Source organism: Eutrema salsugineum, unplaced genomic scaffold (assembly GCF_000478725.1).
Source record: "Eutrema salsugineum unplaced genomic scaffold, Eutsalg1_0 scaffold_5, whole genome shotgun sequence".
Lineage (NCBI taxonomy): Eukaryota > Viridiplantae > Streptophyta > Magnoliopsida > Brassicales > Brassicaceae > Eutrema > Eutrema salsugineum.
In genome coordinates this window covers 1351013-1422646 of record NW_006256612.1, presented here as the reverse complement: position 1 = coordinate 1422646, position 71634 = coordinate 1351013, and the positions used below count along the sequence as shown (strand labels likewise).

At 38.1% G+C, this 71634-nt stretch overlaps 5 protein-coding genes, 1 non-coding gene and 2 pseudogenes across 6 annotated transcripts; 5 read left to right on the top strand and 3 right to left on the bottom strand.

The window, feature by feature from the left end:
- The window catches only part of LOC18991690, a 10486-nt pseudogene extending 6399 nt beyond the window's left edge, over positions 1-4087 (top strand).
- A 1278-nt stretch (positions 4088-5365) lies between these two features.
- Positions 5366-7664, top strand: LOC18991688 (annotated as a pseudogene).
- A 2337-nt stretch (positions 7665-10001) lies between these two features.
- On the top strand, positions 10002-11404 carry LOC18991687 (leucine-rich repeat protein FLOR 1). Its single transcript, XM_006415005.2, has one exon. The coding sequence runs from the start codon at positions 10002-10004 to the stop codon at positions 11364-11366; it is 1365 nt and encodes a 454-aa protein (XP_006415068.1). The 3' UTR covers positions 11367-11404.
- A 19115-nt stretch (positions 11405-30519) lies between these two features.
- Positions 30520-38945, top strand: LOC112083886 (meiosis-specific protein ASY2-like). Its single transcript, XM_024151998.1, has 5 exons — positions 30520-30714; positions 36478-37180; positions 37339-37470; positions 37548-38182; positions 38259-38945. The coding sequence occupies exons 1-5, from the start codon at positions 30520-30522 to the stop codon at positions 38943-38945; spliced, it is 2352 nt and encodes a 783-aa protein (XP_024007766.1).
- A 1845-nt stretch (positions 38946-40790) lies between these two features.
- Positions 40791-44821, bottom strand: LOC112083885. The gene is made up of 4 exons (XM_024151997.1): positions 44256-44821; positions 43874-44182; positions 43283-43720; positions 40791-43188 (listed from the first exon to the last, which is right to left on the bottom strand). The coding sequence occupies exons 1-4, from the start codon at positions 44819-44821 to the stop codon at positions 40791-40793; spliced, it is 3711 nt and encodes a 1236-aa protein (XP_024007765.1).
- Positions 44822-46226: 1405 nt separating this feature from the next.
- On the top strand, positions 46227-50884 carry LOC18991686 (far upstream element-binding protein 1). Its single transcript, XM_006415004.2, has 7 exons — positions 46227-46518; positions 46821-47386; positions 47470-47655; positions 47766-47843; positions 47916-47987; positions 48069-48179; positions 49605-50884. Exons 1-7 carry the CDS (start codon positions 46314-46316, stop codon positions 50640-50642), a joined length of 2256 nt encoding a protein of 751 aa, XP_006415067.1. The 5' UTR covers positions 46227-46313; the 3' UTR covers positions 50643-50884.
- A 340-nt stretch (positions 50885-51224) lies between these two features.
- LOC18991685 (non-lysosomal glucosylceramidase) lies at positions 51225-56993 on the bottom strand. The gene is made up of 20 exons (XM_006415003.2): positions 56826-56993; positions 56211-56263; positions 55899-56003; positions 55591-55647; positions 55428-55498; positions 55202-55301; positions 55018-55088; positions 54781-54908; positions 54580-54683; positions 54440-54493; positions 54254-54309; positions 54126-54164; positions 53887-54034; positions 53599-53774; positions 53454-53521; positions 53283-53355; positions 53149-53210; positions 52142-53051; positions 51778-52068; positions 51225-51686 (listed from the first exon to the last, which is right to left on the bottom strand). The coding sequence occupies exons 2-20, from the start codon at positions 56250-56252 to the stop codon at positions 51395-51397; spliced, it is 2847 nt and encodes a 948-aa protein (XP_006415066.1). The 5' UTR covers positions 56253-56263; positions 56826-56993; the 3' UTR covers positions 51225-51394.
- A 13540-nt stretch (positions 56994-70533) lies between these two features.
- On the bottom strand, positions 70534-70640 carry LOC112084219. Its single transcript, XR_002898177.1, has one exon. It is a non-coding gene; the product is annotated as a small nucleolar RNA R71 (small nucleolar RNA).
- Positions 70641-71634: the final 994 nt, after the last annotated feature.

Here is a 71634-nt window from a genome sequence, read left to right as displayed (position 1 = left end):
CTTGTAGAGTCCTGTTTTTCCTCTCCACTACACCATTCTGTTGAGGAGTGCGAGGTGCTGAGTATTGGTGTTTGATTCCTTGGCTTTGACAGAATTTTTCAAATGCATCATTCTGAAACTCACCACCATGATCACTTCGAATCTGTATAATGCCACCTTTGTCTGTTTTCAGCTGCAGCGCAAGTATCTTGAAGCTTTCAGTTGCATCAGATTTTTCTCTCAGAAACCTGACCCATGTGTATCTTGAATAGTCATCAACAAGTACGTAGATGTACTTTTTACCATTAATGCTCTCAGTCTGGATTGGTCCCATAAGGTCCATGTGCACTAGCTCAAGAATTCGTGATGAACGAATCTCACTCAGAGGCTTGTGTTGGACCTTTATCTGTTTTCCCTTTTGGCATGCTGCACACACGGTATCTGTGGAGTTCTCAAGGTTTGGAATTCCTCTTACGGCTTCTGCCTTCACCAGTTTACTTAATCCTTTGACATTCATGTGACCTAACCGTTTGTGCCACAAGTCCAACTGGGATTCGCGAGCTGAAAGACACTTGTTCGATGTACTCCACATGTAACAATTGTTACCAGACCGTATACCATAAAGAACCACGTTGCTATTCTCATCCAGAGCTTGGCACTCTTTACGTGTAAATACTACCTTCAAGCCCTCATCGCAAAGTTGACTGACACTGATTAGGTTTGCCTTCAAGCCATGAACATAATACACATTGACCAGCTGTGGTTGTTCCTCACCACAAAGATTGCCAACACCAAGAATCTTTGCATGTCCTCCATCACCAAAGGTAACCTGTCCTCCTTTGACTTTCTGTAATTGATCAAAGCTTTCCAGGACTCCGGTCATGTGTCGCGAACACCCACTATCAAAATACCATGCACCCTCTGCTTCACCATCAGTTGAGGTGTAGGCAACATTGCTCACAACTTTTGGAACAGTGGTTGAGATCCTGGACAAGTTACAAAGGACAGTTTTCTCAGTTAAGTCCTTTTGAGTCTCACAAATTGTCGCCTGATCTCCGTACATAATTCGTCTGTCAATCCACACCTTTCCAAAGTGCTTTGGTTCTGGGTAACACTGGCGCTGGCTCCAAGCCTTTTTTATAATTTTCTTCAGTTTGAAACATCTCCTCTTAATGTGGCCCGGTTTGTGACAAAAGAAACAGACTCGTTTCTTTTTCCCACCACTGATTGGCTTGACCTTTGTCTCTTGTTTCAGACACATGGTCTCTTCTTTTGATTCCTGAGTGACAGATTTTTCTATAACCTGGGGCTTTTCAGCACCCTCCTTTGAAGGTTCACTCACAGATGACTTTCCAGCACACTCCTTTGACAGTTCACTCACAGATGTTCCTCCATAAACAAAAACTGGAATTGTACCAGCTTGTGTCGTGGGACGATCTATCAGAACTCCTCCTGAATATCCCAAACCCTAATTCTTCTTCAGAGGTTGTCCAGCACACAGAATCTTGTCCAGAGACTCAGCTCCAGTGTTGAGCATCCTGATCTTTTTATGATTCTCAACCAGCTGACTTTGAAGCTCTCTTGCCTTCTCCTTTTCAAGACACACAACCTCCCTCAGATTGTCGAGTTTATCTTCAAGAACCTTCCTTCTTTCTTGCTCTTTAGCTAACTCATCCTTCAGGTCCAAGTCCACTTCACCCTTCAAGTCGGTTGACTTGTCAGATTCATCAGCTGATAGAGGCGTTCGTTCCATTTCAAAGATGTTGAGCTGTGCCTTCAACAGTGCCTTGTCTTTTACTAACTGAAGATTTTCTGTGCTCAACTTCACCCAGTTGTCGTACAGTTTGCGGTATTCTGTCTTGGGATCTATGTCATCCTCTTCTGATTCAGACTCCGAATCTGTAAGTGCCGATTGAGATTTCTTCTCATCTTGAACCGTTAATGCCATAAAGTTAAGCATAAGGTTCTCGGTTTCTGGTTCCTCCTCCTCATCAGTGTCAGAGTCTTCAAACACGATCATGGACTTGTCCTTACTTTTCAGATTGTTAGGACATTCGGCTCTGGTGTGTCCGAAACCTTTGCACTCTCCACACTTCAGTTCTTTCCTCTTAGTCAAAGGACACTCACTCTTGAAGTGGCCGAAACCTTCACACTCATGGCACTGCAGGTCTCGTTTCTTTCCAGAACGGTCACTTTCGGTCCTCTTGTAATTTCCTCGATCCGAATCTGATCTTTGAACCTTGGTGAATCGATTTTGCCCCTTTTCAACTCTTTTGAGCATCTTGTTGAAGTTCTTAGCAAGAAGACTAAGGTTTTCTTCCACCTGCATCATCCTTTTATAGTCATCAGTAACTGCGAAGGCAATACCCTTCTGACAACTCTTCTGATCATCTGTTGCCTCCATTTCCTCTGCCTTAAGTAGACCAACAAGTTTGTCAAACTTCAGGTTGTCTGTATCCATAGAGTATTTCACAACAGTTTTGTGAGCTGCAAATTTCGGAGGTAGACATCTAAGCAACTTCTTGACCAACTTCTTGTCCTTGTATGTTTTCCCAAGGACAGCAGCCTCATTCGCAATAGTGCTCAGCTTGGTGGTGAAACTCGCAATTGACTCATCCGCACTCATTTTGAGGTTCTCGAATTCAGAAGCCAAATGATCAATTCGAGTCCTCTTAACACTTGTGTCGCCTTCAAAATGATTCACCAGAGTATCCCAGGCTTCTTTTGCTGAATCACACCCTTGGATGATCCCAAATTCGTCCAGATCAACAGCAGCAAAGATAGCAGAAATAGCCTTAGAGTTAAACTTCGAAAGGTTTTTTTAAGTTTCAGTCCAGGTGTTCTTGGGTTTTTGAATCAGGATTTTCTTCCCATTCTCATCCTCAGACACAACAGTTGGGTACTCCCATCCTTGTTCCACAGCGGTCCAAGCGTCCTCGTCAATGGCCCTGATATGATGTCGCATACGAGCTTTCCAATGACCAAAGTTCCCTGCACGAAGTATCAGTGGCTTATGCACAGCAATCAATTCCTTGGAGGTCTCCATGATATCCATAGTCACCACAGAATCTAAACCTGATATAGTTCCACTGATCTAGATAGGCAACCCGCTCTGATACCAAATGTAAAGGATATAACACAGAGACTATATGTTGAACACACTGATTTTGCAAAACACATTTTTGCCTCTTATTAGAAATCACTTAGACAGTCATAAATGATCTGTCTAATCAGTTTTACACGACCTTGCACAGCAATTCGACACTAACCAATTCCTAATCTACCCAACCTAACACAACAACAATTGTGCAACTAGATTACAATCACTCACCAAGAACCTCACCTTTCACTCAGCTTCTTGTGAATGTTGCTCTCTCAATTCTTGCTCGGGACGGCCAAACCTACCGAGCCCCTTTCCCTTGGGATTTATACCCTTTTGTCTCGAGTATATCTCCTTTCCATTTTCTGTTAAGATTCTGATCTTCCTTTCTTGTTATGAGGATCTTCTTCCTTTCCTTGGATCAGTAGTGCCACGTCAGCATTCATCCTGCATCCTACGTGTCACTTGCAAACTTGTGTTATTCCCGCTCTTCCATGTGTAACCCATCTTGCCTTGTGGAGTCACGACTTTTACATGTTGATGGCATCGGCTCTCTGGATCTATCGTACAACCAGTTTTAGATGAAAACGATTCCTAAATGGATTTCGTCGCCTGAAATCTACAGTTTGATTCTGGTTAAATGTGGGATCAATATGAGCCTAGACAATTGGAAGCAAAAGAGAATCAAATCTCTTTCTTACATCGATCTTTCAGAAAACGAGATCTCAGGAAGTCCAGCATGGTTCTTAAACCAGGCAGAGGATCTGCTAGAACAAACTAAGGTTTGACTTGGGGAAGCTGAAATCGTTCTCGAAGACGCTGAAAACGTTGGATCTGTCAAGGAACTTGGTATTCGGGAGGGTGTCAGAGACAGTTGCTGGAGTGAAAAAAATAAACTTGCGTCAAAACCATCTTTGTGGAAAGCTTCGGGTGACAAAGTTCCAGGCCAGTGTGTTCACCAGCAACGACTGTCTGTGCAGCTCTCCACTTCCTCCTTGTAAAACTTAGCGGCAAGGAAATTATGAATTTGGTTGGATTTGTAGGTCCATATTAAATTTGTATTAATAAAAAAACATTAATTAATAGAGTTTACAAAACTGATATCGCAAGATCGTGATGTACTATTGTATGTTGGACAGTGTGCTTTAACATTCAAACATGAAGAATATAAGAAAGAGAGAAATAAAGCATCTTTATCCTAACAGAACCAAACTAGCCTTCAACCCCCAAAACTTCTCCAGCTGAGTTGAGAACGCCGACCAATCCGTCTTGAAAAATATGTTAGGATCGATTTTGTGTATATATACAATTTACAATATGATTTAGTTTGTTTAGATCTATATTCATATATGTTTTAATTTTATATTTCATTACTTTGTTAAGATCTAGATACGAATTCAAAGAAACACATGTGATCCTTGGAAATAATAATGTAACGTAATAATTCGCTCTAGAGAAAGAGTGTTTTCAAGCTTATATGGTGGAGATAGTGATTATTGCCAACCGTCCAAATCCATCAACTTTTCTTTTGAAACGTGACTATGTAAAATTAAAAAATATTCTTGAATACAATTTTTTATATCAAAAAATTTTGCGGAGAGAAAATGAAATGATCGAGCTTAAACTATTCCGCAGTTCAAGATTATAATTAACTCTATTAATCCATCAAGATTATATATAATTAACCTGTTAATCCGTCGTAAAACAATATATTGGGATTTTGTATATACAATTTACAATATGATTTTTTTTTTTACAATATGATTTACTTTGTTTAGATCTATCTATATTCATGCAAGTTTTGATTTTATATTTCTTTACTTTGTTAAGATCTAATTCAGATTAAAAAAAACACGTGATCCTTGAAAATAATAATATATATAACGTAATAATTGGCTCTTGAGAAAGAGTGTTTTCAAGCATGCATGGTGGAGACAGAGATGATAATTAACCACTAGTTACGGACACTACTATTATTGCCACATGCAAATGGTTCGGTCAAACGTCAACTCTTTCTTTCGAAACGTGACTGTGTAAAATATAAAAAAATGCTCTTGAATACAACTTTTTTTATTCGAAAAAAATTGCGGTAGAGAAAATGAAATGATAGAGCTTAAAATCGGCAGTTCTCGAGTCGTTGATGTTGCTCTGTTAATAATTGAATAGCTACGTACAAGTTGCTTTCGGAAGATAAGATTTATAACAAGATGATCGATCTCAATACATATCTATTAATAGGTAGCTACGTACGAGTTATTTCTGAGAGTCTCACCACACAAAACCACCATGAAATCTTTCTCTTTCACTATCTTCATCTTTGTGGCCGTTATCTTTCCCATTGTTTAAGTTCGACCAGAGCAACCACGTGTCATCCTGATGATGAGGCGGGTCTTTTGGCTTTCAAATCGGGTATAACCCGAGATCCTTCAGGCATTCTCAGTGATTGGAAGAAAGGAACTGACTGCTGCTCATGGACGGGTGTGGGTTGCGAAACCAGCACCCGCGTCACCAAACTGACAATATAAGGAGGAGGAGGCTATCTCCAGGGAACTATCTCACCGTTGCTGGCCAAACTTCAGCACCTCGAGAAGGTTATCTTTTTCTCTAGTAAAATCACAGGATCTTTTCCCCAATTTCTTTTCAAATTACCAAAGCTAAAAGCATTTCACATCACGGGGACACGTCTCTCTGGTCCCCTTCCGCTTAACATAGGCGCACTAAGCAAGGTTGTAGATGTCCAACTTGTAAATAATCGGTTCACCGGTCCAATCCCGAGTTCAATATCCAATTTGACTCGGTTAACTTGGCTAGTTCTAGCTGGCAACCAGTTCTCTGGCACCATCCCTGATATTTTTAAACACATGACGAAGCTCACACTGCTCGATCTCTCTCGGAATAGACTCTCCGGGGAACTTCCTCCGTCCATTGCATCTCTGGCACCGACTCTCACATACCTTTATCTGAACCAGAACTATCTTTCAGGGACGATCCCTAACTATTTATCAAGATTCCAGAGGCTATCCACATTGGATCTCTCTAGGAATAAGTTCTCAGGGGTCGTGCCCATGAGTTTTGCCAATCTGACTGGTCTTTTTGTGTTGGAACCCAATATTAATAAGCATTTGGATTTGTAATATTGAGTTTGTGTGTGAATAAGAAATGAAGTTTAATAAGCAAATGAGCCTTATAAATTCATTTGAGATTTGGGTTTGAGCCTATGGAAATGAAATGTTCCGGCTATAACTAAAAGTGGAAGTTTAGTAGAAGTGTATTTGTCCCACATTGCTCACAAAGGAGAAAAATATCTTGTATAAATATGACATTCTCACAATAAGGGTCAACAGCATTGTGGAAGTAAAAGGGCATTATGCAAAAACACCTACGCGCGCCGCCGCCGTCGCCGTCGCCGGTGCCGGTGCCGGTGCCGGTGCCGGTGCCGGTGCCGGGCTCGGGCTTGGGCTCGGGCTCGGGCTCGTTGCTCGTTGCATTTTTTAATTTGCATATTGAAAAGATAAATCTTAAGAAATAAAAGATTGCGTCCAGATAATAACGGAAGATTTCCGAATCCTTTTACTCGCGGAAATAGGAGAATATCTCGTAATATTCCTTTTCGCAAAAACTTATTCCTTGCGGATCAAGCTGAACCTTCCAGTATAAATAGACGCCCTCTTCTCTCATTCTATATCATCGAATTAGGAATCGAATTTTCGAATACTCCAAACACACAGCAAATCCCTCTCGTCTTAATATCGTTAGTGTCTCGAGAGTTATAGCGTAGTATTTTAGTTCGCAGATTCTATTACGGGTGTTGCGTAATAGTCTCATCACGGTTGTATCGTGGGATTCAAAAATCGCAACAAACCGTCACACATTACGGGCGATTTATTGAGTTAAGGAAAGAGATCATATCTCGACTCCGTGTTTTCGTCTGTTTTCAATCGGTTTTCAAACTCTCGTTTTAATCTCTTACCTTAACATATCGTTTATAATATTGCTATTTTCTATTCGTGATTTCAATCGGATTTTCGCGGTCTTACATTTTGAACTCAGACTCTCGCACAACCGTCTAACCGGCCCACTTCCAGCCTTGAAGTTTGTTAACGGCATTCGCGATCTAGATCTGTCATACAACCGATTTCATCTGAAAACTATTCCGAAATGGGTGACTTCCTCACCTGTCATCTCAAATTTTAAGTTGGCTAAATGCGGGATCAAGATGATAATAGAAGATTGGAAGCCAATGAAAATCAGTTCTCTTTTTCGAATTGATCTATCAGAAAACGAGATTTCAGGGAATCCAACAAGGTTCTTGAGCCAAGGGGAGGTTCTCGACGAGTTCTTTGCGTCCGGGAACAAACTACAATTCGACTTGGGGAAGCTGACGTTAGTAAGGACGCTTCAAACGCTGGATCTGTCAAGGAACTTGGTATTTGGGAAGGTGCCGGCATCGGTGGCTGGACTGAGAGAGCTAAACATGAGTCAAAACCATCTTTGTGGAAAACTTCCAATGACAAAGTTCCCGGCAAGTGTGTTCGCCGGCAACGACTGTCTATGCGGCTCTCCACTTCCTCCTTGTAAAGCGTAGCGGCAAGGAAACAAAGTTATAAAAACAAATAAAATTTTCTATGACACGTAAGTGTCTTAAATAGGATTAGTACTAATAAAAAAATAAAGTAATTTTAAGATGCCAAAAAGCTACATTACAACTTAAATTTCCAAGAAGCTTGATATTATTTGAGTTTAGCTGTGGAACATAACGGTATGAGCATGAAATAAAATTGAGGCAAGATTTTACAGGGTATAATCTTGTTAACCGTCGCATGCATGGCTCCAAGCCTCAAGGAAATCAGATAAAATTAATCTAATCCAACCAAACCAAAGAAGTAAAACCTAAAAAAGTAACTTCTATTTATTCAAATCAAAGAAATTAAACCTTCACAAAGAACCCAAATAAACCTTAGCTCTCTAAATCTTCAAGGGATTTGCACTAAACCAGACGTCAAATGGAATGGAGAAAGAGGTTAGTTTTATGGTTGCTCCTAACTCATGTTTTTGTTTCAAAATTAACTGCCACTATATATAAATAATTTCTTTGTGATTTTAGGGTTTAATTTTGAATTCGTAAATTGATTTGAACTATTAGATAATGTAGAATCATACACGTTTCAGTGGTAAGTAATATTAGGTAATGGCGGTAATGCTAAGGGATCAATTTGAACAGTTTTTAAGATCATAAGTAATATATTTGTACATTTTCATAATTCACGAAACATAAAAGGATTCTAGAAATACTCTTTAAGTATCATTTGAACGGTTTTAAAAAGTGGAGGTTTTTTTCCCTTATTAGCCCCTTTCAGTCTAATGCTAAGTTTGATTCCCTGGTAAGAGAATATAATTATAGAGGCACATCTGGAGACTCATTCCATAGACTGATTTAGATCTAAACTGGGTATCCCGACAAAGAACATTCACACATTGTTTTGACCAAAAACAAGAGTCTCTGCCCCTATAGTGGCAGAAGCATTGGCAACTCGATCAGCAGCTTGTAACCTCTCGGATTGCCAATCCCTCCTTAATCTTATGATATTAGGCTGTTAGCCTTGTTGTACCTACGATTTCCTATCATTTTATTCTATGAGAGGCCAATTGTTCAGCTGACTCGATTGCTAAAATAGTTATTTTGGTTCGTGAAAATTTTCTTTCTTAGATTTATTAATGGATGTGGTAGAACAAAAAAAAAGAAAAAAATTAGTTGAAGCTCTCACGAATTCATTTCTTCGAGTTCCATTTTTTTGACTTATCAGTCAAAAATGGAATCACTTCTATGAGTCCGTCTTGAAAAATGTGTTAGGATTTTGTGTATAATTTTTTTTTTTGTGTGTATAATTTGTGTATAGGATTTTGTGTATAATTTGTATACAATTTATAATATGATTTCCTTTGTATATTAACACAAAGATCTAGGACTTTGTTAAGAATAAGATCTAGATTCACAAAGATCTCATATCTTGGGTATATAAACACATGCATGTGTTCAGATTCAAACGTCAAGAAATATTATAATGGCCACATCTCAAAAATACCACTAAACTGAGTTTTTATTCCATATATCATCACTTATTTTTTCATTGCAAAATTACCGCACACATTGATTTTTACCATAAGTACCACAAAATTAAAACTAAACTTTTAATTCTCAATACTAGACCTTAAACTCTAAAAAATAAACCTTAAAACCCAAAATCTAAACCATATTCTTAAAATAGTGAACCCAAACCCAAACCCATATATTTAAATTATAAACCCTTAAAACTCATTTTTTAGTATTTGTAGCATTTATGGAAAAATTAATGTTTTTACAGTTTTGAAAAAAAAAAGTTTAGCAATAATATGTTTGGAACAAAAAAAACCATTTAATAGCAATTAAAAGAAGTTCTCGTAATATAATGTTTAGAGAAAAAGTGTTTTCATCAAAGGTGGATAGCTCAACCGAAAATATACCATGGATAATCTAAAAGATCACGAGATCGATAAAAATATTAAAATCTGATTCAAACCGACGAGTGTACCCAAAACCTTTCTGGCAAAAAAAAATGTATTTTTAGGATGCCATTATTACTACTAGTGGCCCAGGTCAACATCTGACAACTTATTTTGAAACGTGATTTTGTAAAATAAGGAGAAAATAAAATGATCCATCTTAGAGTTTGACTGAGCAGTTCTCCAAAAGATAAAACTTAAATTTCTATTAATAGCTACACACAAGTTGCTGCCGACAAAATAAATGCAAGAAAAATGATTATTTAATTGAATCACGCACGAGTTGAAGATAGTGAAGGTCCTGAGAGAGGAAGAGTTTCATGGTGGCTGCTCTATAAATAGGCAACGCACGAGTTGCTTCTCTGAGTCTTAACACAACACCATGAACTCTTCCTTCTTCACTATCTCCATCTTTGCCGCCATTATCTCTCTCCATCATTTAAGTTCGAACGGAGAAGCCAGGTGTCATCCCGATGATGAATCAGGTCTTTTAGCTTTCAAATCTGGTATAACCCGAGATCCTGTGGGCCTTCTCAACTCTTGGAAGAAAGGAACTAATTGCTGCTCCTGGTTCGGTGTCAGATGCATCACCGACGACCGCGTCACTGGACTGTCGGTATCCGGAGGAGATACCTCTCTTGGCCGAGGTTATCTTTGGGGAACCATATCACCGTCCCTGGCCAAACTTCAGCACCTGGAGGACGTTTCTTTCACATATCTTAAGATCACTGGTTCTTTTCCCCAATTCCTTTTCCACTTGCCAAAGCTAACCGTATTACGCATTTCTGGCACTCGTCTCTCGGGTCCCCTTCCGGCCAACATTGGTACACTAAGCCTTACTGATGTCACTATTGATGATAATCAGTTCACCGGTCCGATCCCGAGTTCGGTATCCAATTTGACTCGGTTAACTTGGCTTAGTCTTGCTGGCAACCGCCTCTCTGGCACCATCCCGGATATTTTCAAATCCATGACGAAGCTCACAGCTCTCGATCTCTCCCGAAACAGACTCTCCGGGAAGCTTCCTTTGTCTATTGCATCGCTTGCAGCGACTCTCACGTACCATGATCTGAGCAAGAACAATCTCTCAGGGACGATCCCTAGCTATTTATCGAGATTCAAGTCGCTTTCCACTCTGGATCTCTCCAAGAATCGGTTCACTGGAGTCGTGCCAATGAGTTTCTCCAACATGACCAGTTTTTTCCATCTTAGACTCTCCCACAATCTTCTAACCGATCCATTCCCTGCCTTGAAGTTCGTTGACGGCATTGCCGAGCTAGATCTGTCGTACAACCAATTTCATTTGAAAACGGTTCCAAAGTGGGTGACTTCGTCGCCTGTCATCTACAGTTTGAAGCTTGTTAAATGCGGGATCAAGATGAGCTTAGATGATTGGAAGCCAATGAAAATCAAATCCTTTAATTACATCGATCTATCAGAAAACGAGATATCAGGGAACGCAGCAAAGTTTTTGAACCAGGCAGAGGGTCTATATGAGTTCCAAGCATCGGGTAACAAACTACAATTTGACTTGGGGAATCTTACGTTTGCGAAGACGCTGCAAACACTGGATTTATCAAGAAACTTGGTATTTGGGAAGGTTCCGGCAACAGTGGCAGGACTTAAAAAACTTAACTTGAGTCAAAACCATCTTTGTGGTAAGCTTCCGGTGACAAAATTCCCGGCCAGTGTGTTTGCGGGCAACAGCTGTCTATGCGGTTCACCACTTTCTCCTTGTAAAGCTTAGTGGCAAGGACAAAGTTTTGAGAAAAAAGGGAGGTTTACTATGGCATGTAGATGGAAATAAGATTTGTATTAATAAAAAATGTTTTTGTTTATAACTAGGTCTCGAGAGAAATCGCAAAAGAAATTTTAGCGATAGAACACAATCGTTGATATACTTTTGACAATGAGAAGTTTTTAAAAATATTATCATGATATGAATTATTAAAATTTCCAAACAAAGAGAATAAAATTTTAGTACAAAATCTTGTATGAAAAAAAAAATCAAATATATCATGATCTATAAAAAAATTAGAAATATTTGGATTTTAAACCATTAGAAATAGTTTTGAAACATTTTCAGTCAACATTATCTTTCGAAAACCAAAAATTATCTTGAATTTTTAACATCATATAGCATTGGACATATTATATTGGCTTAACAAATTTTTAATTGTGTGATATTATGCGATTTTTTAACTTGTTAGCTGTATCAAAAAAATACATTTGAGAGAACTTTGGTGGCTCACCATCACATGGTAGTACAGATCCAATAAGATCATAATTTTCACTATAAACCTTGAAACAATACATCCCATATGTATTTTGAACAGAATAATAAATTTTTGCACCCATAGAAGTAAAAATTATGATAAAATTATATGTTCTTATATCGGAGAAACAAAGGTTCACTACTTAACTAATAACAGTGGAGGTTGAAACACCTCATCCCGGACTCTAAGCCTGTAGAGTTTGTTCCCGGTCGGACCACTATGTGGCTCCGAACCCATCAGTTCATTTTTAGGGTCAAGTCCTTTATTTAATCCGTATTCTATATGTGTATTTTGGGATTCACTAACTTAGAGTCAATATGTAATTAAAACAAGTAAAAGAACATATATTTTATTGATAAAGTAAAGGATTCAATGCAACTTAAGAGTCTGCGTATAAGTTATTATAAGTTCGCATGATCCTGTCTATCCGTTCTAACACACCACCCATCGTCCTTAGCTAAACGGTCCGCGCATCTAAGCCAGGTTCTTCTCACGGTCATTGTTACCTGAAACCCAACAATATAAGTATATGCCATTTCAACTAAGTATTATTCATGCACATGTATGCGTTCATGCACATGATTCCCCAAACCCGTTATATTCCCTCAGCATTCTAAGTCCAATTCGGATCATGGGTCGGCCTCGGACAGGCCGAGTCTTGGTAAGATCGGTCACGTCTCCCAAGCCGTTCGCCAGCCGCGCCAACCGGATCCGGTCTATATCTACACAATCTATTGCACACCATCGCCGGCCCAATCTCAATTCCATAGCCGGCGATCTTCTAGGATTTCAGCCGAGACACATGATCGGATCGGCCTAGCCCATACTTCGATCGATCGTCTGGTGTGCTCGGTGAACCCTTACCGCTTCGGCCACGACTTACCGCCCGATCGGCCTAGCCCATACTTGAGTTGATCGTTCGGTTCGTCTGGCGGTACGATAACTTAGCCGTACGCATCTAGCCCATACTTGGACCATGGCTCAAGTCTTTACTTAGACTCTAATCCCTTCTCACGGCCATGGTCCCTCCCCGGCGATCCTATCGCGGATCGGAGACATTACAGAGGCTCACGATCAGTATGGAGTAAAACACAAGCTTGTTTCCAACAAATTGAGAACAATGACCGTTTACTAACTTCATATGTTTCAGTGCTTTCTAATGACCAAACCCAAGCATTACAAATCGGGACATTACATTCAATTATTATTTAGTTATTTTTTTCGTGGTCTTCCTCCTTTTCTTTTAGATTTTTAACATTAAGTTCTAATTTATGAAAAAAAAACAGTTATGATATTATGACTAGCAATATAAATACGCACAATTCCAATTTTTTTGGGATAATGCTATCATTTGATATTGGTTGAAAATCACCATCTATTCAAAATATTTTTTTTATTAATATATGTAAATTAATATCCCAAAAGTCTTTAAAAAAAATATAATTGAAGTGACATACTGTTAATCGAAGATTGTTGTTGGAAGAATCTTTCTAATTCTATTGACTTTCATGTATTCATTGATTTTTCATACTTTCCTGCAAGCAAAATATTTTAAAAATATATTTTATCAATTTCATAATAAAAATCCAATACATAATAAATAAATTTGATCATATTATTGAATAAATAATACCTTCTTTGTTTAACAATAGTAAACTCGTAGATCTTATGCCAATAGTATTAGAAAAACTTGTAACTGGAACAGATAATTCTACTTTATAGCGTTTAACAGGTGTATTGTATGTTTGATAAATAGAATGTTTATCCATCTCTAAATAAATTAAAAAATTGTGTCTTATTGGTGTATATATATATATATATATAATTTAGTAGAAATTCGTATCTTCTTAATAAAAAGTTGTGTCTTTTCAATAAGTAATTGTGTCTTTATTTTGAAAAGATACAATGCTTCAATATTGAAAAATAAATTTTGTTTAAATTTTGAAAAGTTGCAATGGTTTAAAACCATTAATTCTAGAGGTGCAATGGTTGGTAAATTAGCCTTAACTTCAAGAGTTGCAATATTTAGTAAATAATTATACACTCAAAAGTTGCAATGGTTGATTAAATAAACATAATTTCTAAAATTGCAATGTTTAGTAAAATAACCATAAACTCAATAGTTGTAATGATTCACCAAAATAACCATAACCCTTAAATCTCCAATATTCATTTCCTATTAAAATGTAATCATAAATTTACTAAATAAACAACACATATACAAATAAAAACCAAAAGACATAACCATACAACAGCTAGCAGTTATATACAAAAAAATACAGTTAAAAACATATTCAATGGAAAGACACAACGGTTCATTCTTAGTTTTTCACAGAAATGTATAATTTAAAAAAAATAAACAAAAAAACAAAACTTTATAATAATGATAACTTTTCATATTAGAAAAATTATACACAAAAATGTATAATTAATTTAAAAATAATAAAAAATACAAAGAGAAAATGGTTCATTCATAGTTTTCACAGATTTAGTTTTTTTTTTGTTCTTCCTAGCCTTTTCTTTTGTCTTGAAATTTTTTTTTTGTGATTTTTCATTTTCTTATTTTCAAGACTAAAATCTTCATCACTTTCACATAAATTGGCTTCTTCTTTGTCTTCTTTTTTCACTTCACATCCAAATCTATTAGTTGCATTACCTACTTTAGAAAGTTCATCTTTAGTCCCATTATAGTTTGGTATATCATATTTTCTATGTCAAATAAATAAACTAACTATTATAGTATAACCAAAAGTAGTGCTACACTTACATATTAATTGATAAATACAATTTAAAAATCAGATTTAAATATATCTAATAAACTCATAGGACAAAAGACTATGTTGCCTTCTAAAATTAGTGATAAATTTGCCAAGAGAATTACCATTTTTCTGTTTATTTTCTGGATATTGAGTGGATATAAGACCCTCTAATTCAAGTTCTTCTATATTCATAGCTGAATAGAATTTAAAAAAAAAATTAAAATAGAACTAAAAACTCATGGAAAAAATATTATGTTGCCTTGTAAGATTAGTGATATAATTGACATGAGAATTACAATTTTTTTTCCAAACTCAATAGTTGCAATGTTTAGTAAATAACCATAAACTCAAGAGTTGCAATGGTTGACAAAATAACCATAACGGTGGAATGAAGAAACAAATACTCACTTAAAAGCTTAACTAATAACGGTGGAGGCTCACGAGCAGTAGGGCGTAGAACACGACCTTGTTTGCAACAAATTGAGAACAATGGTTATTTACTAACTAAATCTGTTTCAGTACTTTCTAATGACCAAACCTAAGCATTACAATCGGGACATTGCATTAAGTTATTATTTGGTTCCTTTTTTGTGGTCTTCCTTATTTTCTTTTAATTTTTTAACACGATTAGTTCTAATATATTAAAAAAACAGTTATGTTGTTATGAGTAGCAATAGAAATACTCACTATCCAACTTTTTTTTTTTTGGAATAATGCTATTGTTTGATGTTGGTTGAAAATCACCATCTATTCAAAAAAGAATTATTAATTTATATATTTAATTAACATCCCAAAAATATTTTTTGAAAAAAATATATAATTTAACTGACGTACTGTTAAATGAAGATTGTTGTTGGGAGAAACTTTCTGATTCTATTGAAAGTTTTTATTGATTTTTTATACTTTTCTGTAAGCAAAATATTTTTTTAAATATATTATATCAATTTCGTATTAAAATTTTACACCTTTAAATGGAGGATGAAACAATAACAATTTAAACCTTATCAACCAAGTTTTATAAACATCCTACATGAGTAGATTTAAAAAAAATGAAAACGCCAATACATAATAACTAATTTTGATCATATTATTTGAATGAATAATACCTTCTTCATTTAATAATAGTGAACTCGTAGATATTATGCCAATGGTGTTAGAAAAACTTGTAACTGTAGCTGATACTTCAACTTTATGACGTTTAACACGTGAATTGTATGCTTGATAAATAGAATGTTTATCCATCTCTAAATAAAAATTAAAACAAAAACTGTCTTATTGTTATATATATATTTGGTAGAAAGTTGTATCTTCTTAATGAAAAGTTGTGCCTCTTCAATAAGTAATTATGCCTTCATTCTGAAAAGATGTAATGCTTCAATATTAAAAAATAAATTGTTTAAATTTTGAACAGTTGCAATGGTTTAATAATTATCAACTCGAGATGTGCAATGGTTGGTAAATTAACTTTAATTTCAAGAGTTACAATGTTTAGCAAATAACTATAAACTCAAGAGTTGCAATGATTGATAAAGTAACCATAAAATGTAATCATAGATTCACTAATAAACACATATATCAATTAATAAATACAATCTTGAAAAGACATAGTATTAAAAGAAACAACCGTTGATAATCAGCGGTTATGTACAAAATGATATAATTAATAAAATAAAATGAAAAGACACAACCGAACTTTTGAATAAATTAGTAGTTATACATGAAAAGATACAATTAATTTAAAAATTAATAATAAATAGAAAGACACAATAGTTCAGAGGTTTATTCATATTGTTATTATTTTCTACATGAGTAATTTTTTTAAAAATGAAAAAGCAAGTACATAATATCTAAATTTGATCATACTATTGAATAAATAATTTTTTTTGTTTAAAAATAGTGGATTCATAGATCTTATGCCAATGGTGTTAGAAAAACTTGTAATTGTAGTAGATACTTCAATTTTATGGCGTTTAACGGGTGAATTATATGCTTGATAAATAGAATGTTTACCATAACTTTAATAGTTCTAATCACTCACCAAAATAACCATAACACTTAAATCTCCAACATTTGTTTCCTATTAAAATTTAATCATATATTCACTAAATAATCAACACATATTTCAATAAAAAAAATGACCAGAAGACATAACCATTAAAAGCAAAAGACATAGTCATACAATAGCAAGGAGGTATATACATAAAAATACAATTAAAAAATATTTAATAGAAGGACAACGGTTTATTCGTAGTTTTTCAAAAAAATGTATAATTACAAAAAATGAAAAAGACACAATAACCTTTTTTATTAATAACTGTTATACACAAAAAAATAATTAATTAAAATAATAAAAAAAATAAAGATAAAATGGTTCATTCATAGTTTTTCATATCTTTATTTTCTTCATAGATGTAGGTTTTTTTTGTTTCTACCTTCTCTTTTCTTTTGTCTTGAAATTTATTTTGTGATTTTTTTATTTTCTTATTTTCAAGACTAAATCTTCATCACTTTCACATAAATTAGCTTATTCTTTGTCTTTTTTTTTTTAATTTACATCCAAATCTATTAGTTGCATAATCTACTTTAGAAAGTGCATCTTCATTCCCCATTATATTTTGGTATATCATGTTTCCTGTGTCAAATAAATTATATAATTATTATAATATAACCAAAGTAGTGTTACACTTGCATATTCAATAATAAATTAAAAATATGATTTTAAACTATAACTAATAAGCTCATAGGAAAAAATACTATGTTGCCTAAAATTAGTGATAAACTTGTCAAAAGAATTACCATTTTTCCGTTTAGTCCTAATTTTTTGAATTTTCTTCCAAAAATATTTTTCTGGATATTGAAAGGATGTGAGACCCTCCAATTCAAGGTCTTTCTTTATTTATGGCTGAATAGAATTAAAAAAATATTAAAATAGAACTAAATAAAACATAGGGAAAAAAAATATTATTTTCGTTTTAAGATTACTAAAATAATTGCCAAGAGAATTACCATTTTTTTGTTTAATCCAAAATTTTTGACCTTTGTTCCAAAAATATTTTCTTGGAGAATGAGCAGATCTCTCATCTTTCATTTCAAATTTTTCTTTATTCATAGCTAACCATCTACTAAAAAATCTGTTTTCTAACACCATTTCGGTAATAATTGCTTGCAAATAAACAATGTTTTGATTATCGAATTTTAAGTTAATTTGAAGTTTATCAACAATAAATTGATATATAAAATGTTGTTTTCAAAGTAAGAAAGCATTATAAAAAGTTCAATAAAACAAATAATGAAGAATGATACAAAATATATATATAATCTTGAAAAGACACAAATATTAAAAGAAGCAACCTTTGATAATTAGAGATTATATATGAAATGGTACAATTAATAAAATAAAACAAAAAGACACAACCGTAAAATGATAAACTTTATATAAATTAGCAGTTATACTTGAAAATGTACAATTAATTAAAAAATAATACTCCCTTCATTTCACAAAGAATGTCGTTCTGACACTCTTTTTTTGTTTCAAAAAGAATGTCGTTTTAGAATTCCAATGTAATTTTTAACATAAAATACCATTTTTAACCTCAATAAATTCAGAAAATTAATTATAAATATAATTCCAAGAGTCATTTTCTAAAAATTAATAAGGGTATAAAAGACCTTTTATCTTATTTCTTAATTTGTGTGAAGAATGTTAGAATGACAATCTTTGTGAAACAGAGGGAGTAATTAGAAATATACAATGGTTCAATGGTTCATTCATAGAAGCAACCTTTGATAGTCAGCGGTTATATACGAATGATACAATTAATAAAATAAAACAAAAATACACAACTGTAGAATGAGAAACTTTATAGAAATTACCAGTTATACATGAAAATATACAATTAATTAAAACAAATAATAATTAGAAAGACACAATGGTTCAACGGTTCATTCATAAAAACAACATTTGATAATCAGCGGTTATATATGAATAGTATAATTAATAAAAAAATGAAAAAACACAACAATAGAATGATAACCTTTATATAACTTAAGAGTTATACATAAAAATGTACAATTAATTAAAAATAATAATTAGAACGACACAATGGTTCAATGGTTCATTCATAAAAACAATATTTGATAATCAGCTGTTATTTATGAAATAGTACAATTAATAAAATAAAACGAAAAGACACAACTGTAAAATGATAACTTTTATATAAATTAGCAGTTATACATGAAAATGTACAATAAAAATATATAATGGTTCAATGGTTCATTCATAGTTTTTTATTTTGTTATTACTAATAGGTAAGAACAAATTCGCCCTCCACACAATGATAGATCTAGTAAATCTTATCTCAGATATCCTTTATTTTTAAAAACAATGATGGATCTGAAATAAGATTTCACTATTTTTCTTCTTCGTATACTTTTTGCTCCGATGCGAAGTATATATACATGGATCACTACTAGAAAGGAGGTGTGTTATGTCATTTATTTTATTAATTTACATCGTTTTTTATTGGCATAAACGAATTTAATTTGCATCATTTTTATAAATGATTTTGGAAGTGATGACTCTAATATTTTGTGTCAATTTTAGTTATTGATGTTAACTATTTTCATCATTTGTAATAATTGACATAAACATGTATCATTTACAATAAATGATGTTAAACTTTGCATAATAAACGACACTAATATTTGTTTCAGTTATGAGAACTGATTCTAAATATTTGTATCAATAAACACAAATGATGTTAGTAACTAGAAATTTTTTAAGTTTTATATAACAATTTTTTTTTGTCAACAGCTTAAACTACCTAGAACAGTTTGGCTAATTAAACCGGTGGTACCGAGTTTACAAAAATGATTGCTTGAGGGTGGACACGAGCGCTCCTTGCAAGATTCTCCGCCTTCGAATTCTTTGTGTGTGGGATATGTGTTAGAAGGAAGAAGCTGAAGCTGTCCTTCATTCTTCCGATCTCTTCCAAATGTAGAGCGAAAACTGGTCATTCGTCGGGTGCATACACCATCTTAACAGTCTCCGAACAGTCTGTTGCAAAAACTGCTTCCGTCTTCTGGTTCAGAAGCATCCGATGTATAACCCATATGAGGGCCCCTATTTCTGCATGTTGATGTGGGTGCAGTGGGTAACACAAGTTTTACCCTTGACAAGTTGCAAGTGCACAGCAAACGCAGTAGTACTTAAGGATCGAATCCACATGGATTTGTGTGTTGAGGACTTCAACTTATGCTAAAAACAATTGTAGACCTAATCTAATAAAAAGAGGTTTTGGTTTGTCACTAAATCTAATTATGCAGAGAATTAAAAAGCTGGAAATAAAAAAATCAGTTTGAAAACAATAAGAAAAACAGCGCTGGGTTCAAGGTTCATCTTTAGAGTTCATGTTCCAAAACTCAAGGAATTTAGGCAAGGATTTTCTATGACTCTGAAACTAGGATAGACACTTGTAAGATTAGCCAACTCTTATAACCCTAATCATCTAATCACTCATTCATGGCAATTAACTCTCGCTCTCATGCCAGAACAAGATCATGTATTGCAGATCGGAATCCATCTCGGTTTACGTATCCTCCGTAAGTAGCTTTCGTCTCCAACGACAGTGACGTCCATAAGATCCAGTTCAGGCAACCCAGATACAACACTCTCGTGGCTCGGATTTAACCTAGGATCGGACTCTGGGTGATCAATCCAGAGTTACCGCTTTGAGATTTGGATGAATGGGAGAATCATGTAAAAATTGAAATCTATTTTCCTAAAAACCTAGATGTCATTCGAACACGGGATCCCTTAGGATTTCCCCTTAACCCAACTAGATAACTACTTAGATATGGCTGAGTTAGACATCATCATTGGTTTAAGAACTTAGAAAGAAGAAAAGTAAAGAAACAAAAGTTACAGAAAAACTTCTCTTATTGAAGACAGAGTGGTGATGAAAAGCTTCTACAAATGCATAAAAATAAAACCTAAAACTACAATTGAGTTCTCTCTCAAAGAGAAGAAAGAGGCTCTCTTACAAAAGACTTAAAAATGAGTATTTATAGTGTTTCTCCAAGTTTAGGCGTCTAGGACTTGTAAAATGCGTGCAGGAAGTGTCTTGTGCCTTAGTTGTGCTCATAAGGTTCGGACATAGGTCCACTGGGGGTGAAAGGACCTGAGCCGCGGTGGGAGCAAGCTTGGCCACGGGTGAATGCTTCTGTCCTTGACTGGACTTGTGTTGATTAGTCTTTAGTGCATTGATGATATCTGGAGATCTAACCATTGGATTGCTTTGATTATAACTGTGTTGGAAAGCTGGTTATCTCCTCTATATTGTCTCCAAATTTGGGGGTGATCAGACTGTGAGAAGGTCTTCGTTGGTTTCCAAACTTCTGATGGTCTGAATTTATCCAAAAATGTACTTTTGCTCCAAAATGCAGTCCAAAACTCCAAGATTCCTGAAAAGCTTTTTAAAACTCCAAAACATGGAAAACACTTATAAAACCTTTAAAACTGATTTAAAACACCTGCATAAGATATTGAAAGTGATCCATAAAAATGGTCAAAATCAGGTGTTATCACATGTAGAGAAGTAAGACTCCGTCTTACCTTCTGTGCTCCCATTATTTTTTCCGTAACTCATTCCCTAAAATAATACCATCCAAGTCCCGCAAAGGAATCCATATCTTTTCAAGAGCCATCAAGATAACACCACCAACCCTCGTAGGGTGTGTGTGATGATAAGCATTAAGCATTGCAAATATCTGTGGTGGGTGGATCTTGTCCCTCCTTTTGGGCCTCCTCCCACAAAGTCTTTTCTGTTTCCGATATTTTTAATCTGGCCTGTGGATCTATGTCTTTGTTCGAATATATTTTTTCATTCCACGCCTTCCATATGTACCATACAATCTAAGGATAGTCTGTATTTTTCGCCTCTTGTGGAATTCTCCAGACAAGATGATCAAAATTTAAATAAAATGATGACCTCGGGAAAATCTCAGGGGGTATGGAATTTGGGATAATGCCCATGTTTGTAAGGCCGGAGAGCATTCAAACAGAACATGATTAATTGATTCTTCCTCCGCTCCACACCGTGCATATTGTGTGTCGCATTGTATTTCCTGAGTATGTAATCTAGCTGATACCGAAAGGCACCCAGATAGAGCTTGCCAAATAAAATGCCTTAATTTTGGTGCACATTTCAATTTCCAAGTGTGTGCTTGTAGTGCCTTTATGTCTGGACCGAATGAAACCACCAAGTCTCCCTCAGGGTGATCCCGCTCAGTCTTATACCCAGATTTTACCGTATATCGTCCAGATTTTGTGAAATGCCATCCTAATTGGTCTGGCATATACGAGCTACTAATGAAAATTCCCCGAATAATTTCTACATCCCCTAGGTCAATGATTGCCAACAGCAGTCCCAAATTCCATGATTTTGTCACTAGATCAATCAGATGATTGACCATAAGATTTGGGTAATAACTAATACCCTTACAAGTGGCTGGTCTCGGGCGAAAAGAAGGTATTTATGGATCATTCCAGACAGAAATAGAACATCCTGAACCAACTCTTTTAATTACTCATTTATTAACCATTCCAGATCGAGCCGAGAGAATACTTGGCCATCCATAAGACGATGAGTAAGATCTCACTAGGTCCAAAGGACTCGTGTTCTGAAAATATTGTCCTTTAAAGATCCGGGCGAACGTTGGTCTATCGACGAGCCTCCATAGTTTTTTTGCCAATAAAGCTGTGTTAAAGTCCTCCACATTACAAAAACCTATTCCTCCTTCAGTTTTGTTTTTACACATCTTTTTCCACGCTATCTAGTGCATACCACGATTGTGTCCATCTGAACTCCACCAGTATCATGCCGTTGCATTAGTTAACTTTTTTGTTGTGGCTTTGGGCAACCGGAAGCAAGACATGACAAAAGTTGGCATCGCAGATGCTACCGATTTAATTAGAACTTCTTTACCCTCTTTTGACAACAAACGTGATGTCCAGCTATTTACTCGATCGTTTTGTCTCTCTGCTACAAAATTAAATATCTTAGTCTTGGTGCCATCTAAACTTTCTGGGATACCAAGATAGGATCCCGTCCCTCCGTCTCTAGAAATTCCTATAATCTGCCTCATCTCATTTTTAATTTGTTATGTGACCGTGTGACCGAATTGAATAAAAAATTTATCAAAGTTAATTTGTTGTCCCGAAACACTTTCATACTGTTTCAGTATGGCCAACATCTTCTAGCATTATTCTTTATTTGCTTTATAGAAGAATAGGCTATCATCTGCAAAATGCAAGTGTGAAACTGAAGGGATTGCCCGTGCAATCTTTAGACCGGTTAATAGCTTTTCCTCTTCGGCCTTCTTGATATTCGCTATTAAGACTTCCGTACATAAAATAAATAAGTATGGGGATAAAAAGTCCCCTTGGCGTAGACCTTGTTTCAGAATTATTTAGCCCTTCGGTTGACCATTTAGAAGAACTCTATATTTTTACTGAGGTAATACACCATATCATCCATATAATCCATTTTTCTGTAAAGCCTGGTCGTCTCAAGAGGTCCTCTATAAATGTCCATTCAACTTGATCGTAGGCTTAATTCATATCCGTTTTGATTGCCATATAATTACTTTTGCATGATTTATTGGTTCGTAGACCACAGAACATCTCTTGTGCTATAAGGATATTGTCTGAGATCAACCGTCTTGCCACAAAGGCTGATTGTGTTTCTGATATTAGAGCCAGTAATAATTATTTCAATCGTAAGCCGCAACTCAGTCATTCGCGTAGGCCGTTCTGTTTTTGGGATTAAATAAATGTTTGTCAAATTTAAACGATTAGTAACACAAATATTTGCATAAAAATTTAATAATAAATTATTTTTTTTTAATTTTTTATTTGGTAAGTTTATTATGTGTTTTAACAGCCAATTATCTGCTATTAATAAAGCATTGTAGTCGATTAAATTGATTAAGTAAGGAAAAGTCCTTCTATTTATAAGTCAACTAATCAAACATCTTCTTCTATTGTTATCGATGTGGGACAATATGAATAACACTATTTGTATCAATTTTTGTTGATACAAAACTTTACATCATTTGTTTAGGGGAAGACGACATATTCCCCCACTATACTTTCATATTGGCGCAAATCCACCCCAAGTTTGAGGATCGTATTATTTCCCCCTTCGACAAAAGTTCTCATCCTATTTCCCCCCATACATAAACCTTTCATCCTGTTTCCCCCTTTTAGTCGATTTTGATGGTTTGAGACCTTAACCCGATAGTAGACCACCAAAACCATTTTCATCGGTTACTAAACTGAAATTAAAACCCGATCTTGATTTTGAATCCAACCCGATCCTGATCCCAACCCAATCCTGATCCCGACCCGATCTCAATCATGACCCGGTTCCATCCCGACCCAAACTCGATTTTAAATCCCCAAATCCAAATCTAGGTTCGAATGAACCCTAATTTTTTCCTGCGAAATCCCGATTCTCTTTGATTTGAGCAAGAAATTCTTTCCGAATTTAAAGATGAGCAATGCGTCTGGAGCTTCGACTGGGACATCAGTTGGTCGTAGAAGAGGACGATTTGTGGGAGTTCCAAATAGATGTTGGTTTGGAGAATCGATTGTGACCAAAATGTCAAAATCCGATGGAAATCCATACTGGAGATACTTCCGGTGTGCTGTTGCGGTCGAACAAAAGGTATGCTTTTGCCATGTTTGTATCTGTTGTTGTTAATATCAATTTGGTTGAACTGATTCTCATTTGGTTGTCATATTTTGGTACTTTTATAGCTTGTCAATGATAATCACACGTTTAAGTGGATTGCTGAAGCTTTGTTGAATGAGTTAGAGGCATTGGCGATAAGAACTGAAAGTCTTGAACAAGAGTTGAGACAATTCACAACACATTCCATGGAAGCCGAGAGAGAGAAATTTGAGAAGCTCCATATGAAGATATAGAAAGAGATTTTGGAAAGAGTGGAAGAAGTGCTAGTTCAAGCCAAAACCGAGATGAAGAAGATGTTGTTTCTTGTATGCCTAAGGATGTGTGATCATTTTAGATTGTAGTAAGGTTTTAGGTTGAGTCCTTGTTGGTGGTATGTGATCATTGTATCCCTTGTTTCTTTCCATGTCAAGAATGAGTCTATTTTGTGTCATTGCAGGTTTTTTTTTATTGAATGAAAAACATGAATGATTTACAATTTGTTGTTATTGAAAAGAGTATGAAACATTAAAACCTTAAATGTGCTTACAAGGAGGTTGAAAACATACTGCAACTTGTTCAAATACTGCCTTTAAAGTAGATTATAGGTCCAAAAAACTGGCATAAAACAAGCATAAAACATCTAAAAAAGTGGTCCAAAAGACAGCGTTAAAGAAGACTAAAACAGGTCCACACAGCCGCAAAAGAGAGGATTCCTTATGAAGGTCCAAAAAACCGCAAATGATGGTACTTCAATCAACTTGGGTGAGGATTCCTTGTGAAGATTCAACTTGGGATGATGATGGTGCTTCAGATACAGCCTGCAAAATCAAAGAACATATCTCCATAACCAAAACAATAGTGAACAATCTAGATGTCTACAAAGAAAGAAGAATACACAAACCTGAGATGGTTTCTCATTCTTCTTCTTATTGTGAAAACGGGAGTTATGATTAGCAGTTCCACATTTTTTGTTGGAGATTCATTCACTCCTTTTGTTGGAGATTCAATAACTTATGCATTACCCTCTTCAATAACTTATTTTTTTCTTTGTTGGAGATTCATTCACTCCTTTCTTCCTTTTTTTTATCTGCTTTAGTAGCCTTATTCCTTCCAGGCATGTCTGGCACCACAGGTTGAACTATTGGTTGTTCATCTCCAACTGGCCAAAACCGAGCACCTCTAACTGGAACAATTCCATTTCTGTACAAATTCCTCCACGTTTCTGTCTTAAACCACTTGACCACATAGTGTTGACTTTCAAGTCCTCACTTGACTACGATTCTATAGTGTTGTTTTCCACATTCTCACAATATGGGCAAAGCTTGTAGAATGCTCTGCACCAAGTCTCTGGCTTAGTACACATCACATCAGCATAGAGAGCTGCATCATACAGCTCAATTTTTTTCAAATTTTCGTTGTACTCTGCTAAGTTGTAGCTCCAAGCGAGATGCCAAATCATCGTCTTCAGCTCCGGCATCTTAGCATGTCGGGACTTCACATTCATGTAAATGTGTCTCACACACATTCTATGTTTTATCATAGGTAGTTCTTCCTTGACAGCAGTGATCAAACCCTACAATAGCAAAAAAAAAAGTGAACAAAACTAATCATAAGTAATAAAACATTAGAAACGAAAGAAAACATTACCTTTTGACGGCCAGACACCAAAATATATCCATCTCCATCTCCATATCCAAGTCCCAAATCCACCTTTATCATACGAAAAGACCATGCTCAGTTGTTTGTGTTTTCTTTTTGAACTACAGCCCATGCGATTGGATATATGCTGTTATCAGCATCTCTCCCACTAGCCACAAACAACTCACCATTCTGAACTGATTTCAAGAAGCATCTATCAACTCTTATAAGAGGCCGACAATGTGCTTTCCATGATCTCCTAAGGTTGTCGAAACAAACATAACACCTTTGGAATACAGTCGACTTCCACCGAAGAACCAGGGTTTGAATGCCCAATCTCATCCGCATAATCACGTAAACGTACAAACTGCTCTGCATACTCCTTCTCAATCCATCTTAATGCCTTATTCCTACCATGATGGCATTGGTTTCTTGTCACAGCTATCCTCCACTTCTCCATAATCAATTGTACTCTTGTTCTTCACGGATCTTATTAACGAATAAACGGGCAATGACATGGGCTTTTAACAGCTTTTGCTGACCATTCGGAACACAGCTATGAACTGATACAAAAACTGTAACCTGCCACCTGTTACTATTCTTAGAAACTGAGCAATATATGCGCCAATCACAACCTTCACCCAGACAATGAAACGCAACCCTAGTCTTATCATACTTATACTGATCTATATTCCGACAATTTCTCAAAGCATGGTCCAATACAGCCTCCTTAAACGCTATATTATTCATGAAGAGTTGTCCTTTGAATAAACGACCATTACCTTTTCTGATATGGCAACGCCTTCTTTCTCTCTGACCTTCGTTTTCTTCATCATCAGACTCTGGGTGCACGTTGTGCCTGATTGGAGGCTCCTCAACAAACTGGACTAAGGCTTCCTCAATGTCATAGTCGTGACGCTCACGACGGTCTTCACCATCAGAATCAACATCCGGTGGATGGTATTCCACGAAATCACGCACATTATGCTACTCCACAAGCGACATTCTCCAGATAGAACAACCTGCATATGAACACATTAAAACACCTGAATTCCCCAAACAGAATTTCCAAAATCGAATTCCCAAAATTGAGTTCACAAAAACGATTCCCAAAACCCCTTATCGCAAAAGGAAATCGAAAAACTAGTTGCTTCCACATACCTTTCGCGATGCTTCAAGTGCGATATTCCTCGGGTGAGAGATTGGTGATTCAATATGGGAATTTTTCGTGTTTCTAGGGTTCTTAGAGGAATTGGGGATTTTGACCTTCTTTTGATTTGGGGTTTTTTTTTTCTGGGTTCCAGTTCAATTTCTAGTTAGCAGGTTAAATAATGGTTTAGACATATTAATCGGGTCAAATTATGGTTTAGAGGTTTACTTCGGGTCACAGTCTGGTTTAGATCGATTAAAAATGATTAAGTATTATTTGGTAACAGTAAACCAATATTAACCATCGTTCGGGGGAAATTAGGATTAAAAGTTTCATTTTAGGGGGAAACGGGATGGAAAATTTAAGTACGAGAGGAATTAGGATGAGAACTTTTGTCAGAGGGAGAAATAATACGACCCTCAAACTTGGGGTGGATCTGCGCTAATATGAAAGTATAGTGGGGAAATATGTTGTTTTCCCTTTGTTTAGTGATGCTAAAAATAAATACTAAATACATCAGTTCTTGAAATGATATGAACTCATATATTTGTGTCAGTTTATAAAAAGTGACATAAATTAAGATTGACTTGTATCAGTTTTATTTTAGTTTATGTTAATCAATTTAATATGAAATCAATTAATATAATTGATGTAAAATTACATATGTAATGTCAATTTTTAGCAAGTGATTCTAGTTAGCATCATTTATATTTTTGACACTTTATAAGTGATGTTATCTGCCTTATCTCTTGTAGTGATAACATATTCATTGGTTGAACCTCCAAATTGTACACTGCATGGCAAAATGCCAACAGACAACAGTTTGTAAATGTCGATATTTTGATATCAAAACTTCAGTATCCTACTCATTTTTAAAGACATTGACTTCAGTGTCCCACTTGAGATTAAGTTTGGTCTCGTTTACAGTTTAGACTAGAAAAGTCCGTGGAAGTGTCATGCAATGATCTTTAACATGAGCTTCATCCTCAATTATGAATTTTTGCGTCAATAGTTTCACTAGTCCATAATCTCTGTCTGAAGTTTCCATCTTCATATATATCTTCACTCCGTGTTGTTATCACTGTCATCTGGTGCACACAATGTGTTGATATGTGAATATCGACAAGCACTACAAGAAAAACATCATTTTACAACGGCCAAAATGGTCGTTATTTCGTCGTAATAGGGCTATTACGTCGAACTACCGATGATTTCAAAATCGTCGTAAAGTCATCGTCGTAATAGACAAATCGTCGTAAAATTGTCGTATAATATACGACGGTTTCATTTCTTCGTAACATCGAGGGAAACTAAATCGTCGTAAATGCGTCGTACAGTTTACGACAAGTTTACATCAAATTGCGTCGACTTGGTCTTTGCCTGGACCGTCGTTAAGTGGTCGTTAATGGTCGACGTAAGATCTTCGTTAAATGTACGACGCAAAAATCGTCGTAAATCAATCGTAAAGTATTTAATCATTTCGTCGTAAAATTGTCGTAAAGCACGGACGTATAATCGTCGTATTTGTCGTCGTACATTTTGGTCGTAAATTCGTCGTAATATTTACGACGAGTGTACGACGGTTTTAAATAAAGATATTACGACGATTATACGACGTTTAATATAATTGAAAATTAAAAAAAAATTAATTCGAATTAAAATTTAAATTAAAAAAAAATAATTTACAATTTAAAATTTATTAAAAATTGAAATTAAAATTTCAAATTAAAATTAATTGTAATTTACATAAAAACCCTACAGCTCTAAATCTAAATCTAAATCTATATCGTCGATCCCGTCACCGGCCTCCTCCCCATCGTCCTGGACGTGTTCCTTGCCGGGTCTTCGGTTTGATGCTTCCGCCGGCGCCTGATCTCCGGCTCAACCCCGAGAGATCAGAACATCTCTTCGTCCGTCTGCACCGGCGGTTGCGTCCTAGTGGATGACCCGGCGGCAGACGATCCGACAACCCCATCAGCCCGCAGCTTCTCCAACTGCACCATGAGCACCGGGTTGTCGGCTCCCATGATCTCGAAGAGACTGTAGAGCTGGTCGATCCTCGTCTCGTAACGGGTCCGCATCTGATCGATCTCCTGGCGGATAACCGGATCCGAGACCCGGACGTGACTAGTCGTCGTAGCTCTCAGGATATCACGGATGGACCCCATTCCTAATACCCGCCCCTTTTTCTTTGGGGCAACCTACAAATATTTAAAAACATTATGGTTAGAAATTCAATTTAAAACTAAAGTTACATTAATTAAATATAGTAATTAAATTTACCTCTTCAAAAATCTGGTCCATCTCCGCCACCGTCAGCGCCGGGGTCGATTGGACCGAGCTACCTCCGAGAGAAGTTTGACGCGCCTGCTGAGTCAGCTGCGTCTGTCGCTCCTCGATCGCCGCACAGGCGGCGTTGTAGATCTCCTCCGCCCGAGGATCCGTGAATTCGCCGTTCCGCTTCTTATGCGTCTCGGCGAAAACCTTTGTCATCGGAGGAAGTTCTCCTCCGTTATCTTCGACCTACAAAATCAAAATGAAAAAATTAGTATCGACAAATAAGGGTTAATTATTTGAAAACAAAAAAATTAGTAATTTTAATTTACTTACCATCATAAGCCGTCTTCCGGCAAAAGGAATCTGGCCGGAGGTGTGCGGAACGTTCTTCCGATTTCTCGCATCGTCAGTAGCGTTCCTGAAAAATATTTTCATTAGAATCTATTATAAGAATTAATGAAAACAAATAATGTAAATATATTGGAATTAACTACTTACCTAGATCCGGAACACTTGGCGGCCGTAGTCTGGTTGTGCGGTTCCAACCAGTACTGGACAAGGCCCCGCCAGACGGTATTGGCCATAGGCGCCGGCTTGGCCTTGTCGCCGTCAACCTCCTACTTCTATTTCCAGTCGGAAACGGTGTTGTTGAGGCGGAATTCGACCTTCTCCTTGAAGGCCGTCTCCACACGTCCGTGTGCGGATGTTTCCCAATGCCAGTTTTGCTAGGAAAAAAAAGAAGTTAGTAATTATTGTAAAGAGTTAAAATTTAAAATTAAAATTAAACAAAATTGTAAATTACTTACCGCAAAACACTTGAACCAAGTGTCAAGTGTGGCCTGATCTAGCTTCTTCCAGCTGATATGGGGTTGTACGAAAAATCCCTTGATGATATCCGCAACGTTACGACCGACTGTATTGTCGGTTGTAAACCTAGTCAAATAGTAAGACAAAAGTAAATTAATTTCAAATATATAAGAATAATTATTAATTAATTTAAAAATATTGTAGGAAAAAAATTTCGTACCAAAATGTGCCCGGGGCTCGATCCGGGTCGAGTTTGTTCATGGTCTCACCACTCGGCTGTGCAAGAAGATCTTGTACCGTAAAATGGGCATACAGTACAGGCGGGATCGGATCAGCCTCAGGCTCGGCCTGTGCGGGAGCCGCTAGTTGGGCTGGTGGTGGTGGAGGCGGTGACGGCTGGGAAACCGTCCGTTGTGTGCCCAAGGACTCCGGGATGGCTGATCCGGTCGCCGAGGTAGACGGGGCCGAACCGTCAGAATTCTACCAGCTGTCGGTAGTGAAATCTCTTAGCCCGAGGAGCCATATCGACAGAATCTACAAAATTTAAAAAAATTTGTTACTAATTTTGCAAATATTTATTTAAATTTACAAAATCCGGGCCTATCTAAATTTCGAAACCTAAATCTAAATTCCGAACCTAAATCTAAATTCCGAACCTAAATCTAAAAGAATATGTAATGAAATTAATTTAAAAAAAAACTTACAAGTATTGGCTGGGAGAGTAGGGAGAGAGGGAGTGGGTTAGGGTTTAGAGAGAGAAAGTATTGTAGAGAGAGAGGGGAGAAGAGAGGAATGAACGACGAAAGGGGGAAAACTCGCGTCCCTTATATAGATTTTGTGATCGTCGTAAAATTGTCGTAACTTTGCGATGATTTTACGACGATTCGGTTGTATAACAGTCGGTCCACTGCATGACATGACACGTGTCGTGATGGGAGCGTTTGACCGTTACGACGGTTTTACGACGATTTTACCCAAAACCATCGTAAAACCGTCGTAACGTTTAAACATTTATAACCTCGTACCTCGGATCAAGAGCCTATCCGGTGCAAACATTACGACGGTTTTATGATGGTTTTAGAGAACTTCGACGTAAAACCGTCGTAAATTTACGATTATATTACAACGGTTTTACGAAGTTTTTTAAAAAAGTGAGTAAACCCTAAATCTTATAAATGAGATATTGAATGAAGAACAATGCAAAGGTTATTGTATCCTAACATATAACAAAAGGTTTACAACTTTGCATGTATGATGGATTTGTGACATGAGATAGTAAAAATTGAAATTCCGTAGTCTAATATATAACCTTTCACTTAACATTTACGAAAACATGCATGAACTTGTAAATATGTATGTTTTTTTTTCAAATTTTTGATTGATCAGATTGATAGCATTTCATATAAAATAACATAACCATTCAAAAACATTTGTGAAATATCTTACAACCAATAAGATATAAAAGATTCAAATTCTTGGATTTCAACATTACGACGATTTTACGACGAAATAGTGTACTCGTCGTAAAACCGTTGTAACCTTACGACGATATTACGATGGTTCGTCGTAACGACGTCGTAATGTTGAAACCCTATTCAACAGGGCTTAAAACCTAGACTTAGGGTTTAGGGTTTAAACCCGAATTTTAGGGTTTTTAAAAAATTCAAACAAACAAAGTTACAAATTACATAAACCCAAACATTCACTAAATACAATGCATGAAACTCAATCAGACTCATCTTCCTCTATTACTTCATCACCATCACCGTCTTCTTCCGCCAAATCGTCATCATCGGTTTCAGCAAACTCATTATCACCTTCTTCTTCTGTATCTTCGGGAAGATCTTCAACTTGCCTATTTCGGGGGTTTATTAAATCTCCTCATCAACATCTGGTTCAGACAGATCTACACAAGTGTTCTGTTGAAGTGGAACATCTTCAACCCCTACAATCTTGCCCCTTGGAGCCACTTTAACTACAGCTAACCATGAAATTCCTGTTGATCGAACTCGAGGGTCTAGCAGAAACGTTACTTGTTCTGCTTGAGAAGCTAATATAAATGGCTCAAACCTGTTGTACCATCGTGATTTGTTCACGTCAACAACTCCAAACTTGTTTAGACGTACCCCTCTTCCAACAGTTGGATCAAACCAATCACATTTGAAGAGAATAGTTTTCAGCCTTAACAATCCAGGATACTCTACTTCAATTATTTCTTGCAGAACTCCATAAAAATCGATTTCACCCCTCACACAAACTCCATAGTTAGTTGTCGCCCGCTTTGCACCGTGACGGTATGTGTGAAAAACTTAGCCCTGAGTGAAATACATTGAGGCTGTAGTTATTTTTGCCATCAGACCTAGTAGTAGCTCATGGAACCATGTTGAAAATTCATCCGGATCATTCGGGTCCACCTAATAAGAAAAAAATTCCGCTTTAATTTCTTGATTTGGATATATAGCAAATTAAAGTAGTCTTTTAATTAAAATTTTATACGTATTTGTCCTTTTAACCACTGGGCATAGTGTTGATCTTTACGATCATTGATTTCAGTTTCAGAAACCCCAGATATGCATTCTTTAACCTCATCAACAAATGTGCTGAGAAAAACAACAATATAGTTATTAATACTGACAACTCATATAAAGATATTATTAATTAAAAAGTACATTTCATACGATGACAACTCTTCACAATTTAACAGGATATACGTATGTGCACTGTGATAATCTTTTTCATTGGACCACCAAACATCTTTTAGTTTTCCACTAAGACGTCCGATCGGCGAGAATATGTCAGGTACACCTTCAACGGCATATGTATGGCCAACTCCTCCATCATCATATCGACGAGTAGCTCTTTTGCGTGTTCGTACTTTCGGTGCAAAATAGTATGAAGTGAAGTGTGAAGTCTCTTGCGTCAAGCTTCCCGCCACAATTGAGCCTTCCCGATATGGATGGTTATCCGGTAAAAACCTCCAGTGATAATCAAACCAACAAGTTTTTCTACCATGTTTTAGCTGAAACGCATCAGTTCGATGAAGACAATAAGGACAAGATAGCCTCCCATGTGTAGTCCATCCTGATAGCATACCATAAGCGGGGAAATCGCTTATTGTCCACATAAGCACAGCCCGCATAGTAAATTTGTTCCTCGTAGAACAGTCATATGTACGAACGCCAGTATACCATAACTGATTCAACTCATGTATGAGTGGCTGCAGAAATACATCGAGAGCTCGCTTCGGATGATTTGGACCTGGAACCAAAATACTTAGGAAAATAAATTCCCTTTGCATGCACAAATCTGGAGGAAGGTTATAAGAAGTTAGGATTACTGGCCACAATGAATATTGTCTAGCAGACATACCAAATGGACTAAAACCATCAGTGCACAGACCAAGATAGACATTCCGTTTGAACTTAGCAAAATCTGGGTATACCATATTGAAGTGTTTCCATGCCTTTGCATCTGATGGATGAACAACTTCTCCATCTACTTGTGTATGTTCTGCATGCCATCTCATTGATGCAGCTGTCCTTTCAGATTGATAAAGCCTTTTTAACCTATCAGTTATAGACAGATACCACATACGTTGGTACGGTATCCTTTTACGCCCACCAGTTTGCGGCCTGTATCTTGGTTTTCGGCAAAATCGACATTCCTCCAGCTGATTATCATCTTTCCAAAAAATCATACAGTTGTCAACACATACATCTATCATCTCAGAAGGTAGACCAAGACTAAAAATCAACTTCTGAATTTCATAGTATGTTCCCGCTGCCAAGTTATCCTCTGGTAGATACTCCTTCAGAAGATCAGCCCAATCAACCATGCAAACCTCAGTCAGGTTATGATCTGTTTTAATTGACATCATCCTAGCTGCCAACGATAATTTAGACAAGCCTTCTCTACATCCTTCGTAGATTGGCTGATTAGCATTGTCTAACAAATCATAAAATCATTTGGCATCTACATTAGGTTCCTCAACAGCATTACCAGTATGCGTTTTATGAAATGCATCAGTCACCATTTCGTGCATCCTATCATGATCTACACTTTGATCATATTGATACTGATTAGGCTGATGACCATAATTCGATTCATCAATATCAACATGACTTTGATAATTACTACTACTACCAGCATTCCCATGAGTATTACTGCCATATCCTTCTCCATGTAGATACCAAACAAAATATTGCGGCATAAACCCTCTATTTAATAAATGCGTCCACACGGTTTTGGTTAGTGTATACCTCGTATTCTTGCATTTCAAACAAGGACAAAACATCTTCCCACTATCTTTCGTTCTCTCCATATTTGTAGCCTGAAACATAAATATTTGTGTCAACGCCCCATCTGAATCTTTACGCATATACATCCAACTTCTTAGCTCGTATATAGACATCTTGAAAATAAACTCAAAATAATATCTCTTTTTATTGATTAGACAATAAAGGAGGTGGTCTCTTGTGTCACGTCTAGCCACGTGAATGGAGTAAATTAACCTTATAATATTATTACTTCTTTTTTTCAAAGTAATATAACTCTTAATTCGGGTTTCCAACAATGGACAACCCAATATATAAGGATTTACAACACTATACTAAAATTTAAGAGACCTACAATGGGTCTCCAAGATGAAGATGCTCTTATGTTTGAATGATGATGTGTTGTGATTGAATGAAGGAATGAAAATCTATTTATAGGAAAATTCGGGCTTTACAACGCTTTTACGACGACTTTTTACGACGGTTTTACATTCAACAATAATATTACGACGAGTTTACGACGATTATGCGATAAAATATTTCATCTACAATTGTTAGGTAAACATGTTTTAAATGTTTTTCACCTAACTTTTTTTTCGACGTAAAATCATCGTAATATGTACATCGAAATGCAGTCGTCATATATTCATCGTAATTTTGCATCGAATTTACGATGATTTTACATTTACTAGCAAATCTCTCGTTATCGATGTATAATCGTCGTAATTCGTCGTAAATTGTACGTCGAGTTTACGACGATCTTTTTATACAACGGTGTTACGACGGTTTTAAAATTAGACGTAAGATCGTCGTAAAATTGTTGTAAGTTTGTGACGATTTAAAAACCGTCGTAATGGACCGTTGGAAAACGATTGTTTTCTTGTAGTGAAGGGACAAAACAGTACTTTAGATCGGTAAACTCGGGTTTTATTAGATCGAATCGAAAGAGTACAATTGAGTTCGGTAGTTAAGCAGATAATAACGAACTAAGAGTTTATGAAATCAAGAATCTAGCGTGATGAGTTCTCAGTCTCTAAGTCTTCTCTGGAATATCTTGTGTTCTCTGGCGTCGATTCATCTTCCTTTATATATATCCTCTGAGTCGGTCATCAAGTGCATCTCCTTTTTTTCATAGTAGTTTCCTATTTTTGACCGAACTCGGGGAACTTCTCGGTTCCTTCGAGAAGCTTCTCGCCGACCTCGGCTTAATGGGCTGCGTTCGGCCCAAGACTTTATTCGGCCCAGTCTTCCCGGTACATTCCTTCGTGAACCGGGCTTACGTTACGCCGATCTCGGTTTGTACCGGAGAAAACTGGGGTGCGGTTTTCACCTCCAACAGTTAGCCCCCCCCTCAGTTCGATGAAAGGAAGCGGCTTTTAGTCGAACTCGTTTGTTTCAAACCTAAAAGTAGATCACAAACCGAGCTCGGTAACTGCAATCGATTCGCATTCCCGGACATTTCGCACCCTGTCTTCAATGAGGCGCGTGATTTCCGGGGTTTCGCGAAAATCGAAGAACCACGATTCCCACTGTTTATAAGAGAATAATTTCTTCTCGCATTCATTATTCTCGCTCAAGCATATATAAGGTATGCTGCTCTCCCTTCTCTCTAGATTTTGTTTCTCTCTCTAGTTTTCGTTTGTAGTTCTCTCTCGTTTCTTCAACTCCCGCCGCCGCGATTTCTTGACTTTTCCGATCGATCTTCAAATTCTCCGATCGATCTTCAATCTTTTCCGATCGATCTTCAAGCTGTTCTTTACTTTCTCCAGATCCTCTTTCGACTTCATTTCTCCGAACTCAACATGTCTTCGAACTCCTCTTCGATCAATTCTTCTTCTAATCAGATTCTTCCGGAAGATCGCCGTGAGCCTACGGAGCCGAGCTCTTCCTCTTCACATCCTCATTCATAAGATTCTTCTCAAAGAGAGAGCAATCCCCCCCAGCTAGTTCGCAAGAACTCTAGGTCGGTTGATGCGAGCAGCAGTCGTGCTAGACCTCGAGTCGAAGCTACCGAGCAACTGACTACAGAGACTCGCGAAACGGGAGCTCGGACCGGGCCGAACACTGGCGGTATTGACCATGAGATCGAGGAGGTGGAGGAAGAGAATCAGGAGGAGAACGCCACTGAAGCAGACGTTGCCGAGGACAACCTCGAAGCAGTGTACCATGCTTCACCACCACTTCCAAGGCGAAGGATCGTTCGTCCCAACAACGTGCCGTCTTCTTCTATTTCTCCGGGTGCTGTTCAGGCCGTACTCGAAGAAAACGGGCTCTCGGACCAAGTCATCTTTATAATTCCAGAAGCTGGAGATCGGCCGTGGGACGTCCCCGAAGGCTTCCTCTGCGTCTACTTGACCTATTTCACGCAGTGCGGGCTCTCGCTTCCAATCCCTTCCCGTCTTCTTGGGTACTGTAATCGGCATGGCGTAGCTCTCACACAAGTGATGCCGGCCTCAATAACGAACTACGTAGGGTTCGTTACTTTATGCGATGAGCTCGGCGAAATCCCATCCACTCGGCTTTTTGAAGACCTCTTCTCGGTCAACATCCACAAATCCAAGGATTGGTTCTTCGCAGCGAACGCCAAGCCGAGAAAGAACATCGTTACTGGGCTAAGCCCAGTAAATTCAATGACTGGGAATCCCAGTATTTTTATCTCGAGATGAACGATCTCACCGTCAGCAACTCTGACATCCCAACTCAATCGGAGTGGAAGATTCCGATTGGTAGATTTAGATGATCTCGTACTTAGTTAAATTCTGATTTTGTATTTTGCTAACTTTCTTTCGTTCCATCTTTTGCAGGTTGTCATCTCTCAAGTCTTCTTCTCAACTCCGGACTAACTTCCGAATTTGAAGCCGCTTTTAGTGAGGCCGGTAAACGCCGTTGGCCCGAAGTTTGGGAAGAAATCCTTCAACGTCGAGCTAAGAAAGCAGGTTTGTCTATTAAGTTCACCTCTACTTTCTTATTTTGAGCTTATTCCGAACTCCCTCTTGATATATTTCCCTTGCAGGTTCCGTCCAAGAACCAAAGCCGCTGAAACGAAAATCTCGAGCTAACAAGCCCCGACCTGCTCCGAGACGAAAAGCGCCGAAATCGCGAGCTAAACGAACCCGAACAGCAAGGATGCTTTTGCTTGATGAAATCCCAACTCTGTTCGATGAAGAGGAGCCGAACGTTGCAGATCCGACTCCTACCCTTGCCGCCGAAGGGACCAACGAGCAGCCTGGAGAACTGCCGCCTGTTGCGAACTCACCTGACCAGGCTGGTCAGAAGAAGTTGAAGAAGAAGAAGTCCTCAAAGAAGATTAAGAGGATTGAAGAATCTTCTCGGGTGCAAGGTGCTGCTGATGAGCTCGAGCTACCGACAGTTGTGACGTCGGACCTTGCTATGCCTCAGGATCGAGCTGAGGCCTCACATTCCCGGAAAAGGCAGGAAAGAGATCAAGCCGAGGGTTCTCCAGGATCAGAGCCGGCTAAGAGGGCTAAGGTCTACTTTGACTATTACGAGGAGACCCCCTTTGAGGAGAACGTCGATGCCTGTGCCGACCTATACCACAAGATCTCAACCGAGGTTCCGAGTCTTCCGGCGATCTCCGAGCTACGCTTTCCCAACTTGTATAAGGGAATTGCTCGTACAACTGCCGTGGTAATTTCCTTATTTCTTTTCTTGATCTTATTATTTTTCTAAGTATGAGTTCTAACTCATATTTCACTTCGTGCAGCTCGCCAGTCAGACCAACAACTTGGTCGCGGCGTATGAAGTCGCACTGTATGACGAGCAGGTTAGGATCGCCGAGCTTGAGGAGAAGGTCGTCAAAGCGGAAGAACACCTTGCTACCAAGCTCCAAATCAATGACACTCTCCACTCTTCGGTCAATCTGCTGAAGCAAGAGAGCGCGGAGTTGAAAGCGGTGAGAAAAGAGCTGACTGAGGCTCAAAGCATGCTTGCTCAGGAGTTTGAGAAAGACCGGGAGCGGCTGCGGGACTTGGTGACCCACTGGAAGGGTCGAGTTAGGAGCGTTCACGCAAAGGCTTGCGAACGTTTAGAGAAGGTCATCCGAAGCTTGGATGATGCTGATCGGGCTCGTAAGCCGTACCTGGTGGTCAACCAGCTCAGTGGAGTTCTCGGCTTCATTAAGCAGCTGAAGAAGAAAGGTTTCTACGAGGTCCCGCCAGAGATGGTAGCCGACATCGAGGCGAAGCATGCTAAGGCGTTAGAAGAGTTTCGTTCAATCGATGCTTGCGTTCTCACCGAGGAGGATAAGCGGATGTCTCCTTTCCCGGACGAAAATTATGTCCCGATTGCAAACGTGACTCAGAGTGCACAAGATCTTGTGAGGGGCGAGCAATTCGGATCGAACGAGGACATGCTGAACGCCGATCAAGCTGCAACCTCAAAGACCACTTAGTCTTTTTCTGTTTCTTCTCTTTCTCGAACTTACTTGCCCTTTCATGTGTTACTTTATATGTAATGCTTATTTTTAGACCCTCGGTGGGTTTTTGAACTTATTATTTTTCGTATTTTATGATATGCCTTTCCGTTCTTTTGATGGTATCTTTTCCTAATTTTTCAAAACCATTTTCTCGCAAGTAATAGATCGGTAACTTAGCGAGTGTCGTTTGAACATAATTTTATCTTTCGGTAGCGAATTGCGATAATTCGGCTTACATTTGCGAGTGTTGAGAACTCGGCTTATAGTGCGAATCTGAGGAGTTCAGCTTATTGTGCGAGCATTTGAGCTCGGCTTGGGGAACCCAAGTAAATCGTTGTCGTACTGGAAGAGTGAATTTACTCGAACTCCTGTAAGCGCACGAAACGAGTCCAAGGCTTATTGTTCTTGGTAACTTAGAAATTTAACTGTGGGACTGGCCCCGGCTTTTGATATGTGGTTTTGTCGCGGCACCATGTGGGTGTTCGCAAGACGGATCTCGGCTTTTTAAGTTTGCATTCATGTGGAACGCTATCAAACAACTGGCCAAGAATTCGATGTAAAAACAAGGAGTTCGGTGTCTTGTGATTTCCGAACTCAAACTTAGACGTTTTTGACTTAATAAAATTTTATTGATGTTATATCTGGACTCGGTAACGAGCTGCCTACGTACCCTTTAAAGGGATCAAGCCATTCGTACTTCTAAGTACAAAAGTGTTTTTTGCTTCGACTAAGTAGTTCGGAGGCTTTTTTTTTTTTTTGATCAAGCTCGTAACGAACTAGTAGTAGTATCGTTTGAGATGCATTGAGTTCCAAGATCACGGGATCGGAGTTCCGTCTAACTTCATGAGTTGATAAACGCCGGGCTTAACAACCTTCATCACTTGGTATGGAATTCCTAGTTCGCGTCGAGTTTTCCTGCGTTCTTTTCTTCTGTGTTTTGATAGATTTTGCGAAGTACGAGATCACCATCTTCAAAGTGACGGCTTTTAACCTTCTTGTTATAGTAACGAGCTGCCAGTTGTTGGTAGTTTTATATCCGGAGTAATGCTCGTTCGCGATGTTCTTCGACTAAGTCGATTATGTCGAGCATCATATCGTTATTCGTGTCGGGTTGCTGGGTGAGCATAGTTCGGCGAATACTTGGGACGTTGAGTTCGGCTGGACATATAGCATACCATATGCGAGGAAGAAAGGTGATTGACCGGTCGAACGTCGTGGTGTAGTTCGGTGGGACCATAAGACACCATCGAGTTCGTCCGTCCAGGTTCCCTTAGCGGTATCGAGTCGCTTCGTCAGACCATCAATAATGGTTTTGTTCGTGGCTTTGGCTTGTCCGTTTCCTTGTGGGTATCGCGGGGTAGAGAAACTTAGTCGGATTTTCCACTTGACGCAAAAATCAGTGAAAATTATCGAAGTGAATTGGGTTCCGTTGTCCGTAACGATCTCGTACGGGACTCCGTGTCGGCAGATGATAAATTTCCAGACGAACTTCTTGACATCGATTCTGTGAATCTCGGGGTATGCCTTGGCTTCGACCCATTTGGTGAAGTAGTCCATGACGACCAGAACGTATTGCTTCTGAGTCGTAGATCGGCGAAAAGGACCGATGATGTCCATTGCCCAGCGCATGAAAGGGTATGGTGCGGTCGAGGTCATCAAGTGCTCGGTAGGAAGCTTGATCATCGGGCCATGACGTTGGCATTTCTCGCAGCGTGTTGTATACTTTTCGCAGTCGGAAAGCATAGTGGACCAATAATAGCCAGCTTTTTTGATCTTGAACGCCAAAGACCGAGCTCCAGAGTGATTCCCTCCTTCTCCTTCTTATACTTTCTGCATTACTTCCATGATGTCGTTGCCGTGAACGCAAGTCAAGAGTACACCGGACACATCCCATCTGAGAAGAGTGCCCTTAATGACCATGTATCGAGCTGCACGAGCCTTAAGGCGCCGAGCTGCCCATTTATCTGCAGGGACCGTTCCATCTCCAATGTAGCCCACAATTTCTAAGGTCCAATCTTTGGGCTCGTCTTCACCTTCGGCTTCGATATCGATTGGAACGTGTTGGCCTTCGGACTCGTCTTTGAGATCAGATTCGTTATCGTTTTGTTCGTCCATGTTGGTGTTGAGATCGGTGACGACCTCTCTGGGTTTCGTCTTCCGGGTGAGGGGTGGAGCGAGATTGGGTTGGGCTTCGTAATCACGGCGTCTTGTAATGATGTTGCAGTTCGGACCAGGCTCGATACTTGGTCGTTCGATTGCTGCGATTGGGATAGTTCGCCGAAGATCGGGTTCAGAATTAGTCGCGAGAACGGCTAAGGCGTTGGCGGTTGCGTTCTCATCATGAGGTATCTTTGTAAGCTCGAAGGTTGAGAACTCCGAAGCAACATCCTTAAGGACTTTGAGGTACGCGTCCATGCGATCGTTCTTAGCCTCGTATTCACAGTGAAATTGGTTAGCCACAAGTTGAGAGTCGCAGTAAGCGTGTACGTGTTCGGCACCAATACTTTTAGCAAGTCGTAGTCCGACAATCAATGCTTCGTATTCGGCATCATTGTTGGACGTCGGGAAGCTAAGACGAAATGATTGTTCGATAACCTCCCTTTCGGGGGATTTGAGACGAATCCCGACGTCGGATCCTTTATGGGAAGAGGAGCCATCGGCGTAGAGAATCCAAGGTTTTATGACAGGATTAGCTTCGACGAGCTCAGGTGGGAGTTCGACCAAGAAATCCGCCAGGACTTGAGACTTTGTTGCAGTTCTTCCTCGGTATTCGATGTCATACTCGCTAAGTTCAATGGCCCACTTGGCGAGTCGTCCGGATTGACTTGGGCTATGGAGGAAAGTGCGAAGAGGGTAGTCAGTTAGGACAACGATCGAGTGAGATTGTAAATACGGGCGTAACTTCCTCGCGGAAATAACCACGGCAAAGGCGAACTTCTCCAAGGTCGTGTAACGATACTCTGACCCATCAAGGGATTTGCTTGTGTAGAACATTGACTTCTGCTCGCCACGATCTTCTCGAACAAGAACACTGCTGACCGCGTACTCCGAAATTGCGATGTAGAGGTAGAGTGTTTTGCCGGTTTCGGGTTTGGATAAGACTGGTGGCGTAGACAAGTATTTTTTTAGCTCGGCAAAAGCTTCTTCGCACTTCTCATTCCATTCGAGATGTTTGTTACCGCAAAGAAGTTGGTAGAAAAGCAAGCACTTGTCTGTTGATCTGGATATAAATCGACTAAGTGCTGCAATGCGTCCAATGAGTCGCTGAACTTCGCGTTTGGTTGTCGGAGATGGGAGCTCGAGTATAGCTGCGATCTGTTTTGGATTAGCTTCGATGCCTCGCCGTGTAACTATGTATCCGAGGAACTCTCTAGACGTTACGCCGAACGTGCACTTAGTGGGATTAAGCTTCATGCAATACTGGTCTAAAATATCGAAGCATGTGCGAAGATGACCGACGTGATCGGTAGCGACGAGTGATTTCACGAGCATATCGTCAATGTAAACTTCCATAGTTCGCCCGAGCTGGCTTGCGAACATCCGGTTCACCAGTCGTCGGTACGTTGCTCCAGCATTCTTCAGACCAAAAGACATGACCTTATAGCAGTATATGCCGCGGTCTGTGATGAACGATGTCTTTTCCCGATCTTGCGGATGCATAAGAATCTGATTATATCCGGAGAATGCGTCCATAAACGAGAGTAGTTTGTTTCCGGCAGTTGCATCCACAAGGCGGTCAATATGAGGCAAAGGAAAACTATCTTTCGGACATGTCTTATTGAGATCGGTAAAGTCGACGCAAATCCTCCATTTACCGTTCTTTTTCTTAACGACTATGGGATTTGCTAACCAATCAGGATATTTGACCTCAGTAATAGATCCTGCTTTAAGCAACCGCTCGACCTCATCATTGACGGCTTGTGCCTTCTCTGGTCCGAGCTTTTGGCGTTTCTGCTTGATCGGTTTGTATGTTGGATCGATGTTAAGCTCGTGACACGCGATCTGTGGATCAATCCCGGGCATATCTTCTACCGACCATGCGAAGGTTGACGAATGCTGTTTCAGAAAGTGAATGAGTGGATCGCGGATGCTTGAGTCGAGTTCGGCACCGATTCCGACTTGACGCTCTGGCCTTACTGCGTCGATCCACACTTGAATAATTGATTCCTGCTTAGGTTTGGTTTGCTGGACGACAAGCTCGTTTGTCGGACCTAGTGAACTGATGACACAAGCTTGGTTGGCCGAACGAAACTTGCACTCGTTTATGTAACATGATCGTGCGACGGCTTGGTTTCCTCGGAGAGTGTAGACACCGTCGGGAGTTGGGATCTTCAGGCACTGAGTACGTCGAGGCCACCGCCTTCATTGCGTGTAACCAAGGTGTGCCGAGAATGGCGTTGTAGATTGCTGGTTTGTCGAGGATGAGGAACTGGATGATCTTTGCGACTCCGCCGAGGTAGATCGGGATGTTGACCATGCAGCGTTCTCCGTCGAAACCTGTAAGTGGCTCGATAAAAGGCTCAATCTTATCTGATAGTAACTCGAGCTGGTCAAGTGCTTCCTTGAAGATAATGTTAACCGAACTGCCTGTATCGACCAGAATGCGGCTAACTTCGACGTCGTCGAGGAGTAGTTCGACGACAAGGGCGTCGTTGTGCGGTTTATACAACCCGATTGTGCCAGCCTCGGTAAATACCAAAGGCGTTCCTTTCGGCGGATCGTGCGGGACTTTGGGTGCGCTGGCGGCCTGTCTACTGTATTCTTTGATAGCTCAAACCGAATAGCTGCAAGCTTCGATGGGCCCCATTATCATGTTGACGCGTTTCCTTGCTTTGGGAGCATGGTTTTCTGGTGCTCGGTCGTCACGATTGCGTTTTTGTTGTTCGGGCAATGCAGGCAGATACGGTGGCGGTGGTGGTAACGCCGGTAAAGCTGGTAACGTCAGTAAAGCTGGTGGAGTTGGTGGATCCTTGGCGATAGCATTCTCGAGCTGTACGTTGTTTGGTCGAGGCATGTTTGAACGACGGAGATCGTCAATCGAGATTTGCCCACTGTTCCTAGGCGTGTTTGAGCGACGGAGATCGTCAACCGAGATTTGCCCACTGTTCCTAGGCGTGTTTAAGCGACGGAGATCATCAACCGAGATTGGCCCCTTTCGATGTTGGCTGAGTAGATATTCTCGCAGGTGTCTGCATTCTTCGGTGCTATGTCCTCTACGGTTGTGGAATTCGCAGAACAAAGGACTCGTCCTGATCTTCTTCACCACAGACCCATTTATTGTTTTACTGTTTGGTTGTTTGCTGGATCGCATTAGCGTAGAACTTCTTACGATTCTCGTACCCTCTGCTGTATCCTGACTGTGGTTCGTTAGTTGTTGCTTTCGAACGTTCGGGTTGCTTTGTCGAATAACTTTGCTCATAAGCGGCTTCTTCTTCTTCTTCGGCAATGTAAGTATTAGCTCGGTGTAGTGCGTCTTCTAACGTCTGTGGATGGTTATGCGTGATCGCGCTTCGGAAGCTAGTCTTTATCCGAGCTCCTTTCTGAAGGCATAAGAGAGCGGCTTCATCGCTGATCGTACAATTAGCGACAATCGTCTTAAAGCGCTGGATGAAATCGCGAAGGCTCTCGCTTGCTCCTTGGGCTATTTGCCAGAGCTCGAAGTTCTTGGTGTTCTGCCCGATGAACATGGAGAAGTGTTCGACGAAAGCCGTCGTCAACTCCTTATAGTTATCTATTGAGTTCGCCTCGAGTCGTGAAAACCAATCGAGAGCCACTCCTCCCAGACTCTCCACAAACAGCTGGCACTGAACCGCATCCCTCTCCTCGGCGGATTTGAACTGGTATCGATTCATGCAGATGCCGAATGATGTCAAAAAGTGCCGGGGTCAGTATTGCCTTCATAGATGTTTATCTTAAGCTTCTCCATGTGTTTGACTGGTGTTCCTGCTATGCGCGTAAAGGGTGTTTTTTGTGTTTCCTGAATGACGTGCTCGATCTCCGGAGCTGCGCTTGTTGCTTGATGTATTTTCGAGGTGATCTCACGAAGTTGTGCCTTCATTGCTTCGAACTCGGCGTCGCGACTTAGGTCCGGCGCTGGTGCGTTTGCTGATCCGACTGCGGTAGACCTCATTAGTTCCGGCTGGGTCTCCATCTGTATTGAGGTCGTCAATAATGTTCCGAACTCGAAGGGGAGTGCGTGCTTGACTGAGCTCGGTGATTTGCGCTGCCATCTGACTGAAACGTTCCTCACTCCTTTTGTTAATGGCCTCAAATTGGGCGTTGAACACTTGGAGCAGCAATTCAGTTCCAAAACCTCCTACGGCTGCGGGGGTTTGGCCGGCTTCAGTCACAGCGTTTTCCCCAGGAATTCCTCCTCCCTGCTCCGCTGGGTTTCGGACGTTAGCGTTCTCTCCACCGAGAGGGTTTCCTTCCTCGTGAATGTTGGCTTGATCCATCATTGCTGATTCGATCTATCCGAAGTTCGATCTAAAACTGAAAATTCTTTTTAGGCCCCCTTCCTGGCGCGCCAATTGTTGATATGTGAATATCGACCAGGGGCAAAACAGTACTTTAGATCGGTAAACTCGGGTTTTATTAGATCGAATCGAAAGAGTACAATTGAGTTCGGTAGTTAAGTAGATAATAACGAACTAAGAGTTTATGAAACCAAGAATCTAGCGTGATGAGTTCTCAGTCTCTAAGTCTTCTCTGGAATATCTTGTGTTCTCTGGCGTCGATTCATCTTCCTTTATATATATCCTCTGAGTCGGTCATCAAGTGCATCTCCAGCGATATGGGACCGAGAGGAATTTCCTTTTCTCTCGGTCCTTTTCCTTTTTTTCATAGTAGTTTCCTTTTCCATTGCGAAACTTTCCTATTTTTGTCCGAATTCGGGGAACTTCTCGGTTCTTTCGAGAAGCTTCTCGCCGATCTCGGCTTAATGGGCTGCGTTCGGCCCAAGACTTTATTCGGCCCAGTCTTCCCGATACATTCTTTCGTGAACCTGGTTTACGTTACGCCGATCTCGGTTTGTACTGGAGAAAATCGGGGTGCGGTTTTCACCTCCAACACCATGTTTCGTTATTTCTCCAATAATTTTCTTACATAGAAACTGATGAGCATATAAAATGGAACCAAACACAATTGCTTCAGTTCGAAACAAAATTAAGGCCCAATAGGCCTATTTAAAAAGGCCCATTTAGAGAGTAGAAGTAAACGCTTAATTACACAAGTCGACACTTCCCGTCCTTTCCCCGTACACTCACTGGTTCCGAAGCCCTAACGTTTCCTGGTCGCCGATTTATCACCAAAGAAGGCAATTTCTTGCTTTTTCCCGATCAACACATGGCGGAGGAAGATGTTATCGCTTACCCTGTTCAGCCGTCCGATCACAAACGCAAGCTTGAGAATGTCGAATCGGAGCTCCTCGAGCAACACGACGGCTCGATTGATCGTTCTTACGAAGTCTCTGTAGATATTGGCCAGAAAGCTACTGACTTTTCTCATGCGAAGCGACCGAAGCTCGACGATGAGGCTGCCGATGGGTTAGGTATCTCCGATTCCTTGGCTTTGTTTACATACTAGGGATTTTGGGCGGATTCGATATTTTTTTCTTCTGGGTTGCCGATGGGTTAGGTATCTCCGATTCCTTGGCTTTGTTTACATACTAGGGATTTTGGGCGGATTCGATATTTTTTTCTTCTGGGTTGTGCTTTTCGAAAAGCCTTAACATTTGTTCTTGGATTCGTTAATCTGAAGTATCTATTATGTATTACGTTACAGAATTGTAGTAAAGTGGATTGTTTGTTTTGTTTTGGGGTAGATGAATCATGCATTCTCGTTTTGATTTAGGTATTGGGAAAAATCAAGAAAGAGGAGAAGACAATGGTGAGGAGAGGCCTGAAGAATCCAAGGAAGAGGGAACTAATGAACCCACTGCGCAGGAAGTGGAGAACCAAGATGGTAATCCTCTAATTGAAAAAGTTCAGGCGCCCAATCACGCTGAGGAATCTGAGAATAAGATGGATGATATTGGTAAATCCGATGATAACCAACCAGCTTCTGTTGAGGCTGGAACCTCCGTTGAAGAAAGTAAGGAGGTGAATGATACTGTTTCTCAGAAGGAAGCTGATGACAATAGTAAGGAAACGAATGAAGCCATTGTTGAGAAAGAAGTTGAAATTGAAAGTAAGGAAGTCACTGATGGCAGCCCTCACAAGGAAGATGATAACGAAACTAAGGAGGCAATTGCTGGTGGCTCTCAGAAGGAGACTGGTGACGAGAGTAAGGAAGTGAACGGCGATGGTTCTCATGAAGAGACTGGCGACGGAAGTAAAGAAGTAAATGGTGGCAGTTCTAATAAGGAAGTTGACGACACCCAGTCCACAACTCGCCGAATAGATGTCCCAAGTTCAAAGGTGATTTGATTGGGTTTCCTTTTTGACTCGTGTATGAGTAAGTCTTGCTGAGTTTATTTATGTGCTCTCCGCATGCGTCGCAGGTTGGCACGCTTATTGGTAAAGGCGGGGAGATGGTACGGCATCTTCAGATCAATTCTGGTGCCAAAATCCAAATTCGGAGGGATGCAGAGGCTGATCCAAATTCAGCTTTAAGACCGGTGGAGTTAATTGGAAATCTTGCTTCTATTGAGAAAGCAGAGAAGCTTATCAATCAAGTTATAGCAGAGGTTTAAAGTTGTCTTTGACATCAGTGTTGGTTTCTTTTTTAATTAGCAATTTTTACTTTGTTGTGAGGCCTAAGATTTGGCTACTTTTTTTTCTTCTGCTGCGATCCTAGACTGAATCAGGAGGTGTACCTGCCCTTTTTGCAAGGGGGGTCCCAGAACAAATGGAAATTAAAGTTCCAAATGATAAGGTATTTCCTGGTGATTGTTCTGCCTGATCAGTGATCATTTCAAGAAAAACCTAATCCATCTTCAACTGATAGGTTGGTGTGATTATTGGCCGAGGTGGGGAAACTATCAAGAACATGCAGACAAAGTCGAGAGCACGCATTCAGGTGGCCACTTTTATTCAGTCGAGTGTATTTCGAGTAGTGAGATACGTTGTGATAATAGTGTTTAAAATACTTTTCATATAGTTAATACCACATGAAGAAGGTGATGGGTCTAAGGAAAGGACTGTTCGTATTTCTGGTGATAAAAGGCAGATTGATATTGCTACTGCGTTGATAAAGGATGTTATGTACCAGGTTTGTGTTCTGATGTTTTTCCTCTGAACGATGTCATTGCTTTTAGTTTTTGCAACCATGCTGATTGTATTTGTAACATGTGAGTGTTCAAGTGCTTTGTTTTCATTCATCTTAATGCATCATTTATCTGGTATACAAAGATGTTCGTTAATCATATCCTGATGTTTGCTTTTGACTTAATTTTCACTAATGCAACTACATAGTTAATGAGGTGATAAATCTGTGTTTTCTCAGTGTTCCTGCTATCTGTTTTAGTTTAAGTAGGCAATTTTTGTTTGCTAATATCCTGGTCCATGCAATCTCTGTAAAAATAGCTTGTTGCCTATGATCAATTTTAGGTCCATTGCCTTAATCATTGTGTTCATATTATGCTGATTCACGTTGGATTTGTTTTGATGGGGCAAATGTTCTTCTGACTTTCCTGCTGTAATATATGCAAAAGCTTTGCTGTCTTAATTTAAAAGTTTAGTGCAAATTTATGGTGGCTGCGCTGATTTAGGGAATAGTTGCATGTTGATGTCCTAAAAGAGTACTTGGTTCATGCTGCTGCAATAAGAAGGATATCTTATGTGCATATTGTAAAGAAAGATGCTCACTTTCTCCTGTTAAGAAGATCATATGTTCCGTCCCCAATGTCACTTGCCATGATTTTTTAATTTAAAGTGTCGATGTCGAATTGGTGTTGGCTTTAAAAATGCAGATGTGGCCATTACCTTTCAATTGGGGTCAGCATTGCCTTGTTGGTGTACAGTAGACATCACCCAGGTCTACGGATGAAGGTATTTGGCATTTGTGATTCAGACTTGCAGGTTCTAGTAGTCGGTAAGGCTGCTTTTGTATCCTGAAAACTTCAAGACCTTAGTGTGAGCATGGATATACTACAGTACCGTTGTGTTACATTTTCTCAAATGATCTTTGAAATACTAAAGAGGAGCCTGGTGAGACCATTGTGCGTGCTGTAAATAATCGGCTTTGATATCAAACATGTACTGCAGTTTCACATAGGCTATGGTACTAAGTTGACGCCAAGGCTTTATGCTCAGTTTGAAACAGTTTGGAATGCTATTGACAGCTGAATTGTTGGTAGACAGTTTTGGAATGCTATTGACAGCTGAATTGTTGTAGAGTTATAACTTTTAGGCTTTAATAATTTTAACATATGTGATGTTTCTGAATGCCTGCTTATGACCTGTTTTGATGAAATTCTTTGTTGTCTTGCTGTGTTTTTAGTCGTATCCTCATTTTGGATTCTTTTGTGAACTTAGAGATTTCATGATATGCTGTGAAGCTGACCTGCTTTGTTGCACAAATAAGTTTCAGATAAATAGCAGTGCTTTCTGTGTTCTTCTTTTTATCAGCTGTGTGAGATTTTATGTACTCTTTTGTTGTCTCTGACAGGAGTTTTCATGGTTGTATCTTTTGTAGGATACAAGACCATCACATTATTCTGGTGGATATAACCAGCCTCCTTACCAACCCCGAGGACCAGGTGGTCCACCTCAATGGGGTTCGCGTGGTCCTCATGGGCCACACTCAATGCCATACAATTACCACCATGGTGGACCGTACCATTCTCCGGGCTCACATTACAGACCTCCCAATTCCGGCGGTTATCCTCCACAACATATGCCTCCTAGAAGTGGATATGGTTCTGGTTGGGAACAAAGACCTCCACATTCTGGTCCATACGATTATTACGGTAGGCAAGGAGCTCAAAACTCAGGTCCTGTGCCGTCCCATGCTGCTCCTTACTCCCAGTCAGGTGCTCCGCAAAATTATGGGCAGATGTATGATCAGCCAAACTATGATAATCCTCCTATGCAGCAATCTTATGGAGGATATGGAGGCTCCCAACAGGGCTATCCCCCGGCAGGCGGTCAACACCAAATGCAGCAACCAGCTAGACCTTACGGGATGCAGGGATCAGTTGAGCAAGGATATGGGCCTCCAAGGCCAGCAGCACCTTCTGGTGATGTGCCTTACCAAGGTCCAACTCAAGCAGCACCATCGTATGGTTCAAACATGGCTCCACAACAGCAATATGGCTATGCATCAAATGCGCCTGTTCAGCAAACTTACCCTTCATACAGCTCTGCAGCACCGTCTGATGGTTATAATGGTACACAAGCACCACCAGTTGCCCCAGCTTATGAGCAGCACAGTGTTCAGCCAACTTCTGGTGTGCAGCAGCAAACTTCAGCTGGGTACGGGCAAGTACCTCCAACCGGTGGTTATAGTTCATATCCCTCTACACAGCCGGCTTATGGTAATGCACCGGCTCAGAGCAATGGAAACTATGGATACGGCTCTCAATATCCTAGCTATGGAGGTGGAAACGCATCAGCATATTCTGCACCTGTTGGCCAAACCGCGTATCCTCAGACTGCACCTGCTCAGGCCGGCTATGAGCAATCTGCAACTCAATCAGCAGGCTATGCAGCTGCTCCTGGAACAGCACAGTGAATTAGTCCTACCCTCAAATCAGTACGATGCAGACCAGGCTTATGATGCGCCTCGCTAGAAGATCATAAGTGTGCAAGGTTAGTAGACTTGCATGCCTAAACTGCTCGTCCGGTTTTAGACAGTCTCAGTAGTTCCCCAGGTCTTTGATGTGCCTTCTTATTATCATTGGATCTAAACCTGTATGACTCCTCCGTTACATTTTGCACCGTCATCTGAGTACACATTAATTTGTTCTTCTTCTTCTTCTTCTTCTGCTGTACTGCTGTTATTATCGTGTTTAAGGTGTTTCTAAAATCTAAGTTATTATCTTTTATTTCTGATTCTTGCTTTGAAGGTTTTGTATTCATCGACATTTAGTAGTTAGGTTCGCAAGCCTTATTATAAAGAGTTTTTACCGAACTGTTTCTCAGGTATTACAATTCTTAAATAAAAACAACTTAGATGTTCTTACAATGGGAAGTGTTGTCTCATCTACGTCTTCATTCTATGGTAAAGAGAAGCACTGGATCATGTTCTTAAGACTGAACAGACTGTATCAAACGTTTAAGGGAATTAAAGAATAGCAATTGAGATCTTAAACAATTACATATCCAAGACGGTGTAGACAGTTTATTAACATTTGGTTCCGTCTATACTTGTAAAGTAATAACCAACAACTGAAACAACCACAGAAAAAAAAAAAGAGGGAACAAAAAAGAAGCTATGCAGTCTGACCAGAACTGGTCGTCTGCGACTCATTATTAGGTTGTGGCCTATAGGCGGGTTAGCTTGAGGAAGGTCTCGTACGCAGCCTGGAAGCGGCTTCTATGGTCTTTTCCCTTGGTGGTTTTCAGATAGTGAGCCACTTTGATAAACCCGGCATGTTGCTCAAACAGAACAGACGTTTCCACTTCCTCTTGATGCTTGAACAATTGATCTTGTTCTTTATTAGGTTGTGGCATTGTGTGTGCCCACTGTATCCCCCATATAGCTAAAGGCCTCATGTAACAAAGTGATCTATACTCGCCAGTCGTGGTCCATGCTTCTGGTGTCTGAAATGAGCAGCTGCATCCCAAAAAAAAGCCGAACAAAACTTGTTAATACATCACGAACATAGATGAGTTAACAAAGAAAACTTATCCCACGGTTAGCCTACCCGAGACCCCGGTCAGACCAAGCGGTCTCATAGATTCCACTTGCTGTCCTAAACCCTTTCTCCGCAAGCCCTTCTTGAATCATACAAGCCGCGACCGAGTATGTAGTCCCGGCCCAAACCTCCCTCGACACCATCGTGCTTGTGTCTACTCGTCCATCAGGTAACATCCCGTTCACAGCTCCACGTGTCCCTTCTCTCACTTTCATCACATTGAAGTCGTAGATCGTCTCCAAAGCTGTCTTTATCCACTCTTCTTTCGCTATCGGCTTCAATCCACACGCTCTCGCGTACCTATATGCCAATACTCATTATTCACTATTCAACCTCTAAACGAAGAATTAGTCATGTTCTGTTTAACACTTACCATTGTCCAGCCAATTGATCAGCCAAGATTGACGAGCTTGAGCCACTTCGACTGTTATCGTAATTGAAATAAGAACCATTCCAAAGCTTCTCGTACACGCTTCTTGCTTTCTCATACTTGGCATTGAAGTAAACCGCAGCTCCCTTGTCCCCAACTTCTAGGGCCAATGCAGATCCGGCCTGAAGAGCCGCGACCCAGAGACCTCCACAGTAAGCGCTCACGCCTGTGCAAGACCATGCGTCGTAAGTCTGATCCGGAAACCCTTCATTCTCGATCATCCCATCTCCGTCTTTATCAAACTGGTCTAAGTAAGCGATTGCAGTGTAAACTGATGGCCAAACCTCTTTTGCAAAGTTTAGGTCACCGGTCGCGACCACATCTCTATAGACTTGAAGAACAAACTTGGCGTTCAAGTCTTTCCACCTATCCGTGTTGAACAAGTTATAAGCATTTACTTCAAACCATGGATCGTTCAAACCGATATCGTGAGGAACCGCTCCTAGGACTTTTCTTGTAACGAATTCGCCTGAGCTCATGACCTGTTTCTTGCTGGAATCGTGCATTAGAACCGCTGCAGCGAAATCTCTCTGGAGGCTTAGCTCGAGTTTTGGAAAAAGCATGAGCAATGCGAAAGAGGAGTAGAAATGAACATCGTAGGTATTGTACATTAGATACTGAATCCCTTCAAGGTAAAGGAATTGTCCAATGTTTTCTTGAGTGTTCTGAGTAAGAGCGGTTCCGAGTGTTGAGGATAGAGGAGCATGAATCTGTGAGCAGACCGCATCGATTCTTCCCAAGATGTCCAAGGCTATGTTGTTCTGGTCTGGCTCAGTATTGTCTATAGTTGATGTACTGAGAGAGATCTTTCTTTTTCCTATACTATCTAGGCTTTGCTTCGGTGGTAACCCATCTACAGATAATAGGGAAAAAACAAAATTGAGAAATCCGGTTAAGAAGATTGAAAGTTAGAGAAATATATGTTTGTTGAAGAATCAAATATTTGTTACCTGTCCAGATGGTTCCTCCTGAGTTGAAATAGTATAGTTCGTTGAAGAGAGTTATTCGATACCTGAAAACAATTTCTTGGTTACTTTCTTCAGCTCAATTCAATTTGGCAAAGGAGTTGAAGCAAAAGTATTACCACTCAGGAAGTGTTGTGTCAGCAAGAATAGGAGCTTGCCACTCTTCAATCTGAGTCTCCCAGTCAGAAAAGTCTAAGAACAGTCAAGAAAAAAAGAAAGCGTTATGAGATGATAATCTCTTAGATTAAGTAGAGGGCAGGGAAAAAGAAAAGGGAATGTTTGTTGCATACTGAGAAGAGCATCACGAGCCATTGCTACCGCTGCATTTCCTAAACCGCCATAGAATCTTGTGTATCGTCTATGAGCAAAAGAATTTCAAGTTACAAACAAGATTTCATTTCCTGAATTGGATTGAGAAGGGTCATATACGCATACCTGTGGTAAGTCTTCTTGTCGAATCTAGCCTCAGGACAATCCCAAGAGAGTGAAAACGTGACTGTACGTTCACATCCCGGTGGAACTTTCACCTTTGCTGCTATGGCGGCTCCAATGGAAGTTCCAGGCTTTGATGGAGTGCATGCATTGCATGTTAACTTGTCGAATGATGCGTTCTTAAGAGGAGCAAAGAAAAACGAAAAGCTTTAAACTTTTGATCTTTCCTTTTAATAGTGATACAAAACACTTGAAAATTAAAAGATTAGTTTTTAACCAAAAGAGTCTTACCTTTTTAATCTCATCCCACATATCTCCTGCTGTGATTTTGTTAGGAGTTGTACCGGATACTAAGAAACAAGGACAAGAGGAGACACGAACGTCTTCTGTTTCTTTTGCTGCAATTGCGTAGGTAATTGGTGGGTGTCCATTTGCTGTCCTGCAAGATAAGTTGCATAACAAACATCAACACAAAATCTTCCAATGATCAACACTAAATTAATGAAAGAGCCAGAGAAAGTGTGTTTTACTTGTGGTTTAAAGCTACTGCATGAACTCCATCTCTTGCCCTAGAAGATTCCATAACAGAAAACAAGATCCATGTCACTAAAATGAGCACATAGAAATATCTGTTTCAGCATTGGATGGAGATTCCTACATCATTGTTGAGTTAAAGTGCTGTCCAGTTAACCCAGAAGCTCCTCCCACAGAATTCTAATTAACCACAGCGAAAAATGGATCACTTTTGTATCGAATATTTCTTACAAAATAGGCAGAGGAAGCCAATCTATTAAAGGTTCTTAAATGATCAAGGGGAGAGTTGCTATGTATTGAGACTAGTTACCTCCCAAGTAAAGAGCAAAGTAACAGTTGCTTGTTCTTCTCCAGTGTTAGTCACCTGAAACAAGACATAACCAAAATAGCTCAGCTACAAGTTGTTTCCTGAGTTATACCGTTGAGGTAAACGCCATAGATTATTCATACCGTAAAGTTGAAAACCGAAACCGGAAGACTGGTTTCCTTGTAATTATGAGGTATAAAGGGAGAGACTTGACGAGAGACTATTCTGAGTTCAGGGTCAGGTTCACCTGTTCATCAAGTTAAAACATTTTCATAACTTATAAATCAAGAATTTGCAATTTGTAGTATAAACATGGTTAGAAACATTTCAGACGAACATTATACCTTCGTAGACTGTCCAAGACCTTGGATAAAGAGCATGGTAGGTGGATTTTTCCCCTGTCATGTTCCAGTCCCAAGACTCAATTCCTATATTTGGAGCTTGGCCTCTGCACAAATAACCTCCATTGTCTCTGCACAATCATATACAATAGCATAATTTAGATCATTTGTAAATTCATTCTGCTTCTTTAACTAAGAATCTGATGTAGACGCAAGAAAGAAAGAATGGATTTGACTTACTTAATCACTTCTGGCTTTGTTGGGCATAAAACAGTCGAGTGTTTCACACCGCCCGGGCGAGAAACAAAAACCTATAATTTAAACAGATCAAGAAGCATGGGAGGGTTAAATCACAAAGCCATCAAAGACACAAGAAATGGTTTACAACAGAAGAATTCAGGAAGTTTCATGATTGTTCACTTACAGAGAATTGGTTTGTGAGGATTGGAGTTTCCTCGCAAACTTTTGGGAACAGCTTGAACTGCTGAAATTCACCCTTGTAACTCCTTCCAATGCTTCCTGCACTGAAACACGGTTTTTTCGCCAGCGGTTTTGTACATTAATACATTGCAACTGAGGATTTTAAACGTTTAGAGCATTGATATTTTTTGTGCTCTAAGAAATTTTTGAAGCTTATATCAATTTCATACCCAATTCCTCCTAAAGGGACGCCATGATCTCCGGTTATATGGTGTTTTCTGAAGATGTCGAAAATCGAAGCCTGCAGGTTTTGGCAAGTTTTCAGAATTTGATGAAAACAAAGGTCATCAAATGTTTTGTGAGGATAAAAATTCTGTGAGAAAGATCTCTTACTCTTCCTTTTGCGGCTTCTTCTTTGGTGTGACGCCACAATCTGTAGCCTAATGGAAACTTTTGAAAAGCCAAAACAGAGAGAGGGAGAGAGATTTAGTTTTTTTTTTTTTTTAAGTTCCGAAGAACAGAGCATCTGACCTAAATCATAACTTGTAAAGAAAGAAAGAGGAATCCTTATAATTTTTTTGTAACTTTTTTTTTTGAACGGAAAATCCTCGTTTATGAATATGTCTCTTTGATTGGAGAATCTTTATTCAGGCATCCTTTTCTAGCTAAAGAATGGTAGAGCGCGAGAAAGATGATATTACCAAATGAAGATGATCTCGTTTAGTCAGTTTGAACTGAGAAGGGGTCTTTGCTTGACTGTTCAACTTCCTTTCCCATGAAAATGGAGGAAGTTTATCATCTCTGGCCTATAAAGATTATATAGGACCCCATTTTTTTATCAAAAAAAAAAAAGATTATGACCCCAAGTGAAAAAAAGAAGCTAAATTCAGAATTGTAAAGACCACAGTGCCTAATCATGACGAATTATTTCCACAATCACAAAAAACATTTGATACTCATAGCAGTTTTAAACAGTGATAGAGAGAAGATAATCAGTTAAAGACAAAACATACCATTTGGTTTTGGTCTTCAGTTTCTTCGTGACCGTTTTGCATCTCTGGTTGGCCTAACAGATTAAGAGATTCTAGTCAGAGAACAGAGATGAACAAAGCGAGTGGAAAAGGTCATGACTCATGAGACAAACTATAAAAATTTAAGCATAAGGGAATCTCAGATATAAGACAAAAAGCTAGTTTTTTTCTTTTTTTTTTACTCAGATGCAAAAGGACTGTTTTGTCAAAAAGATGTACATGTGTCTACCAAAAAAACAGCAAAAAATTTTGCATGAGAAACTTGAAATCATCATGGGTTTTGCAAGAACAACAAGAAGATATAAACCAAGAAAAAAAAAACCATAAGAGTCATCTTAATGTTTCATACTACAAAAATTGATATACAGTATAGGTTTTTAATCACAAAAGCAGTTAAGAAGATCAATATTTCAAGACCCACAAGGGGCTGCTAGGATAAAAGCTTTACTGTAAATTATGAACATGCACAGAAGAAAAACAGAAGAAACAAAAATGAGGCAAAAAGCTTGAAACTTTTAGCCGGATGAGATAATTACATATTGAAATGAACCAAGAAAATCATCAATACAATTCCAATTACATAAAGGTAAAAATTACCTAAAAGGGTTCTTTTTCAATCCTTCAGAGCAGAGAGAAATGTGTGAATGATGAAGGAAAGAAATCACTAAAAGAAAAGTGGCTGTAGATTTTTCTTTCTGTTTGGGTGGGGAAACAGAGAAACATAAATAGAAGCAAAGAGAGAAGAAAAAAAGAAGACAACATGCGGGCCACACAATAGCTTGAGTTTGGTGATTATAAAATTGCTAACAAAAAAAGAAAACTTATAATCAGAGACAGAGTGTGTCGTCGACTTGTCTTTATCAAAATTTCTTTAAAAGCCATATGAACGTTTCTTTAACTTAAAAAATCTTTTTCATCGACTGGTCAAATTCTTTTGCATTGTAGACGAATTCCACACTGAATCAACATTCTCTATTTTTATTATTTAGTCTTTCATATATAAGGATTCTGTGCCAAACTCTCATTGGATTTTCAATCTCAATATAATTTTTGTAATGGTCTACACCTATTAGAAATATATAGATTTTTTTTAAACTCGACTACCAGAACAAAACTAAGTGTTAATGGATTAGTGGTTTCCATTTCTAGAGGAGATGTCTTATAGGTTTAAGCTAGAAATTGATTCTCCACAAACGTGAAATGATATAGCCCTTCTCATATGGCAAGTTGAAACTATGTCAGGGTTTAGATCCATTAACAAATCCGGTGAGAAGGCTAACCGACAGCTATAGTCGTCGGCTGGTAAAAGCTTGAATAGTTTTTTTTATAAAAACAATGAGAATAAAACCATTGAAATTTTACTTTTGCATGTATCATCCATATGTGACCAAAGAAAGTTATAACTGAAGTGGAAATGATCATCGTGAATCATGATGTTTTCGCCTTTCAGTAAAATAAAAAATAGTAGGTGAAAAGTACAAGGAGCACTGACTTAATAATTGGTTGGTTACTTGGTTCGGTTTTATCCGCAATCAGAGTAAAGAAGAAAAGAAAGAAAAAGTAAATGCGCCTTTACATATTTTGACAAGTAAGCATGCAAAATTGATAGCATGTTTTTGCGATTGCCAAAATAATCAGGACATGTGAACAACACATTAGTCATATTAGAGGAGACTGAAAAACTACTCAACTCACAAGTCGTCTATGTAGCTTGCAGGTCGCTTTACAAAGATTCGATCATATAATAAATACACTATTAAAAATGCTAAACCGTCCAAAGTCAGCTACATAAACACACAAGCATGCATCTCACACAAAAAGATGGACTTCATGTCGAAGATTTTGCCTAGCTTTTGTTTCATCCAGTATCAAATCAGTTGAGACCTTGTTCGCCTCACTGTACCCTCCTCTAGGAAAAAAAAAACACTTAATCACTAAAAATCAACTTTTAAGCTCACTTAGACACATGAATGAGCTTAAAGTCACTTATTAAGAGTCCCAAAACAAAATTAGACGAAGAATGACTTATCAAAAAGCGCCATTTATTGTCCTAAATCTTATCTAGCAAACCATGAAATTTCCTTTACAGATCCTTAATTCCAACGAAAAGTCAAAGCCAAAAAAAAAAAAAAGGAAAATGACCGTAACCATTAGTAAATAAGAAGAGGTTTTAGAATTAGTTCTCTAATCGTAGAGAGGAAGGGGAATTTCATTCTTCATGAAAACTACATAAAAATAACTAAAAAGCCTAGACGAAACTAAAAGATTTAGGGTGATTTGTAACTGTGATGACTTGTTGATTTTTGTGGTTACTCTGTGCTTTTATAGTTGTGTAAGCCAACTAGGTTACATTTCTAATAATTTAGAAAGATACAGCTCTTCGATTATTACTTTATCAGCTCTTTATTTCTTCGTCTTGCTCCGTTTTATCGCCAAACAGATCACTATTCAGTAAAATGAGCATATCTTGAGATACAGCTCTTCGTTTTACTTCAAATTACTTAAGGAAAGATGGCATCTACAACTATCTTGTGAGTGAGGTTAAGCACAATCTAACAGTGGAAACTTCATCTGATTCGAAACTTATGATGCTTAAGTTTTTTTTATTTATTAAAAACCTATGAAAACATAGTAAAAACCGTCAAAATATAGAATATAACATATCTTAATGAATCTAGAAAGCATTGTCTTCTTGCAAACTGGCTTAATAAATACTCAGTCGTGTTAGAAGCGCTACTGGAAATAAATGTTAAGGAATCAAGCAAAAACCTTATTTTGTCAACTATTGATACACAAATTTTGTCTAGTCCGACGTTGTTATTAAAGTGTTTAGTAATTAAACAAGAAAACATCCCGAAGACTTTTTCTTTGCGTTTAATTTCAGAGATTCCATACAAATTAATTAAATATACGGGGGGGACGATATGAAAATCAGATTATTCCAAGAGGAGTGATATTATTCGACTTTGTTTTGTTACTTTATTTTTATTTGTAAGTCTTAGAATCCAATATACATTGCCATTCGTGATGTTATAAAAGGGAGAAAAGATTTTGCTATATATATATAACGCATATAGTATAGTGAAAACATTTTATGACCAATTCTAAAGGATTCTTTGTTTAACAAAAAGAAAATCTATAAGGTAAATGAATTGAAATGGACAGAGTGTCTAACGACAAACATGTTTTAACCAACGATGTACTCTAGCCACTCACGCAATCTACTAAATGCACAAAGTAATTTACAATATCTTTTTCCTACTCGAGAAAATGTGCAAAATACACACTTCTTCATTAAATAAAAATATTATGCCCCCCCCCCACCCCACAACCCCTCGTTAAAAGTGCATATTTTAAAAGGTCAAATAAGTATTAATTTCCTTGTAAAATTATATTCAACCCAAAAAATATTCTTACAATTTAGGTCCCGTTCGTTTTTTTATCTAGATGCTGCATCTAGATTTTGCATTTAGATCAGCATCTAGATACAACATCTAGATATTGTTTGTTTTTAAAACTAGGTTTTGCATCAAGATGCTACATCTAGATACTAAATTGTTCGTTTTTGAATTTAGAAAAATAGTGGATGCAAAATATATAAAATGACTAAAAAGAATTATTATTTTTAATAAATAATATTTTTACCAAATTAAGTTTTAAAAATACATGAAATTTTTATTTTTGCATTTTTTGTCGGAAAACATGATTTTTTATACTTGACGGAAATTTTTTTTACTGGAATTTTGAGTTTTTGACGGAAAATAAAGATATTGTGTTTTTGGCAGGAAATCGAGATTTTACGTTTTCGGCGAGAAACCAAGAGTTTTCGTTTTTAATGGAAAATCGAGATTTTACGTTTTTGGCGAGAAATCAAGATTTTGCGTTTCCGCGAGAAACCGAGATTATTTCTTTTTTAGCGAGAAATCGAGATTTCACGTTTTTGGTGAGAAATCGAGATTTTGCGTTTTTGACGGAAAAGCTAGAGTTTTTTGTTTTTGGCGGAAAATCAAGATTTTGCGTTTTTGGTGAGAAACCAAGAGTTTTCGTTTTTGGCGGGAAATCGAGATTTTGTATTTTTGGCGAGAAACTTAGATTTTTTCATTTTTGATGGGAAATCAAAATTTTGTGTTTTTGGCGGAAAATCGAGATTTGCGTTTTCGCGGGAAAGCGAGAGTTTTTCGTTGTAGCGAAAATTGAAATTTTTGCGTTTTTGGCGAGAAATCGAGATTTTGCGTTTTTTCGAGAAACCGAGAGTTTTTCTTTTTTGGTGAAAAATTAAGATTTTGTGTTTTTGGCAAGTAACATAAATTTTTCGTTTTTGGCAGAAAACCGAGATTTTTCGTTTTTAGCGAAAAATCGAGATTTTGCGTTTTTGGCGAGAAAGCAAGAGTTTTCGTTTTTGACGAGAAACCAAGATTTTTCGTCTTTGGCGGGAAACGGAAAGTTTTTATTTTTGGCGAAAAACCAAAAATTACGTTTTGATGGAAAATTAAGATTTTTCATTTTTTACATGAACCAGATGCAAACGCTGCATCTGAACTCTCTATTTCTCAGCATCTATAATATCCAGATTTTTGAGATGCTAATCAATTTGCATCCATCTGAACACAAATTGTTTTTGAAAAAACGAACAACATTTGGACATTTGCAGCTAGATGCAGCATCCAGATACAGAAACGAACAGACCTAGTATATTAGAAAAGATAGATTGAATTAAAACTAAATTCTTGTTGCAAACGATAACTTTAGGTATTTGTAGTATTTGCGATCTCCTAAAGCTCGTATCGATGAGAATTCATTCTTTACTCGCTTGTCACTGATGTGGATTAGTCGAGTTGCAAAAATTGGTGTTTCTCCAACACATATGATTACGTCCCGTCCTAAACGTCTGTTCCAAGCGTCACTCCGTTCTAAACGTCTGTTCTAAGCATCACTTGGTCCTATATATAGATTTCTGGATTTTGTTTAAAGTAATTTTCTAGTCGAGTTAACGAGATACTTGATCAACAATTTCTTTTTCAGTATAAGTGAATGGAATATTTAACTGGATTTTTCAAAAATGAAAAAGGACTCCGTCAAGTCTCCTTCGATATTAACTTTTCATATGAAGAAAATCTTGATTTAGGTTATTAGTCATTACAGTTCACCGTTCACATCCATTTATTGACTGTTAATTAGCCGTTCTTTGAAAGAGCGACATATCATATCTATCAATAAGTGGATTTCCCCTTTTATCAAGAAAAGACATTCCAAATTTTTTGACCAATTAATAACAATTGGTAATCCATAAAAGATAGTATTGTGATAGTAGGCATATCAAGTATTTCTTTTAGAGAAATTTACAAACATTCGACTTTTTGATGTTGCCTCCACTTTTCTTTAGGTTTATTATTAGTACAACAATATAATCTTATTTTAATATTCGATTTTTTCAAAGGAAGAAAAAGTCATGAGATTCTGGTTGGTTAATTTGACGAGACACAAAAAAATTATTGAAGGAAAGAAAGAAGAAGAAAATGAGCTGTTGCCTTGAAAGCGTTATGAATATCGACCGGGAGAAATCATCAACAGAGAGCTAGAATCTGAACGTGCTTTCTACAACGTCACGCCTTTAGTTCTAAGTCCTAAACAAACCGCGTTAATATGTATTTGAATTCTAATTATTTAATATGTTTTCCCAAAGCTCTGATTCTGTAATGTAACAAATCTGTGGTTGGTGAATGTTACTTGGTCAAACATTAACTTAAAACGAAAGAGTACCACTTGACTTTCTCGTCGTTGATGTATACACACGAGGATATTTACTTTAATTATCCTAATACAATCCCTAAATAAATGACCGTTTAGAAGTAAGTTTAGACACATACGCGAATGCGACATTACATTTACAGAAAATGACTTAGAATTTGTCTTTGTGTATATTACAACTATTGTGTTATAAGACGTAGAAATAGTTATTACGTTAGGCTGACGAAATCACCACGTCCATTACCACTAAAAGAAAGTCTTCGTATTCCGCAATCCGCATTAAAATATATACACACATATAGATATATATAGCAATTGTATTATTTTATATAGTTATCCAATAGCAGTTTAAACTTTATTCAATGAAATAACAATGTTTCTACGTTCTAGTATTTATGACTATATAATCATTTATTTATTCAAATTAAAATGACAACGCATGCAAAACGTGTTGATGGAAGTTTATCGATATGCATAAAGATCGGTCAATACCAAATTTATCAAAATAGTACCACAAACGAAAAGATAATAGCAATTTATTAGCTATCGTTTTCTCTTCTTTACCAAAAAAAAAAATATATCGTTTACTCCTCAAAACCTACTCACATTAATGACAGCTCCGCAGTACTTCATTCTCCGGCTCAAACTCAATGTGGAAGGCAGAATCAGTATCTTCATCAATAATTTCATATTTTTCTCCTTCTTGATCCACCTCCACAAACCACTCCTTTACATTGTTCATATATCCTCATCTACATCAATATTTTCCTCTTTGATCCTCTTTTTGTATGTTTAACAACGTTGAATTTAATTCAAAATATACTACACTCTACATTGATCAAAGTCTAATATATTTCTCTCACTCAGAGATTCTACAACACAATTTAGAAACAATCTCAACGTTGATATATATATATATACCCACAAAAACAAAAGCCCGTTCAATTTAAAGTGTTTTGCTGACAAACCAGATATAAACTAGATGTCGAAAGGAGAAGTTTTGTTGCTAGTACTGCCAAATTACACACATGTCGACATTCGTATACTGACTACTAATTCCCTACATAATTTTCAATTTCAGCATAAGTGACAACTTTACAGACATGAAATTATATAATGTATATCAAGGAGAAAATATAACTTAGATCAAATCGTGAGTATAATTATGTTCGCATCCTCTAAAAGGATGTATGGTCTTGAAAAAATTCCAAGTTTCTCCTAATAAGCTCTAAACTCATGGTTGATGACTTTATCTTGTTTTTCAAACTTATCATGGTAAAAAGTCTCAACACAATCGAGAAAGTGAAACATGAGTTTCTCATCCAGCTTTAAATGGTTGGTTCATTGTAGTAATATAACGGATTCAAGTATTCAACAAGTCGGCGGTCTAATACGATGGATAACCTAACTTAATTCAAATTTGTTAGAAGCAGCTTTGTATATCTTTTGACTTCTAGTATCTCTCCGTAAATAAAAACCCCATTGAAGGTTTTTTCTCTCCTTCGACGATTTTAAAAATTTTCACCAAAGGTTCCAAAACTCTGCCAAAACCTTCACAATTTGTAAGACCCCGTCCTAAAATGCAGGACTCAAACATTTATAGCAAGAACTTCTATCTTTTACATATTTGGAATTCTTGCATATGTCCCATTTACTGCAAATAAATATTAGCTTCAGTTGTTGTTCCTTCTCCAACAAGCTTTGCAATGTCAAGATGGTTGTAGCCAATCTAGTGACTCCATGTCTCAAAATATCCCTTTCTTTTGTATCATAGCTAAGACTTTCTCATGAGCATATATGAACATGGTCACACACTACCTTAACTTTATCAATGTACTTTGAAATATTTGGCAGCTTAACAATGTATCCATGTATCTAGCTCACTGTGTGAGGAACGCATTATATCCAAAACATACCTTGTCTCTATAATTTCAACATCCTTGCTGCTGCTAAATTGTTCTTCACACTGTTAGTTATTACAAGAAGTACGTTTTCAGCACCAACGTCTTCTATTCATTTATCTATGTACTTGATAAACGTATAAGTATGATATATATTCTTTAAAGGTATCTTTTAAAGAAACAAGACATGTCTCTCCTTGAATTGACACACAACGCATTATGCTTTTTTCGAGTCATCAGTACATACATTCACCAATATCTCTGTTCGTTCTACTCGTAAACTCTTCAGTTTCTCCTTAATGGCTTATTCACACTGGTCTGGAGGAATCAACCAGGTCCTAATTGTCCTAACGCTTCACAAAATGACCTAAAGAAGCTCTGTCAATGGCATTAAAGGGAATACCAAACTCACCCGGCTCACTATAAATCGGTTAGTAATAGATTATCTATGGACTATAAATCACTCCTCCAGTCTCCAGAGATGGTTTTAATCACTTCGAGAGAAGTTCGCCACAGTGGTTTTATTCGACCAATTTATTTGGTATTCTCTTTATCCTGTTCACGTTTGTATATAAACACTCATTTCTGTTGATTCAATAAATGTAATATTCAGAAGAAGAAAAATCAGAAGTAAGATTTTAATTTGTAATGGTATTATTCTTTGTTTTTACAATGAAGCTAATGCAGCTAAATAAAATAAAAATCATGATCCAATCAATCATTTTTCTGCGCCTCCACCACTGGTTGTGGTCCATGTTGATCTTTGGCAAACTGATTTATGGCCATCAACGTATCATGCATCAACAAGAAAGATGAAGAAGATGTGCGGGCGGTTAGTTTGGGAAATCAAAAAAACATGCTGCCAATTGGACATTTGGAAAAGAATGGGCTCAATAGAATGTTGGGAGAGTTTCAGATTTAACCTTAAAAAAAAATCAAACATTAAAATAATTTTTTTTTTTTCTCTCTCCAACTTTTGCTATTTCGTCATAATTCTATCATTTCCACTCAAAATATTAACAAAAATGCCATTATAAACCCATTATTTCAATTTTTTTAAATAATGCCTAAAGTCTCATTAAACCTCCTAAAACCCTTTTTATTACAATAATGTCATATTTTTCAATACCTTCAACCATGAACAACCCCAAAAATGGAATAAACGCTTTCCTAATTTATTCTCTAAAACTTCTGGACTGAGTTACAATGTCAAAGGTTATGCATTTTTGGTGATTTCAGCTTAATCAAGACCTGGGTTGTTTTTTTTTGGTCAAATTCAGAGTTCTAGGTGCATGAGAGACCTAAAAACAAACTCAAAACCGATATAGGTAATGATACACTTCAATTTTGGTAATATCTATATCTGTATCGAGAAAGTAAACTTCATTTTGAAGTCTACTAGTCAACATAAGGTTAGTTTTGCAATTGACTTTTAAAAAAATTGTAACCAGTAGACTTCAGTAGACTTCTCCTGAAGTCTACCCGATATCCTTTGAAAAAAGAAAGCCTAGTAGACTTCGTTTGAAGTTACAAGAAATCTACAGAGAAAAAAATGTTATTTTTGTAGTTGACCATATTTTGACTTTTTAATAGTTGCTATCTTCTGACGTCTACTATTTAAGTCTGTCCAAGAAGTCTACTTTTAAGTTACTTTTATATTTTGACCAAAAACATAGAGATTATTTTTGTGTTTGACTAAAGTTGAAAAATAAATAAAAATGTAGAAATTTCTGAAAAAGGTAGACTTCTTCGTGAAGTATTCTTCAATTTTTCGGTCAAACATCGAAGGAATTTTTTTTAGTAGACTTCTGATTGAAGTCTACTATGGACAATCAATTGCTAAAAATAACCTATTTTATCATGTAGACTTCACTAGTAGACTGTCAGAGAAATCTACTCATACCGGAAGTCTACGCTAGAAGTCTACTCGGTTAGTCAATGGTCCGGTCAAATGCAAAACTAACCTTTTATGTCGGAAGTCTACAAGTGAAGTCTATCGAAGAAAAAGACAATGTTTTAGTCAATTGCAAATAACCTGTTTTTAAGTAGACTTCTTTAGCAGATTTTCAAAAAAAAAAAAAAGACTTCTCCTCGAGTCTACGTTTGAAGTCTATAATAGAAGTCTACTTATTCCATCTACTCTATTAAAACAAAAGCATGTTTTGTGTTCAAATAGAATTTTTTTTAAGTTTTCTACTATTCAATCATTGAATAATTGTTATTTTTGTTGCAAAAAAATTAATTTAATTAATTTATTTTATCTATTTCGAAAATTAATAAAATAATGTATTTAATTGTATCTTTAAAATTAATTAAAAAATCAAATTTGAATTTAGTTTAAATTTTTTTAGATATAGGTAGGATTAATTATAAAATTATAAAAAATTACTTATTATTATCTTTATAAAAATAGTAAATAAGATATTAATTTATTTTCTATTTAAATATTCAAATTTAAATAATATTTTTATAATAACAAAGATGATAAAGGATATATTATTATATAGTTTTTCATAATCAATCTTTTTAAATATTTAAAACATGATTTAAATATTTAAAATTAACAAATTTATATTATATGGTAATATGATCGAACATGGTAAAATTATGTTTTCTATTTATATTTTTTTTCAGATTAATCGAATGGATGGGTTAAAAGTATGTTTTATAATAAATTTCAAAAATAAAATTTATATAAACACAAAAATAAATTTGAATAATTTATTAAAAAATATTATATCTGTAAAAAACACAAATTACATTATAAAATAAGATTTATAAAATATATTTCCCGTGTAGATGCACGAGATAAAATCTAATATATTTTAAAAACTTTTTTTTGGCACAATTATAAAATATTTTTTTCTTTTTTTTTTGTTTTGATATTCTAGTTAGCAAGTGATTGAACTATCCAATGATTTTTATTTCATTTCAGTCGATATTTATTGCCAAATCAGAATTTTTGATTTTTAAGCTAGTTAGCTTATCAAAGTAGACTTCTTTCGTAGACTTCCACTGGAAAAAGTAGACTTCTTTTGCAGACTTCCACTGGAAAAAGTTGACTTCTCCTGCAGTCTACTAATGCAGTCTAATTGTGTAGTCTACTTTTTGTATGTATTTTAAAAACGCTTGTCTAACATATTTATAATGTTTTTTTCTTTCAAATTTTAGGTTTTGCCAACCGTGTTAGCAAGTGATTGAACTACTCAGTGATTTTCATTTGATTTAATTTGATATTTATTATGGAATCAAAATTTTTGATTTATAAGCTAGTTAGCTAAAAGTAAACTTTTCCAACAATCTACGGATGAAATCTGTACACGAAGTCTACAAACAAAGTTTTGAAATTTGTGTTTAACATACTTATACAGCCTTCTGATAAAGTCTGAGTTAGGCATTTGTAAGTTCTACACTTCTACTTCATTGTAAAATATTGTAGCGTTATGCATTTTTAAAGTGTTGCTAGCAATTCATTTTTTTTCTTTGAAATTTGCATACTTTGTAGTTTTAAAACTTGTGCAATCACTCATGTATACTTATGAATTATCATCTTTTATAATCCCGTAATTTATTACGTGTGATGTTCAGTGGTAACTATCTTGGGAAGATGGATGCACATGATATATTCATAATTTGTCATAAAATAAGAGTGGGTCTTGAGAGGTCCAAATTTAATTAAAGAAATGTGTGTGGTCATCAAATGCACATGATATATTCATAATTTGTCATATTTAGGATTGCATTTTTGTTCAAAGATTGAGTCTCTTGCATACATTTAGCTAGTTTTGTTAGAGTTTGTCCTTGGTTCTAGCTTTGTTTAGGATTTGCATTAGGTCCTAGAGTGTCCTGCATTTTTGGAGTGTTCTCAGGTCATTTGGAGACTTTTTGGAGCAACTTGGAGCTGGGATCATGGAGGAACCCTGGCCTGTGTACAGCAACTCGGACAGATGGTTTGGTGCAGACAAAACCCTCACTTTGATCGCGTGGGACGAAGGACTTGCAATGCGACTCAACCTCCGGTGTCTTCATCAAGAATCAAGAGGATTACGTCTAGTTTCCGGAACACTTGAGATCGTCCCGTTTGGAGATGTGAGCAGAAAGTTAGGCTAGTCGGAGGGCACGCCCGTCTCGCTGCCATTTTAGACCGACCCGATGAGCTCTAAAGATTGCGAAGGACGATGCATTTCCAGACCGATTCAGTCTACAGCGCCTTCAATCAAGATTTGAGATAACTGAGTCCTCTTTCCAGAACAGTTGAGATCGTTCCATTTGAGTTGTGAGGCGTGAGTTCCGGAAGGATAGAGACACACATGTCATTCGAGCACCAAGAGCGTGGAAATTGTGCTAAATGTAAGGATGGCACGGTGGAATGCCACGGTCCACATCTGACTGTGGCACTTGATTGCAGTTCTTCGGGGTTTGACACGGTCTCCACACCCGACTTTAGACTTGGCCGTGGCAACCTCCAAAGCGTTCTAACAGATGAATGGTCCAAGTCACGATAAACTGCCACGGTCCACATCTGACCGTGGCACTTGATGCAATCCTTCGGCATTTGACACGGTCTCCACACCACGGTCTACACTTGACCGTGGCAAGACAACACTTGGGATCCTTCAGAGCTTCGGGACTTGACACGACCATGCATCACGACCAGAGGGAACCCGTGCACCAAGATTCATCCAAGAACAAAAGATTCGGGACTTGACACGGTCACTTGCCACGGCTTGACCAAGAACTGCTAGACCGTGGCAAACTTCATCTTTACCCACCAGAGCCGGGTCAGTATCCGGTTTGTTCCGGGCTGACCCGGTTCGTCCAAGACCACTATAAATACTTTTTAGACCTAATTTGGAGAGAACCTTTATCTTATCCTTAGTCTCCTTTTCCTTTTTGGTGAAAGAACCATTTGTTAATACTTTGTTTTGGGTTTAATATCAATTTGAAGAGTGTTTTCCATCTTGTTTTATCATTTCTCATCATCAAATCACACTTCTAATCATGATTAACAACACATCTTGCAAATGATCTAGTGTGTTGATCATGATTAGTGAGTAATCCCCATATTAAGGTCTTAGATATGTAGATTAGGGTGCTTAGGTGGTAGATTAGTGAGCTTAGGGGTTAGATCATGCATATTCCATTCTCTACAACCTGTTCTTAATGCTAGATCCATACAAATCATATGTGGACTAGATTCTGGTCATTTCATGCACCAAAAGTGTTTGATGAAATGCCTGAACTAAGGTTGTTAGAGGTTTAAGTGTTATTCATCATGGGAATGATTGTTTATATGCTTAAATGACAAATTAAACTGGTTCTTAATGCTTGTTGATTCATGTTTCACTAATGATGATTAGGTTAGAAACTGTTTTAGCATAGAAGTTGATACCTTCATGAGAGGATTAACTTGATTAATAAAGTTTAAGTTGAATGGTTTGCTTGATTACATGATTCATTAGCTCACTAGTTTAACACTGAAGGCACCCTAATCCACTATCATGTCTAAGACCTTTCTCATCATCATACATACATTCTCATTTCATTTAGCTTACTTGTTTGCTTGTCTTTTTTTGATCACTTCTTTAGTCATTAATCCTGTTTAAGTTTTTAGTTGTCACTAATCAATCAAAACCTCACCTGTTTACTTGAATTGAGAAACTGATCACATAGCGTAATGTCTATCACCACATTCTTGGATTGACAACCTCTTTTGTGTTAATTTGACAAGGGGATTGATAGCCCTGAGACCTAAAAAGTCTTGTCTATCAATTTGCGCCGTTGCCAAATTGTGGAGTGTTTAGCATTAGGCTCTGATCTGTTCTTGAGATCAAGTACTTATTTTTTGTTTTTACTGATTACTTTCAAGTTCTGTTTGTGATTTCAGGTGCATGAACACCAGGTCCAGATTAAGAAGCTGTGGTCCACATTTCCCCTTAAACGACAACATTAATCTTTTGGTACCAAGGAGGAGAAGGGACAGGCGTGGAAGACAGATTGATCAGGCTGATATGGAAGATCAAAGAGAGTATGTGGTTGACATGGAACAACCGGCTCAGGAGCAACATGCTCAGGGTAATGGAGCTGGTAATGCAGCTGGTAATGAAGTTGGTCAAGGGTTACATCAGGGTAATGTTCATCAGGAACAGGTGCATCAACAGCAAGCTTATGTCCACCAGGGACAAGCTATAGCTCATCAGCAGAGGCATCAGGCCAATGTACATCATAGACAACAGGTGCACCCCCAACATCAGCCCTTCCAACACCAGCAAAGGAGATATGAGCAGCCACAGGTCTATGTTGGAGAGAATGACAGGGAAAATGCTCATCAGTATAGAGCTGGAATTCAAGCACCACCTGCGCAAAACAACAACTTTGAAGTGAAGGCATCCTTGTTGAATATGGTTCAGAACTCAAAGTTCCATGGATTAGCAATGGAAGATCCCTTGGAACACTTGGATCAATTTGATAAAGTGTGTGACCTGACAAAGATAAATGGAGTTTCTGAGGACAGTTTCAAGCTCAGATTATTCCCCTTCAGTCTTGGTGACAAAGCTCACCAATGGGAGAAGAATCTTTCAAGAGGCTCCATTCAAACCTGGGAGCAATGCAAGCAGGCCTTTCTATCTAAGTTCTTCTCCACCTTCAGAACTGCTAAACTGAGAAACTAGATCTCTAGCTTCACTCAGCACATCAGTGAGAGTTTTGGTGAAGCATATGAGAGATTCAGGAGCTACACCAACCAATTCCCACACCATGGGTTTAGTGAGGCTTCTCTTCTCAGCACACTTTATAGAGGAGCTCTTCCCAAGATTAGAAACCAGCTGGATACTGCCTCCAATGGAAACTTTCTGGGAAAAGAGATTCATGCTGCTTTAGAGCTAGTTGAGAACTTAGCAATGAGCAATGACACTTATGGTGAAGACTATGACAGATCAAATAGATCTGAAGGTTCAAGCTCAGAACAGGGCTCACTAGAGAAGTTAAGGAGTTGAGGAATGAATTGGACAAGTTGAAATTCACCACTCAAAAGCCAATGCACTTTGTAGGAGAGTATGAGGAACCTTCTCAAACCTTTGAGAACATAAGTGAAGAAGGTCTAACCCAGGAGGAGCTTAACTACATTGGGAATCAGAGGTTCCAGAGATATCAGTATGAAAATGCCAATCAGAACCTCTCTTACAGGAATCCCAATGTAGCAAACCCACAAGACCAGGTCTATCCCAATTCTCAAGCTCCAAAGAACTTTGTTCCCAAGAACAACTTTCAAGGGTCATTTCAACCCAAGAATCAGTTTGCTCAGAATCAGGGTTTTGGTCAGCAACAACAACAATTTCAGGGTACTGGTTTCAGTTCACAGCAACAGCAAAAGGCACCACCAGGGTTTGGTCCACCCCAGTTCCAGCAGCAAGCGCTGGTTCAACACCAGTTTCAGCCACCACCGGTTCAGTAGCAGCCACAGATGGGATCGGATATGGTTGGGATTCTGCAACAACTGCTTCAGGGTCAACAGGTATTTGCAAGCCAGAATGCAGCCATGCAACAGGAAATCAAGGAATTAAGCAAAACCAGGCCTCAAGCTCAAGGAACCAAGGCCACCTACCTGGAAAGCCTGAACCCAACCCCAAGGAATATGCTAAAGCCATTACACTGAGGAGCGAAAAGGAGCTACCTGGTATTGAGCACAACAAAGTGATCATTGAGGATAATGATCACACTGAGGGGGAGGCAGCCTTAAAAGATGATCAAGTTGCTGA

Coding starts and splice junctions, on each gene's coding strand:
- LOC18991687 (XM_006415005.2), top strand. CDS start 10,002: ATGAACTCTTCCTTCTTCACTATCTCCATCTTTGCCGCCATTATCTCT.
- LOC112083886 (XM_024151998.1), top strand. CDS start 30,520: ATGGTCTCACCACTCGGCTGTGCAAGAAGATCTTGTACCGTAAAATGG. Junction 30,715..36,477: donor TGGCTGATCCGGTCGCCGAG/GTAGACGGGGCC, acceptor AATCCCCCCCAG/CTAGTTCGCAAGAACTCTAG. Junction 37,181..37,338: donor TTCAATGACTGGGAATCCCA/GTATTTTTATCT, acceptor CATCTTTTGCAG/GTTGTCATCTCTCAAGTCTT.
- LOC112083885 (XM_024151997.1), bottom strand. CDS start 44,821: ATGAATCGATACCAGTTCAAATCCGCCGAGGAGAGGGATGCGGTTCAG. Junction 44,183..44,255: donor ATCCAGCAAACAACCAAACA/GTAAAACAATAA, acceptor CCACAACCGTAG/AGGACATAGCACCGAAGAAT. Junction 43,189..43,282: donor GAAGATCCCAACTCCCGACG/GTGTCTACACTC, acceptor TTGTGTCATCAG/TTCACTAGGTCCGACAAACG.
- LOC18991686 (XM_006415004.2), top strand. CDS start 46,314: ATGGCGGAGGAAGATGTTATCGCTTACCCTGTTCAGCCGTCCGATCAC. Junction 47,844..47,915: donor TTAAAGTTCCAAATGATAAG/GTATTTCCTGGT, acceptor TTCAACTGATAG/GTTGGTGTGATTATTGGCCG. Junction 48,180..49,604: donor TAAAGGATGTTATGTACCAG/GTTTGTGTTCTG, acceptor TATCTTTTGTAG/GATACAAGACCATCACATTA.
- LOC18991685 (XM_006415003.2), bottom strand. CDS start 56,252: ATGCAAAACGGTCACGAAGAAACTGAAGACCAAAACCAAATG. Junction 55,089..55,201: donor TCCTCACAAACCAATTCTCT/GTAAGTGAACAA, acceptor TTTAAATTATAG/GTTTTTGTTTCTCGCCCGGG. Junction 54,165..54,253: donor CACTTTAACTCAACAATGAT/GTAGGAATCTCC, acceptor GGAATCTTCTAG/GGCAAGAGATGGAGTTCATG.